Genomic DNA, 72,089 nt, shown 5'->3' with positions numbered 1-72,089 from the left:
CTGGGCACATACAGATAGTGACCCGGCCAACCTACCCTGGGCACATACAGATAGTGACCCGGCAAACCTACCCTGGGCACATACAGATAGTGACCCGGCCAACCTACCCTGGGCACATACAGATAGTGACCCGGCCAACCTACCCTGGGCACATACAGATAGTGACCCGGCCAACCTACCCTGGGCACATACAGATAGTGATCCTGCCAACCTACCCTGGGCACATACAGGGAGTGATCCTGCCAACCTACCCTGGGCACATACAGGGAGTGATCCTGCCAACCTACCCTGGGCACATACAGATAGTGATCCTGCCAACCTACCCTGGGCACATACAGAGAGGGATCCTGCCAACCTACCCTGGGCACATACAGGGAGTGATCCTGCCAACCTACCCTGGGCACATACAGAGAGGGATCCTGCCAACCTACCCTGGGCACATACAGGGAGTGATCCTGCCAACCTACCCTGGGCACATACAGAGAGTGATCCGGCCAACCTCCCTTGGGCACATACAGAAAGGGATCCGGCCAACCTCCCTTGGGCACATACAGAGAGGGATCCTGCCAACCTACCCTGGGCACATACAGAGAGTGATCCGGCCAACCTCCCTTGGGCATATACAGAAAGGGATCCGGCCAACCTCCCTTAGGCATATACAGAAAGGGATCCGGCCAACTCCCTTGGGCACATACAGAAAGGGATCCGGCCAACCTCCCTTGGGCACATACAGAAAGGGATCCGGCCAACCTCCCTTGGGCATATACAGAGAGTGATCCGGCCAACCTACCCTGGGCACATACAGAAAGGGATCCGGCCAACCTCCCTTGGGCACATACAGAAAGGGATCCGGCCAACCTCCCTTGGGCACATACAGAAAGGGATCCAGCCAACCTCCCTTGGGCACATACAGAGATTGATCCGGCCAACCTACCTTGGGCACATACAGAAAGGGATCCGGCCAACCTCCCTTGGGCACATACAGAAAGGGATCCGGCCAACCTCCCTTGGGCACATACAGAAAGGGATCCGGCCAACCTCCCTTGGGCACATACAGAGAGTGATCCGGCCAACCTACCCTGGGCACATACAGAGAGTGATCCGGCCAACCTACCCTGGGCACATACAGAAAGGGATCCGGCCAACCTCCCTTGGGCACATACAGAAAGGGATCCGGCCAACCTCCCTTGGGCACATACAGAAAGGGATCCAGCCAACCTCCCTTGGGCACATACAGAGATTGATCCGGCCAACCTCCCTTGGGCACATACAGAAAGGGATCCGGCCAACCTCCCTTGGGCACATACAGAGAGTGATCCGGCCAACCTCCCTTGGGCACATACAGAAAGGGATCCGGCCAACCTCCCTTGGGCACATACAGAAAGGGATCCGGCCAACCTCCCTTGGGCACATACAGAAAGGGATCCGGCCAACCTCCCTTGGGCACATACAGAGAGTGATCCGGCCAACCTCCCTTGGGCACATACAGAAAGGGATCCGGCCAACCTCCCTTGGGCACATACAGAAAGGGATCCGGCCAACCTCCCTTGGGCACATACAGAAAGGGATCCGGCCAACCTCCCTTGGGCACATACAGAGAGTGGTCCGGCCAACCTCCCTTGGGCACATACAGAAAAAGATCCGGCCAACCTCCCTTGGGCACATACAGAAAGGGATCCGGCCAACCTCCCTTGGGCACATACAGAGATTGATCCGGCCAACCTCCCTTGGGCACATACAGAGAGTGATCCGGCCAACCTCCCTTGGGCACATACAGAAAGAGATCCGGCCAACCTCCCTTGGGCACATACAGAGAGTGATCCGGCCAACCTACCTTGGGCACATACAGAGAGTGATCCGGCCAACCTCCCTTGGGCACATACAGAAAGGGATCCGGCCAACCTCCCTTGGGCACATACAGAAAGGGATCCGGCCAACCTACCCTGGGCACATACAGATAGTGATCCGGCCAACCTACCCTGGGCACATACAGATAGTGATCCAGCCAACCTACCCTGGGCACATACAGATAGTGATCCGGCCAACCTACCCTGGGCACATACAGATAGTGATCCGGCCAACCTACCCTGGGCACATACAGATAGTGACCCGGCCAACCTACCCTGGGCACATACAGATAGTGACCCGGCCAACCTACCCTGGGCACATACAGATAGTGACCCGGCCAACCTACCCTGGGCACATACAGATAGTGATCCGGCCAACCTACCCTGGGCACATACAGATAGTGATCCAGCCAACCTACCCTGGGCACATACAGATAGTGATCCGGCCAACCTACCTTGGGCACATACAGAGAGGGATCCGGCCAACCTACCCTGGGCACATATAGGGAGGGATCCTGCCAACCTACCCTGGGCACATACAGAGAGGGATCCTGCCAACCTACCCTGGGCACATACAGGGAGGTATCCTGCCAACCTACCCTGGTCACATACAGAGAGGGATCCTGCCAACCTACCCTGGGCACATACAGAGAGTGATCCGGCCAACCTCCCTTGGGCACATACAGAGAGTGATCCGGCCAACCTCCCTTGGGCACATACAGAGAGGGATCCTGCCAACCTACCCTGGGCACATACAGAGAGTGATCCGGCCAACCTCCCTTGGGCATATACAGAAAGGGATCCGGCCAACCTCCCTTAGGCATATACAGAAAGGGATCCGGCCAACCTCCCTTGGGCACATACAGAAAGGGATCCGGCCAACCTCCCTTGGGCACATACAGAAAGGGATCCGGCCAACCTCCCTTGGGCACATACAGAAAGGGATCCGGCCAACCTCCCTTGGGCACATACAGAAAGGGATCCGGCCAACCTCCCTTGGGCATATACAGAGAGTGATCTGGCCAACCTACCCTGGGCACATACAGAGAGTGATCCGGCCAACCTCCCTTGGGCACATACAGAAAGGGATCCGGCCAACCTCCCTTGGGCATATACAGAGAGTGATCCGGCCAACCTACCCTGGGCACATACAGAAAGGGATCCGGCCAACCTCCCTTGGGCACATACAGAAAGGGATCCAGCCAACCTCCCTTGGGCACATACAGAGATTGATCCGGCCAACCTACCTTGGGCACATACAGAGATTGATCCGGCCAACCTCCCTTGGGCATATACAGAAAGGGATCCGGCCAACCTCCCTTGGGCACATACAGAAAGGGATCCGGCCAACCTCCCTTGGGCACATACAGAGAGTGATCCGGCCAACCTCCCTTGGGCACATACAGAAAGGGATCCGGCCAACCTCCCTTGGGCACATACAGAAAGGGATCCGGCCAACCTCCCTTGGGCACATACAGAGATTGATCCGGCCAACCTCCCTTGGGCACATACAGAAAGGGATCCGGCCAACCTCCCTTGGGCACATACAGAGAGTGATCCGGCCAACCTCCCTTGGGCACATACAGAAAGGGATCCGGCCAACCTCCCTTGGGCACATACAGAAAGGGATCCGGCCAAACCTCCCTTGGGCACATACAGAGATTGATCCGGCCAACCTCCCTTGGGCACATACAGAAAGGGATCCGGCCAACCTCCCTTGGGCACATACAGAGAGTGATCCGGCCAACTCCCTTTGGGCACATACAGAAAGAGATCCGGCCAACCTCCCTTGGGCACATACAGAGAGTGATCCGGCCAACCTCCCTTGGGCACATACAGAGAGTGATCCGGCCAACCTACCTTGGGCACATACAGAGAGTGATCCGGCCAACCTACCTTGGGCACATACAGAGAGTGATCCGGCCAACCTCCCTTGGGCACATACAGGGAGTGATCCGGCCAACCTACCCTGGGCACATACAGATAGTGATCCGCCACCTACCCTGGCACATACAGATAGTGACCCGGCAACCCTACCCTGGGACATACAGATAGTGACCGGCAACCTACCCTGGGCACATACAGATAGTGACCCGGCCAACCTACCCTGGGCACATACAGATAGTGACCCGGCCAACCTACCCTGGGCACATACAGAAAGGGATCCGGCCAACCTACCCTGGGCACATACAGGGAGTGATCCGGCCAACCTACCCTGGGCACATACAGGGAGTGATCCGGCCAACCTACCCTGGGCACATACAGGGAGTGATCCCACCCCCCGGGGTTAAGTGGGATCAGAACCAGAACTAGAGGCCATATTTACTAACCATGGCTTTCCATCGGGCGCCCAAATCCAACAACACGAGTGGGAGTTACAATTCTTTGCGTACCCAGAATGGCAACAAACGGAATTGGGGGGGGGGGGCAGTTCCAGGGAAAACTGAACCAGCGGAATGATTGGTGGCAGTGTGTGTGTTCATTTGCATACATTTGCATATAGGCAAATAAGTTGCCATCATCACACAGCTGATTAGGGAATATGGAAATAACCATTGATAGAGACGATAAATAACCTCACGTGTATCTGGGGGGGTCCGGCAGTACCTACTGTACCCACTTACTGTCCCTACCCGGCAGCATCTCCCAAAGGTTGCAGGGAGTTGGGGAACTTACTGTAGAAATACCGTTACTGTGTTACTCTCATTGGCCACTAGGTGTCACTAGCATGTAATTATATCTGTACTTACTATACATACGTGTGCAAGTGAGTGTAACCCAGTGTAACCCAGTGAGAGGGTACTGGTGTCGCTAGGGGGGAGTTGTATCAGGAGTCAGAACCAGCAGTGCAGGGAAGGGAAAGGGACAGACACAGTGACAGTTACACATAACTATAAACCCAGTGAGAATGAGGAATGAATGGGTATTGGGGAGTTGTATCAGGAGTCAGAACCAGCAGTGCAGGGAAGGGAAAGGGACAGACACAGTGACAGTTACACATAACTATAAACCCAGTGAGAATGAGGAATGAATGGATATTGGGGAGTTGTATCAGGAGTCAGAACCAGCAGTGCAGGGAAGGGAAAGGGACAGACACAGTGACAGTTACACATAACTATAAACCCAGTGAGAATGAGGGAATGAATGGTATTGGGGAGTTGTATCAGGAGTCAGAACCAGCAGTGCAGGGAAGGGAAAGGGACAGACACAGTGACAGTTACACATAACTATAAACCCAGTGAGAATGAGGAATGAATGGGTATTGGGGAGTTGTATCAGGAGTCAGAACCAGCAGTGCAGGGAAGGGAAAGGGACAGACACAGTGACAGTTACACATAACTATAAACCCAGTGAGAATGAGGAATGAATGGGTATTGGGGGAGTTGTATCAGGAGTCAGAACCAGCAGTGCAGGGAAGGGAAAGGGACAGACACAGTGACAGTTACACATAACTATAAACCCAGTGAGAATGAGGAATGAATGGATATTGGGGAGTTGTATCAGGAGTCAGAACCAGCAGTGCAGGGAAGGGAAAGGGACAGACACAGTGACAGTTACACATAACTATAAACCCAGTGAGAATGAGGGATGAATGGGTATTGGGGAGTTGTATCAGGAGTCAGAACCAGCAGTGCAGGGAAGGGAAAGGGACAGACACAGTGACAGTTACACATAACTATAAACCAGTGAGAATGAGGGATGAATGGATATTGGGGAGTTGTATCAGGAGTCAGAACCAGCAGTGCAGGGGAGGGAAAGGGACAGACACAGTGACAGTTACACATAACTATAAACCCAGTGAGAATGAGGAATGAATGGATATTGGGGAGTTGTATCAGGACTCAGAACCAGCAGTGCAGAGAAGGGAAAGGGACAGACACAGTGACAGTTACACATAACTATAAACCCAGTGAGAATGAGGGATGAATGGATATTGGGGAGTTGTATCAGGAGTCAGAACCAGCAGTGCAGAGAAGGGAAAGGGACAGACACAGTGACAGTTACACATAACTATAAACCCAGTGAGAATGAGGGATGAATGGATATTGGGGAGTTGTATCAGGAGTCAGAACCAGCAGTGCAGAGAAGGGAAAGGGACAGACACAGTGACAGTTACACATAACTATAAACCAGTGAGAATGAGGGATGAATGGGTATTGGGGAGTTGTATCAGGACTCAGAACCAGCAGTGCAGAGAAGGGAAAGGGACAGACACAGTGACAGTTACACATAACTATAAACCCAGTGAGAATGAGGGATGAATGGATATTGGGGAGTTGTATCAGGAGTCAGAACCAGCAGTGCAGAGAAGGGAAAGGGACAGACACAGTGACAGTTACACATAACTATAAACCCAGTGAGAATGAGGGATGAATGGATATTGGGGAGTTGTATCAGGAGTCAGAACCAGCAGTGCAGAGAAGGGAAAGGGACAGACACAGTGACAGTTACACATAACTATAAACCCAGTGAGAATGAGGGATGAATGGGTATTGGGGAGTTGTATCAGGAGTCAGAACCAGCAGTGCAGGGAAGGGAAAGGGACAGACACAGTGACAGTTACACATAACTATAAACCCAGTGAGAATGAGGGATGAATGGATATTGGGGAGTTGTATCAGGAGTCAGAACCAGCAGTGCAGGGAAGGGAAAGGGACAGACACAGTGACAGTTACACATAACTATAAACCCAGTGAGAATGAGGAATGAATGGGTATTGGGGAGTTGTATCAGGATTCAGAACCAGCAGTGCAGGGAAGGGAAAGGGACAGACACAGTGACAGTTACACATAACTATAAACCCAGTGAGAATGAGGAATGAATGGGTATTGGGGAGTTGTATCAGGAGTCAGAACCAGCAGTGCAGGGAAGGGAAAGGGACAGACACAGTGACAGTTACACATAACTATAAACCCAGTGAGAATGAGGGATGAATGGGTATTGGGGAGTTGTATCAGGAGTCAGAACCAGCAGTGCAGAGAGGGGAAAGGGACAGACACAGTGACAGTTACACATAACTATAAACCCAGTGAGAATGAGGAATGAATGGGTATTGGGGAGTTGTATCAGGAGTCAGAACCAGCAGTGCAGAGAAGAGAAAGGGACAGACACAGTGACAGTTACACATAACTATAAACCCAGTGAGAATGAGGAATGAATGGATATTGGGGAGTTGTATCAGGAGTCAGAACCAGCAGTGCAGGGAAGGGAAAGGGACAGGCACAGTGACAGTTACACATAACTATAAACCCAGTGAGAATGAGGAATGAATGGATATTGGGGAGTTGTATCAGGAGTCAGAACCAGCAGTGCAGGGAAGGGAAAGGGACAGACACAGTGACAGTTACACATAACTATAAACCCAGTGAGAATGAGGGATGAATGGGTATTGGGGAGTTGTATCAGGATTCAGAACCAGCAGTGCAGGGAAGGGAAAGGGACAGACACAGTGACAGTTACACATAACTATAAACCCAGTGAGAATGAGGAATGAATGGGTATTGGGGAGTTGTATCAGGATTCAGAACCAGCAGTGCAGGGAAGGGAAAGGGACAGACACAGTGACAGTTACACATAACTATAAACCCAGTGAGAATGAGGAATGAATGGATATTGGGGAGTTGTATCAGGAGTCAGAACCAGCAGTGCAGAGAAGGGAAAGGGACAGACACAGTGACAGTTACACATAACTATAAACCCAGTGAGAATGAGGAATGAATGGGTATTGGGGAGTTGTATCAGGAGTCAGAACCAGCAGTGCAGGGAAGGGAAAGGGACAGACACAGTGACAGTTACACATAACTATAAACCCAGTGAGAATGAGGAATGAATGGATATTGGGGAGTTGTATCAGGAGTCAGAACCAGCAGTGCAGGGAAGGGAAAGGGACAGACACAGTGACAGTTACACATAACTATAAACCCAGTGAGAATGAGGGATGAATGGATATTGGGGAGTTGTATCAGGAGTCAGAACCAGCAGTGCAGGGAAGGGAAAGGGACAGACACAGTGACAGTTACACATAACTATAAACCCAGTGAGAATGAGGGGTGAATGGATATTGGGGAGTTGTATCAGGAGTCAGAACCAGCAGTGCAGGGAAGGGAAAGGGACAGACACAGTGACAGTTACACATAACTATAAACCCAGTGAGAATGAGGAATGAATGGGTATTGGGGAGTTGTATCAGGAGTCAGAACCAGCAGTGCAGGGAAGGGAAAGGGACAGACACAGTGACAGTTACACATAACTATAAACCCAGTGAGAATGAGGGATGAATGGATACTGGGGAGTTGTATCAGGAGTCAGAACCAGCAGTGCAGGGAAGGGAAAGGGACAGACACAGTGACAGTTACACATAACTATAAACCCAGTGAGAATGAGGGATGAATGGATATTGGGGAGTTGTATCAGGAGTCAGAACCAGCAGTGCAGAGAAGAGAAAGGGACAGACACAGTGACAGTTACACATAACTATAAACCCAGTGAGAATGAGGGATGAATGGATATTGGGGAGTTGTATCAGGAGTCAGAACCAGCAGTGCAGGGAAGGGAAAGGGACAGACACAGTGACAGTTACACATAACTATAAACCCAGTGAGAATGAGGAATGAATGGATATTGGGGAGTTGTATCAGGAGTCAGAACCAGCAGTGCAGGGAAGGGAAAGGGACAGACACAGTGACAGTTACACATAACTATAAACCCAGTGAGAATGAGGAATGAATGGGTATTGGGGAGTTGTATCAGGAGTCAGAACCAGCAGTGCAGGGAAGGGAAAGGGACAGACACAGTGACAGTTACACATAACTATAAACCCAGTGAGAATGAGGAATGAATGGATATTGGGGAGTTGTATCAGGAGTCAGAACCAGCAGTGCAGGGAAGGGAAAGGGACAGACACAGTGACAGTTACACATAACTATAAACCCAGTGAGAATGAGGAATGAATGGATATTGGGGAGTTGCCCCCGGGGGGGGCATGTGAGGAGCATTACCAGTTCTGTAGCCTAATTAGCAGCCTCGTTAATGAGATGAGACAATAACAAGGCGGGTCAGTAGATTAGGGACTAAGCTGAGGTGACGGGGGGGGGGGGGGCTGGGGTCGGTATGGGGGGGCCCTGGGGTGCCCATATTGTTGATCTCAGTCAAAGCACATAATGAGGCATTTGGGGGGGGCTGTACTGTAACCCTTTAGGTACCAGACAAAAGACTGCCCAAGCCATAACGCACCATGAAGGGTTAAACATCACTGCGGGGGGGGGGGTATTTATGGATATGTTGTTGCTCAGATGGCAGATAAGATCGTACTTGGCACCAAATAAAGGAAATATGTGCCCCACGCCCGGCTGGTTCCTCTCACACCCACTGATTTACTGCCCCCAACACTGGAAATTCCCAGAGGCAGCGCCCCCCCCTGGCAGAGCAGCACCCCCTCCTGGCACAGCAGCGCCCCCTCCCCCCTGGCACAGCAGCGCCCCCCCCTGGCACAGCAGCGCCCCCCCCTGGCTCAGCAGCACCCCCCCTGGCTCAGCAGCACCCCCCCTGGCTCAGCAGCACCCCCCCCTGGCTCAGCAGCACCCCCCCTGGCTCAGCAGCACCCCCCCCCGGCACAGCAGCAATCCTCCTGGCACAGCAGCACCCCCCTGGCACAGCAGCACCCCCCCTGGCACAGCAGCACCCCCCCCTGGCTCAGCAGCATCCCCCCTGGCTCAGCAGCACCCCCCCTGGCACAGCAGCGCCCCCCCCGGCACAGCAGCGCCCCCCCCGGCACAGCAGCACCCCCCCGGCACAGCAGCGCCCCCCCGGCACAGCAGCACCCCCCCCCCGGCACAGCAGCAATCCTCCTGGCACAGCAGCACCCCCCCTGGCACAGCAGCACCCCCCCGGGCACAGCAGCACCCCCCCTGGCACAGCAGCACCCCCCCTGGCACAGCAGCGCCCCCCCCTGGCACAGCAGCACCCCCCCTGGCACAGCAGCGCCCCCCCCGGCACAGCAGCACCCCCCCCGGCACAGCAGCACCCCCCCGGCACAGCAGCGCCCCCCCCTGGCACAGCAGCGCCCCCCCCCGGCACAGCAGCACCCCCCCGGCACAGCAGCACCCCCCCTGGCACAGCAGCGCCCCCCCCCGGCACAGCAGCACCCCCCCGGCACAGCAGCACCCCCCCGGCACAGCAGCACCCCCCCCCCCGGCACAGCAGCAATCCTCCTGGCACAGCAGCACCCCCCCTGGCACAGCAGCACCCCCCCCGGGCACAGCAGCACCCCCCCTGGCACAGCAGCGCCCCCCCTGGCACAGCAGCACCCCCCCCCGGCACAGCAGCACCCCCCCGGCACAGCAGCACCCCCCCCGGCACAGCAGCGCCCCCCCCCTGGCACAGCAGCGCCCCCCCCGGCACAGCAGCACCCCCCCGGCACAGCAGCACCCCCCCTGGCACAGCAGCGCCCCCCCCCCGGCACAGCAGCACCCCCCCCTGGCACAGCAGCGCCCCCCCCCGGCACAGCAGCACCCCCCTCCCGGCACAGCAGCACTCCTCCTGGCACAGCAGCACCCCCTCTGGCTCAGCAGCACCCCCCCTGGCTCAGCAGCACCCCCCTGGCTCAGCAGCACCCCCCTGGCACAGCAGCGCCCCCCTCCGGCACAGCAGCACCCCCCTGGCACAGCAGCACCCCCCCCTGGCACAGCAGCGCCCCCCCCCTGGCACAGCAGCGCCCCCTCCTGGCACAGCAGCGCCCCCCCCGGCACAGCAGCGCCCCCCCCTGGCACAGCAGCGCCCCCCCCGGCACAGGAGCGCCCCCCCCAGCACAGCAGCACCCCCCCCTGGCACAGCAGCGCCCCCCCCCCTGGCACAGCAGCGCCCCCCCCCCGGCACAGCAGCGCCCCCCCTGGCACAGCAGCGCCCCCCCCGGCACAGGAGCGCCCCCCCCAGCACAGCAGCACCCACACATATATAGGGTGCAGAACTGAACCAACCCCCTTGTGTTCCCCCCAGAGGTGCAACCAGAAAAGGGCCCCCCAAGGCAGGAGTTAGTTCCCCCCTTTATACAGAGCAGTGAGTATTGTGAGTAGCACAGCTGGGGGGCCGCAGGGCAGGGGGTAAGGATACTCTGACCCCCCCACACTAACATGTGTCCCCCTAAAAGCACATCCACAGACAGGGTGATAAGGGCAGATAGATGCCACTATGGGGGGTATTTAATACCAAGTGCCCCCCCCCCAGTGCCCCAGAAGGAAGTGCTGCAAACTGAATGCAACTCTAATAACAGTAAATGCCTGAGCTACAAACGGCCCCCCCAGTTCTGCCCGACCCATTGCCCCCCCCCCACTGATACCATACCAAGGGCCATTGCCTCCCCAGGGGCATTAGTGAGCCAATCAGTGCTGTGCATGATGTTCTGGGTTAGAAAATGTGATGCTATTAACCTTATTGCTGGGTGGACTATTGACAGGAAGGGGCGGGACTTCCCTCAGTGCCCAGGAATAATCTCCCCCACCCATGTCCAACCCTCTGAGACCCGGGACTCAGCGTTAGCCCTCAGGGGTTCCACCCTGCGCCCCAAACACCTGAATTCCCAGTGCAGCCCAGTGGGTGTTACTCAGGGATTATTAACCCCTCACCCTCTCCTGGGTGGAGCACAGAACCGCTCTGCCTAATTGCCCTAGAGCTGCCCAACGCCACTAAGGGCCACTAAGGGCCGCCCCCTGGGATCACGCAAACAAGCCAAGGCACACATACATGCTAGGCCCCATCAGCCAATGAATGGGCAGAGTTTTGCCTTTTGCTTCCACACTACTTCCTGTTACCTGACACTTCCTGTCAGCTGATCTCTGAGGGAGCCCACAGCCCATCACAAGATGGCGGCTTTGGGGAAAAGATACAAAAGGGCAATATTTAAACTGTCTGTTGGTTACGTATTGATTCTGGGGGGATAGTTTGCCTTTTGGATTCTAATTGCAAGCTCTTGTGCCGAGGGCCATCACTAGGCGGCATTTGCAGGCCGGGAGGGCGCGGCACGCTATGAGGAAATGTCAGGGTACAAATAAAGATAATAACTCTCAAAAGGGGAAACAGATAATGAGATTTTATAATATAAACTGAAACAGGAAAGAAACGTTCGGTCTGTTTGTGCCAAAAACTCCGCGGTCACGACCCACTACTTCCTGATCTTGCACAGGATTTCCCATGATTCCCCGGCACGCGTGTAAGCACGCAGCCCAGGGCACCCACGCACTGCCACCCAAAATCATCTGCAACTGTCACTTGTACATTGGATTAAAGGGGAAGTGTACCCCATTTCAGCATTGTCCCACTTTCATATTGTTCTATACTATATTACAGGGCTGGAAAGAGGTTGTGGGGTTGGCAATGTTTTGAACATGCCCACTTCACAAGGCCACACCCACTTCTAGAGGTTCCCCCCCACCCATATGTACTTATATATATATTTATATGAATGGAATGTTCTGGGCACAATACCTTCTTACTTTAATGTAAGCACCCCCTACCCATATGTATAAATACAAATATACAGAGAGGGAATGTTCTGGGCACATAATAAGCTGTACCCCCATACTGTACTGTCTAAGGGAAACACTATGGCACCCCCTACCCATATGTATAAATACAAATATACAGAGAAGGAATGTTCTGGGCACACAATAAGCTGTACCCCCATACTGTACTGTCTAAGGGAAACACTATGGCACCTCCTACCCATATGTATAAATACAAATATACAGAGAGGGAATGTTCTGGGCACATAATAAGCTGTACCCCCATACTGTACTGTCTAAGGGAAACACTATGGCACCCCCTACCCATATGTATAAATACAAATATACAGAGAGGGAATGTTCTGGGCACATAATAAGCTGTACCCCCATACTGTACTGTCTAAGGGAAACACTATGGCACCCCCTACCCATATGTATAAATACAAATATACAGAGAAGGAATGTTCTGGGCACACAATAAGCTGTACCCCCATACTGTACTGTCTAAGGGAAACACTATGGCACCTCCTACCCATATGTATAAATACAAATATACAGAGAAGGAATGTTCTGGGCACACAATAATGTATTACAATGCATAACACACATTATATACTTTTCCAATGATTATGACTTAATGTAAAGAGTCCATGTTGGAACTGGTCCTGTTGGGCCAACCAGAGAACTCCCTGGGCCCACTCATACAGATAGTACCATACAGTACAGGTTTTTATATGAGCTGAGGGGGAACATAACAATGGACTGATGGGATTCTCCAAGGCTCTGACCCACTAAGAGCTGAGCCCTCCGGGAGATCCTCTGATTGGCCAGTCTGACCCTGTAATGAGGAAGAATGACCCAAACATCTCATTTTCAAGAAGAGAATTATTTATTTAGAACAGATAAAGATATTTCCTCACTTTCTGCTGAATTTTCTTAGTCTTCATGCCGTAGACCAGGGGATTGAGCATGGGGGGTATGAGGAGGTAGAAGTTGGCCAACAAGATGTGAGTAGGGTGAGGAACGTTCCTGCCAAACCTGTGCACCAAGGAGGAGACAAGGATAGGGACATAGAAGGTTAGAATGGCACAGACATGGGAGACACAAGTGCCGAAGGCTTTGAGCCCAGCGGTGGAAGGCAGTCTCTGCAGAACCCTCAGAATCTTGATGTAGGACAATACAATGAACAAAGAGTCCATGGCTAGTACCAGGAACCCAACGACCATGCCAATGTGGTCATTGAGGGAAACATCTTGGCAGGCGAGTCCAACCACAGCCATGTGCTCGCAGTACGAGTGGAGGATAATGTTGCTCCTGTACCAAGGAAGCCTCTCGGCCAGAAGAAACAGAGGCAGGATACAAATAACCCCACGGATAACAGCTAAAGCGCTGGTTCTGATGATCGTCCCATTGCTCAGGATCACCTTGTACCTGAGTGGATTGCATATGGCAACATAGCGATCAAAGGCCATGGCCACGAAGATGCCAGACTCAATGGCAGAGAATGCATGGAGGAGAAACATCTGGAAGAGGCACGTGTGGTAGGGGATCTCGTTGGAGCTGGACCAGAAGATACTGAGCAGCTTGGGCATGGTGGAGTTGGCCAGAACCAAGTCAATGATGGATAGCACCGTGACGAAGATGTACATGGGCTGATGGAGACTCACCTCCGATATAATGATCTGCAGGACCACAAGGTTCCCGATCACCGCAATGAGGAATATGGAGCAGAACGGGATGGAGATCCAGGTGTGGAAGGGTTCCAGGCCGGGTATTCCCAGCAGAATGAAAGTGGTGGGGTGGAAACAGGTCTCATTGTCTGATGTCATGGTGGGATCCAAAGGGGATCTGTCTGATATAAGGAAATCTAATCAGTCTCTTTAATGTCCCGATTAAACAGTGTGTGTTAATGTGATTCTGGATTAAGTTGGGTAGATATCTAAAAAACTAATTTTTCATAAGCAAACTGAGGGGGCTGTTCCTGCTGAATTGTGCTTAGTACAGGGGAATCCCTATGTGCCATAGTTTTATGGTATCTCTCTGTACAGGCTATGAGCAAACTGAGGGGGCTGTTCCTGCTGAATTGTGCTTAGTACAGGGGAATCCCTATGTGCCATAGTTTTATGGTATCTCTCTGTACAGGCTATGGGCAAACTTAGGGGGCTGTTCCTGCTGAATTGTGCTTAGTACAGGGGAATCCCTATGTGCCATAGTTTTATGGTATCTCTCTGTACAGGCTATGAGCAAACTTAGGGGGCTGTTCCTGCTGAATTGTGCTTAGTACAGGGGAATCCCTATGTGCCATAGTTTTATGGTATCTCTCTGTACAGGCTATGGGCAAACTTAGGGGGCTGTTCCTGCTGAATTGTGCTTAGTACAGGGGAATCCCTATGTGCCATAGTTTTATGGTATCTCTCTGTACAGGCTATGAGCAAACTTAGGGGGCTGTTCCTGCTGAATTGTGCTTAGTACAGGGGAATCCCTATGTGCCATAGTTTTATGGTATCTCTCTGTACAGGCTATGGGCAAACTTAGGGGGCTGTTCCTGCTGAATTGTGCTTAGTACAGGGGAATCCCTATGTGCCATAGTTTTATGGTATCTCTCTATATACAGACTCCCCCACTAGTTCACACTACTTCAGACCTGATGATATTTATTATTAACCCTGTGTTGCCCTGTGAGAGTGAGGGGGGTGTTACTCCCGTTGTGCCGGACTCACCTGGTTCCGAGTGCAGTTCTGTCCCACGGCGCAGTCTTGGTTCCTATAAACACAATATTCCCATTGATACAGCAGCGACCCACCCCACCTTACCTTACTGCAATGCTGGTTCTGCCCGTAGCCCCCCCATTGTGCCAGGGCTACTTATGGGCGCTGCCTGGGTGCCACTGAGAGTTTCTGTGCCAATGTACCTGGCCCCTCGGTGCCACGCTTGCACCTTTCCTGCTGCGGGAAATCAATTAAAGGCCAATTATACAGACTGGGAAGTCACTGGGGCCTCTGGGATCAGCCGAGCTCTAATTACCCCCCATTGGGATCATCATCCTCGTTAGTTTATTAACGAGCCGCCCAGCGTGTAACAATGAGCTGTTCCCATTCCTGCCCCGCCCGCATCCCGTACTCACCAGTTACTATCGGGTTACTAATCGGGATGTGAGTGAAACTGATGGATGTGTGTATTTTTTCAACCTAACTTACTATGTTACTATGGAACCTGCCAGTGGGTAAATCATAGTTACACTGGTTATACCTGCAGATTCCTCGCTCTGGGGGGCTCACAGCCGCCATACAAGAACCCACGGCCCCCCGCGCAGCCCCCAAACATCTCAATGTATTATTATTATTATTTATTTATAAAGCGCCAACATACCCCGCAGCGCTGTACAATAAGGTACAATGTATTTGCCCATAGGAAGGGTAATTGATGCCTTTGCTGTGAATCCCTGGCTCTGACTCTGCCCCCCCGGCGCATCATTTAATGAATAAGTCACATGATTCTCAGTATTGGGGGCTTTTAGTAGCGTGCCCCCCCCCCGGCGCATCATTTAATGAATAAGTCACATGATTCTCACTATTGGGGGCTTTTAGTAGCGTGCCCCCCCCCGGCGCATCATTTAATGAATAAGTCACATGATTCTCACTATTGGGGGCTTTTAGTAGCGTGCCCCCCCCGGCGCATCATTTAATGAATAAGTCACATGATTCTCACTATTGGGGGCTTTTAGTAGCGTGCCCCCCCCGGCGCATCATTTAATGAATAAGTCACATGATTCTCACTATTGGGGGCTTTTAGTAGCGTGCCCCCCCCCGGCGCATCATTTAATGAATAAGTCACATGATTCTCACTATTGGGGGCTTTTAGTAGCGTGCCCCCCCCCCGGCGCATCATTTAATGAATAAGTCACATGATTCTCACTATTGGGGGCTTTTAGTAGCGTGCCCCCCCCCGGCGCATCATTTAATGAATAAGTCACATGATTCTCAGTATTGGGGGCTTTTAGAAGAGTGCCCCCCCGGCACTAGTGTTTTTATTGCCCCACAATGCAGCTGGGCGAGCCCTTGGGCATAGGCCGTATAACTATATTTAGCCGAGTGATAGTCCCATAAAGAGTTTTATAGGGCAATTCCCCCCCCCCCCCGCCCATTAAATGTAAAGGGATCTGTAGGTTACAGGCTCTTCCTTATCATCTCCGGGCCCTCGGGCCCCTGTGCGTGTGGGGGGGGGGCCCAAGTCACCCACATTGAGAGGTACTCACTATAACACTGGGGCATTAATAAGCAAATAACTGTTCCCTGCTATGGGCACGGGGGGTATCTGAGCCCCCCCTCATAGCCCCGGCATTACCCTGCCCCATGTATAGAAGAGCTGGGGGCCCTCAAAGAATCATTTTGCCCCTCCCTCTGCTGGACTGGAAGGTTCCAACCTCCCTATAGGGTCTGAGCCTTCATCTGCCCATGTAACTGCCCTCTGTGCATTCTGCCCCCACTGCCAGCCCCCTATATAATCCTACTGCCCCCCAGGTGTTGTCTATACAAATATATATTGTGGGCTGCGTCCTACAGATATTCTGCTTACATCTGCCCCCTATCATGGAATCTGCCCTCCTCATCGCCATATACCACCCCTTGCACTAATACCCCAATGGCCACAGTCAATAGTGCGGGGGCAGAAGGTGGGACTGTGGCATCACTGACTCCTCCCACATTAGGGGCGGCCATGTTACTATGTACATGGAGCCATAGCTGTAGGGGGGTTGGCACTAACTGCTATTAGGTAATGACATCATCCATGACATCATAAATGCCGGCCAATAGCAATTCGTTTTATGCCAATTGTCCTGCACTAGAGATGAAGCCCAGTTCCTGGATGGATTCGGCATTTGGATGGACTGGTTTGGAGCTGATTTCCTTCTGTGAATGGGAACTGGAATGGCATGTGGAATTAAAGGGTAACTAAGCCTGTGAATCTGACATTGGGCAAAGGACAGAGGTTGGGGCAGATCCATCGCTTTCCCCGGGGGTCACCAGGCTTTCCCCAGTTCCCATGCAGATGAAGGGAATGGTTCAGTCACATTGGGGCCCCCCTTGTCTGGGGGTGAGGGGAGCAGCCGATTTATAGAACGTTCCCTGCAGTCGCTTCTCCCTCTTTCATTTGGCCAATGGGGTCGCTGTGTTATTTGACCCCAAATTCTCCCCCTCTGTTTAGTCTGCACTTTGCCTTTTTCCTGCCCAAACCCCATAAATCAGTATATTGACCCCCTAATGTCCCACATGGGAACAGAGTCCCACAGACCCACTCACCCCGCGGCCGCGACATGTAAACAGAGACTTGTATAAATGTAGATGGAATGTGCTGCCCCGCCCCATACGGAGAAATCACTGACACAGTGTGAGTAGGCACTTTCCTTTAAAGGGGACAGGCGGCCACCAGATCTCTAGCTATGGAATCTCATTGGCTATACCTACATACAATCTCTAGCTATGGGATCTCATTGGCTAAACCTACATACAGTCTCTAGCTATGGGATCTCATTGGCTAAACCTACATACAATCTCTAGCTATGGGATCTCATTGGCTAAACCTACATACAGTCTCTAGCTATGGGATCTCATTGGCTATACCTACATACAATCTCTAGCTATGGAATCTCATTGGCTATACCTACATACAATCTCTAGCTATGGAATCTCATTGGCTATACCTACATACAATCTCTAGCTATGGAATCTCATTGGCTATACCTACATACAGTCTCTAGCTATGGAATCTCATTGGCTATACCTACATACAGTCTCTAGCTATGGAATCTCATTGGCTATACCTACATACAATCTCTAGCTATGGGATCTCATTGGCTATACCTACATACAATCTCTAGCTATGGGATCTCATTGGCTAAACCTACATACAATCTCTAGCTATGGGATCTCATTGGCTAAACCTACATACAGTCTCTAGCTATGGAATCTCATTGGCTAAACCTACATACAGTCTCTAGCTATGGGATCTCATTGGCTAAACCTTCATACAATCTCTAGCTATGGAATCTCATTGGCTAAACCTACATACAGTCTCTAGCTATGGAATCTCATTGGCTAAACCAACATACAGTCTCTAGCTATGGGATCTCATTGGCTAAACCTACATACAGTCTCTAGCTATGGGATCTCATTGGCTAAACCTACATACAGTCTCTAGCTATGGGATCTCATTGGCTAAACCTACATACAGTCTCTAGCTATGGGATCTCATTGGCTAAACCTACATACAGTCTCTAGCTATGGAATCTCATTGGCTATACCTACATACAGTCTCTAGCTATGGAATCTCATTGGCTAAACCTACATACAGTCTCTAGCTATGGGATCTCATTGGCTAAACCTACATACAGTCTCTAGCTATGGGATCTCATTGGCTAAACCTACATACAGTCTCTAGCTATGGAATCTCATTGGCTAAACCAACATACAGTCTCTAGCTATGGAATCTCATTGGCTAAACCTACATACAGTCTCTAGCTATGGAATCTCATTGGCTATACCTACATACAGTCTCTAGCTATGGGATCTCATTTGCTAAACATACAAACAATCTCTAGCTATGGGATCTCATTGGCTATACCTACATATAGTCTCTAGCTATGGGATCTCATTGGCTATACCTACATATAGTCTCTAGCTATGGGATCTCATTTGCTAAACCTACAAACAATCTCTAGCTATGGGATCTCATTGGCTATACCTACATATAGTCTCTAGCTATGGGATCTCATTTGCTAAACCTACAAACAATCTCTAGCTATGGGATCTCATTGGCTATACCTACATATAGTCTCTAGCTATGGGATCTCATTGGCTATACCTACATATAGTCTCTAGCTATGGGATCTCATTTGCTAAACCTACAAACAATCTCTAGCTATGGGATCTCATTGGCTATACCTACATATAGTCTCTAGCTATGGGATCTCATTGGCTATACCTACATACAGTCTCTAGCTATGGAATCTCATTGGCTAAACCTACATACAGTCTCTAGCTATGGAATCTCATTGGCTAAACCTACATACAGTCTCTAGCTATGGGATCTCATTGGCTATACCTACATACAGTCTCTAGCTATGGGATCTCATTGGCTATACCTACATACAGTCTCTAGCTATGGAATCTCATTGGCTAAACCTACATACAGTCTCTAGCTATGGGATCTCATTGGCTAAACCTACATACAGTCTCTAGCTATGGGATCTCATTGGCTAAACCTACATACAGTCTCTAGCTATGGGATCTCATTGGCTATACCTACATACAGTCTCTAGCTATGGGATCTCATTGGCTATACCTACATACAGTCTCTAGCTATGGGATCTCATTGGCTAAACCTTCATACAGTCTCTAGCTATGGAATCTCATTGGCTAAACCTACATACAGTCTCTAGCTATGGAATCTCATTGGCTATACCTACATACAGTCTCTAGCTATGGAATCTCATTGGCTAAACCTACATACAGTCTCTAGCTATGGGATCTCATTGGCTATACCTACATACAGTCTCTAGCTATGGGATCTCATTGGCTATACCTACATACAGTCTCTAGCTATGGAATCTCATTGGCTAAACCTACATACAGTCTCTAGCTATGGAATCTCATTGGCTATACCTACATACAATCTCTAGCTATGGGATCTCATTGGCTAAACCTACATACAGTCTCTAGCTATGGAATCTCATTGGCTAAACCTACATACAGTCTCTAGCTATGGAATCTCATTGGCTAAACCTACATACAGTCTCTAGCTATGGAATCTCATTGGCTAAACCTACATACAGTTGCCACCAAAACAGTTACTTTGAAAAAAAACACCCCAGAATTATCAGACTTGTTACGTTTTATTCATTTTTGTAGCTTCTCCTGCTCATTTACTTTCCCTTTAATTAATACCACAAATATCATTTGGCCAACATTAGATGTTTGTGTTGAAGCCACTTGGAACACCCCCATTTTGTCAGGTCCCATTTTCCCATAACAAGGGGACAGATATGTGAATATAGGGAGGGCAAACCCAAGAGTTTGTCATTCACCCCTATCTCGTGCTTTGTGTCCCCCTCTACGGTTTTGAGACCTCCCCTTCCCTACCCACAGATGTAGCCACAGTATCTCACATAAGAACAATGGTGTTCACAATGACACATTGGAGATAAAATAATTAAAAAGACTTCACATGAGTTGAGGTACCAGTTATCTTTATCTTGTAACAAGAAGGTCCCCCCTATTCACATGAGGTGGTTTGTCCAACCAATGGCAGTCACAGTGTCCCACAGGCCATCATCATGGACAGTGCTTTACGTAATCTATATCCGTTCATTTTTATTGTTATCCATCTCCACCATACGTCCCAACATTTCCAGCTGAGTATTAGACAGCTTGGCCGCATCTGTAGTCTTCTGATGCTCTTGAGATGATATCAGCTGATTATTGCTCCACCTACATCAAGGTCTAAAGTCCTACCAACATGATGAGAAACCACAAATCTAGCAAAATCAGTCAGTCAAACCTACTTCCTATGGTCGTCATTTGGTTCAATAAGAGTCCAAGAAGACTGCAAGACCCAAAAGAGAAAGTGTCATTGGCTGATAACTCTTTAGAGGTCACTGTCCAACCTTCACTGAACAAATATCCAACAAATAGGATCCCAACACTAGCTATTGTTTTTATCTTGCCCATTACAGGTCCCCACTGGTTTTGATCCAGTGTCTCTTGCTGCAGAATATTTTTCTCAATCTAGAGCGGATTTCCTTGGTTTTGATCCCATAAACAATGGGGTTTATGACAGGAGGCACCAAGAGGTAGACGTTACCAAAGAAAATATGTAAGTTTGGGAACTCCTCGTTGATCCCAAACCTGTGCACCACTGAGAGGCCAATGAGAGGGATATAGTACATTAGGACTGCACATATATGGGCTGCACAAGTGCTGAAGGCCTTCAGACTGGCCTCTTCCACCAGGTCAACCACCGCTCTGATGATCAACAAGTAGGACAAGGCGATGAAGATGGAGTCCATTCCCATGATGAACAGGATAATAAACAGTCCATAAACCACATTGACCTTATTATCTGCGGAAGTCATATTCATGATCTCCTGGTGCAAGCAGTAGGAATGGGTCAGAACATTCTTTTGGCAGAAGGGTAGTCTCTTGATGAGTAGGGGGATAGGGATCATGAACAGAGCTCCCCTGAGTAGAATAGTAAGGCTGATTTTGATGAGTGTTGACTCAGTGAGAACGGAAGAGTATCTAAGGGGGTGACAGATGGCCACGTAACGGTCCACAGCCATGGCCATTAGGATCCCAGACTCCAGCGCCGATAGGAAATGGATGAAAAACATCTGAAGCAGGCATGAATCAAAGAAGATCTCAGTAGAGTCAAACCAGAAGATCCCCAGCATTCTGGGCATGGTGGTGTTGGCCAAGAGCAGATCAACGACAGAGAGCATGCAGAGGAATTTATACATGGGCTCGCAGAGGTCCTCCTCCACCTTAATGATGTAAATGATGATACAGTTCCCTACTATGGCCACGAGGTACATAAGGAGCAGGGGGAACCCCACCCAGAACTGATCTTGCAGGTGAGGGATCCCGGTGAGGATGAAACTGTTGCTGTAGTTGGAAGCATTAAATACGCACATGGTCTCCGTCCAGTAAGGGGAATGTCCAGTTTCAGGGAAGTCTCATAGTCTGAAACGAAGAAGTAGATTAAATCAATGTATTTGGCAATAGGTCCTTCTGTTTGGGGTCCACCATGGAAGGTCAGGCCTGGCCAGTTCCTAGGGACAACTACGACTGATAACATTCACTAATCTTCATATATTGCCCTTTAGGTGTCCTGAAATGAGACAGAGTTCCCGGTATAAGTGCTGCCCACACCCTTCCTCCCACCCTTCTGCCACATTTGTGGTTTCTCACCATGTTGGTAGAACATTAGACCTTGATGTATGTGGAGCAATAATCAGCCGATATCATCTCAAGAGCATTGCTCATCGGAGCACTCCGTCTCTACTACTACATCTCACTCTAATGGGGCCCAGAAGGTGGAAAGAAAAGCAGCTGATGGGCTGTATATGGCGCCCCCTATCATTATATTAAGTTATTTATTTTAGGAATTTTAGGGCAATTTGGGGCTTCCATGGGACGTATTGGAACAGCTGTGTTCTCCTTACTCCAAATAGGTCTGGGAAATATCCAGATTTATTAGATACTCCTGTAATAACCCTGAGTGCCCTACGTATCCACATTCACCCAGGGAAAGGGCAACATGGCGACCTGAGCCCCACGGGCAAAATTACACGTGCAAAATGCACATTTTATAGGGAGAATGTAAATAAACTACAACAAAAATGCTCCTTGTAGTATTTTGTACTTTGCCCCCCTCTGGCAATTCAGCTTTAAAGGGCAATAGATTCCGTTTAATGATGTGTCTGTGGGAGCCAATAGCGTGAGTCAGAGCCACAAACTGGGTCACTTCTGTCAGTAAATGGGCCCAAAGCCGGTTGGAACCGGACCCAAGGGCGCAATGTTTGGCTGTAGGGTCACGCCCAGTGGGAAAGGCACTTTGGCACTTACAGCCGCTGTACCCAACTGTAGGGGGCGCCTCATTACCTCGCTGGGTGTCTGGGTGGGAATACGTAACCCCAGGACAAGCAGCACCTACAGTTACAGTATCTCTGCCCATGTCCCACTGGGGCTCTATCTCTATAGGTTCCCTATAGAACAACTGCCAGCACTGACTTTACAATGCATCATGGGATTTGTAGTCTCATTGAACACAACGGAGCTTTGTGGCTCCACACTGGGAGTCCAGCATTCTGAGTGAGAACTCACCGGAGGGAAATGCCCTGCCGGGGGATGTTGGGGGGCAGATTCTGTTAATGCCTATGGGAGGGGCCTGGGTGAGTTCTTGAAAAAGCAGAATATCCAAGGTTAGTATTGATATTGGTAGAGACAGATAGATAGATAGATAGATAGATAGATAGATGGATGGATGGATGGATGGATGGATGGATGGATGGATGGATGGATGGATGGATGGATGGATGGATAGATAGATAGATAGATAGATAGATGATAGATAGATAGATAGATAAATAGATAGTTAATATATGATAGATAATAGATGATAGATAGATAGATAGATAATATATGATAGATAATGGATAGATAGTAGATGATTGATTGATAGATAAATAGATAGATTCAGTAGATGATAGATAGATAGATAGATAGATAGATAGATAGATAGATAGATAGATAGAAAATATATGATAGATAATGGATAGATAGTATATGATTGATTGATAGATAGATAGATAGATAGATGATAGATAGTTAGATAATAGATGATTGATTGATAGATAGATAGATAATATATTATAGATAGATAGATAAATAGATAGATGATAGATATATAGATAGATAGATGATAGATAGATAGATAGATAGATAGATAGATAGATGATAGATAGATAGATAGATAATATATGATAGATAATGGATGATAGATAGATAGATAGATAGATAGATAGATAGATAAATAGATAGCTAGTTAGATGATAGATAGATAATATATTATAGATAGATAATATATGATAGATAATAGATGATAGATAGGTAGATAGATGATAGATAGATAGATATAGAGAGATAGATAGATAGATAGATAAATAGATAGCTAGTTAGATGATAGATAGATAGATAGATAAATAGATAGCTAGTTAGATGATAGATAGATAGATAGATAGATAGATAAATAGATAGCTAGTTAGATGATAGATAGATAGATAGATAAATAGATAGCTAGTTAGATGATAGATAGATAAATAGATAGATAGATAAATAGATAGCTAGTTAGATGATAGATAGATAATATATTATAGATAGATAGGGATGTAGCGAACTTACGCCAAAAAGTGTGAATATTTGCGAACTTTGCGAACCCCATAGACTTCAATGGGAAGTGGAACTTTAAAATCTAGAAAAGCCATTTCTGGCCAGAAAACTGATTTTAAAGTTGATTAAAGGGTGCCACGACCTGGGCAGTGACATGCCGGGGGGGGATCAGGGGCAAAAACGTCTCTGAAAATTATGTTATTGACTCAGCGTTGCGTAAAACTGCAAAGGCAGCTGGCAGGCCTAGCGGAAATACGCCGCGTTTTTTGCTATTTCGCACTATTAGCACCATGGAAACGGGATTTACTAAAAAACGCCATGTGTGGCTTGTGCGGCATTTTTAGGCCGAGAAAAAACGCAGCGGAAAAACGCCACGCGCACCCAAATTGCGAACATACGCGGAAAGTACGTGAACTCGCAAACTCACGAACACCCGATGTTCGCGCGAATTATTTCACCGGCGAACAGTTCGCTACATCTCTATAGATAGATAGATAGATAGATAGATAGATGATAGATAGATAGATAGATAGATAGATAGATAGATGATAGATAGATAGATAGATGATAGATAGATATATAGATGATAGATAGATAGATAGATATATAGATGATAGATAGATAGATAGATAGATAGATAGATAGATAGATAGATAGATGATAGATAGATAGATAGATAGATAGATAAATAGATAGATGATAGATAGATAGATTTATAGATGATAGATAGATAGATAGATAGATAGATAGATAGATGATAGATAGATAGATAGATAGATGATAGATAGATAGATGATAGATAGATGATAGATAGATAGATAGATGATAGATAGATAGATAGATAGATAGATAGATAGATAGATAGATGATAGATAGATAGATAGATAGATGATAGATAGATAGATAGATATATAGATGATAGATAGATAGATAGATAGATAGATGATAGATAGATAGATGATAGATAGATAGATAGATAGATAGATAGATAATATATTATAGATAGATAGATAGATAGATAACCCTTCAGCTTTCACCCCTCCCTGTTCTTAGATTGCTAGCTCTTGGGCCCAGCACCCTTCATGTCTGCTTTGCTTTTGGCAGAGAATGGGACAACTCTATATTTACCTATTGCCTCCCGCGGGTCCCGGTTCCACATAGGTGCCTCCCGGGTGGTTCTGTCGGCGCCGGCGGCTCTGGGTCCCTCGGCCCAATCTCTGCGGAAGGGAAGGCGGAACAATCAGAAGCCTCAGAGCAAAAGCAACAGATGGGCCCCCCAGTGTAACCAGAGCAGCAGGGTCCCACACACTATGGGTCCAATGAGTTCTGGGCGCCCCAGTGAAGCGCTGGTTCCTGTCCCACTGGGGGCCGGCCCGGAGATACCAGGGAAGGAGCCTGTTTATTGCTCGGCTATAAAATCTCGATGAGAAGCAGCGACTCCGCTCTGTTTGTGTAACGAAACCTCCGAAAGCAGAACTGGCCGGTTGGGCCATAAACATCTACTGGGGAAGGGTTACTGGGAAATCCAGCCTGGCAGCCCTCCAGCAGGTCCTACCCCCCCGTCATACTCACAGCATGCACACTCCCTACTCACAGTATCACCCCTGTATTGTAAGGGATAATGTACCCCCTACTGTAACTGATAAGGATATTAGCAGTCACTGAGGGGTTCTGTGCCCATATAAAGGCACAAGGCTGCAGGCTGAGTTATACAGGGAACTCTGAGTATCACTCATGTATTATAAGGGATAATGTACCCCCTACTGTAAATGATAAGGATATTAGCAGTCACTGAGGGGTTCTGTGCCCCCCATATAAAGGCACAAGGCTGCAGGCTGAGTTATACAGGGAACTCTGAGTATCACTCATGTATTATAAGGGATAATGTACCCCCTACTGTAAATGATAAGGATATTAGCAGTCACTGAGGGGTTCTGTGCCCCCCATATAAAGGCACAAGGCTGCAGGCTGAGTTATACAGGGAACTCTGAGTATCACTCATGTATTATAAGGGATAATGTACCCCCTACTGTAAATGATAAGGATATTAGCAGTCACTGAGGGGTTCTGTGCCCCCCATATAAAGGCACAAGGCTGCAGGCTGAGTTATACAGGGAACTCTGAGTATCACTCATGTATTATAAGGGATAATGTACCCCCTACTGTAAATGATAAGGATATTAGCAGTCACTGAATGTACATTATAAGATAGGAAGTCATTTGGGACATACCATTCCATTCCCGAGGGGCGGTTACTGTGCGGGGTGTATAATATCCCCCATAAGGCTCTGTGGGCACTAGGGGACTCGGGGGGCTGATGTTTATCGCTGTTTAGTGGATATTCCCTAGGGAGGGGCAATGGGGGGGGTGCAGAGCAGACTGTCGGGGTGAGGGGAGCTTCAGTTCGGGGGCAGCTGGGAGTCGTCATAACAAAATATTAATGTGAGAAAAAAAAACTTAAAGCTGTAAAAATGTCCCAAATGACAGGAAAAGCAGCCGAGACCTCAGATCTATTAATAAATCAATGTGTCGTTTCTCTGTGAATCTGCACAATCAGACTGGGGGGTTCCCAGCGTTCCCTGAAATCTGCTCCCATCTACTTCCTGGGGTAAATCCCAAGCAGAGAGACCCCCAGGGCTCTGCCCCTTAACCCTCTGTGCACCAGACACAAAGTCATGGGCTGTAAAGGGAATATAAACCTTCCATTGTAGTGTTCCTCCTTAATGCTACTGGACTACAACTCCCAGAATGCTCCAGTCTAGAAATATCATGGGTGGAGAATCCTCCCATCTCTGAACCCCAATAATAGGTAGTTATCTAGCACTATATCTAATATATAGGGGGAGCAATAGGGGAAAGTGTTGGGAGGGTTACTGCCTGCTCTGCTCTCAGTTCCCTACAGAAATAGGGGTTGGTAGCACTAGGTAGGTACCTAATATATAGGGGCAGAGACAGGGGAAAGTGTTGGAAGGGTTACTGCCTGCCCTGCTCTCATTTCCCTACAGAAATAGGGGTTGGTAGCACTAGGTAGGTACCTAATATATAGGGGCAGAGACAGGGGAAAGTGTTGGAAGGGTTACTGCCTGCTCTGCTCTCATTTCCCTACAGAAATAGGGGTTGGTAGCACTAGGTAGGTACCTAATATATAGGGGCAGAGACAGGGGAAAGTGTTGGAAGGGTTACTGCCTGCCCTGCTCTCATTTCCCTACAGAAATAGGGGTTGGTAGCACTAGGTAGGTACCTAATATATAGGGGCAGAGACAGGGGAAAGTGTTGGAAGGGTTACTGCCTGCCCTGCTCTCATTTCCCTACAGAAATAGGGGTTGGTAGCACTAGGTAGGTACCTAATATATAGGGACAGAGACAGGGGAAAGTGTTGGAAGGGTTACTGCCTGCCCTGCTCTCATTTCCCTACAGAAATAGGGGTTGGTAGCACTAGGTAGGTACCTAATATATAGGGGCAGAGACAGGGGAAAGTGTTGGAAGGGTTACTGCCTGCCCTGCTCTCATTTCCCTACAGAAATAGGGGTTGGTAGCACTAGGTAGGTACCTAATATATAGGGGCAGAGACAGGGGAAAGTGTTGGAAGGGTTACTGCCTGCCCTGCTCTCATTTCCCTACAGAAATAGGGGTTGGTAGCACTAGGTAGGTACCTAATATATAGGGGCAGAGACAGGGGAAAGTGTTGGAAGGGTTACTGCCTGCCCTGCTCTCATTTCCCTACAGAAATAGGGGTTGGTAGCACTAGGTAGGTACCTAATATATAGGGGCAGAGACAGGGGAAAGTGTTGGAAGGGTTACTGCCTGCCCTGCTCTCATTTCCCTACAGAAATAGGGGTTGGTAGCACTAGGTAGGTACCTAATATATAGGGACAGAGACAGGGGAAAGTGTTGGAAGGGTTACTGCCTGCCCTGCTCTCATTTCCCTACAGAAATAGGGGTTGGTAGCACTAGGTAGGTACCTAATATATAGGGGCAGAGACAGGGGAAAGTGTTGGAAGGGTTACTGCCTGCCCTGCTCTCATTTCCCTACAGAAATAGGGGTTGGTAGCACTAGGTAGGTACCTAATATATAGGGGCAGAGACAGGGGAAAGTGTTGGAAGGGTTACTGCCGGCCCTGCTCTCATTTCCCTACAGAAATAGGGGTTGGTAGCACTAGGTAGGTACCTAATATATAGGGGCAGAGACAGGGGAAAGTGTTGGAAGGGTTACTGCCTGCCCTGCTCTCATTTCCCTACAGAAATAGGGGTTGGTAGCACTAGGTAGGTACCTAATATATAGGGGCAGAGACAGGGGAAAGTGTTGGAAGGGTTACTGCCGGCCCTGCTCTCATTTCCCTACAGAAATAGGGGTTGGTAGCACTAGGTAGGTACCTAATATATAGGGGCAGAGACAGGGGAAAGTGTTGGAAGGGTTACTGCCTGCCCTGCTCTCATTTCCCTACAGAAATAGGGGTTGGTAGCACTAGGTAGGTACCTAATATATAGGGGCAGATAGCCCATAAGAATGTACCCGCTGGGAGGTAGTGGGTATAGTACAAGTAGGAAGTGCTGCCCCCTGGTACCATGCCCAGTGCCCCCCAGTGGGTACATTCTCTTGGCATTATATTATGGCATTGCCCACATTCTGCCAGTCTCACATACATATAAAACATATATAAGCCATTGGGCACTTACCTGCTGTGAGGGGCAGAGTCTGCCAGTCCTGCCCTGGTGCAATTGGCTGGGAATGAGCTGCCACCCTGCCCGCGCCAAGTTCCCAGGCTGGGAATATATAGGGAATGGGGCAGATCCTTGTGGGAGCCGGGCTGGGAATAATGTAGTCGAGCAGCCGAGGAGCGGAGGGGATTAGCGGGCGGGGAGCAAGGAGGAGCAGTAACTCCCAGGGCCCCGCGGGCAGATATCCCCCTGTGGGTAGAGGAATCTGGGCTACGTGTGCCCGGGGAGAGGGGCCACACATGGGCGGGGGCAGATGTTATTATTGCTGCGCTGGTACCGGCAGGATTCTACGTGGGGAATAAAAGCAGAGAAATATTTCCTCTCTATTCCCAAATGTAAATATTATTCTCCTGCAACTGCCGCTGCCAAGTGCCTCCCCAATTCCCCCAAGCTTTGCCCCCCGTGGCCCCCAGGGACTCGCTTATGGCTCATTTCCCTGCGTGGGGGCCACTATATATATATATATAATCCCACCTGCATTAAACTACAACTCCCAGAATGCCCTGTCAGCCATCAGCACTTCCTATTCTAGCTCATTGGCTGCATTTAATATAATGGAATCACAGCTTTCCCTACTCTCCTACTCACCTCTATCATGGGCTGCTCCAGCTGGCAGGGCTGTAAGTGCTGATGAGGCTTCCAGATGAGCTCGTTATGGGGCCATAATTACAGGGAGTTGGGGGAGGAGGCAGAACAGGTGCCAAATGTTTATCCGAAACTGAAATTGGGCCCCCAGGCCCCCATGACTCCCATTAATGTCCATGCAGAGATTGGTTCCAGGTTGGTCCCGCCCAGCAGCTCCACCCAGTCAGGGAGCAGAACAAAGCCCAGTTGCCCCAGGGGAGAGTGGATAATAGTTCCCTGCGCTGCTGGGCGTTGGGTGGGCGCAGAAAGCTCCGTCACGCACTAGTGACACAATCACATTGGCCCTTGGGTGACAGGGGTGGGCCACCTGATCCTTGGGCTTGGCCAGTGGGCTAGCAATTGGTTCTAGCAGGGGCCCAAGCCCTACAGGTAACAGAGACAGAACCCGACCCTCAGTCCCTGACTCCTCCCCTTACAGGGCTTGTGGCTCCTCACTTCCATCTACACTTCCACCTCCTGTCCCCCCACTTCCACCTCCTGTTCCCCCACTTCCACCTCCTGTCCCCCCACTTCCACCTCCTGTTCCCCCACTTCCACCTCCTGTTCCCCCACTTCCACCTCCTGTTCCCCCACTTCCACCTCCTGTTCCCCCCACTTCCACCTCCTGTTCCCCCACTTCCACCTCCTGTTCCCCCACTTCCACCTCCTGTTCCCCCCACTTCCACCTCCTGTTCCCCCACTTCCACCTCCTGTCCCCCCACTTCCACCTCCTGTTCCCCCACTTCCACCTCCTGTTCCCCCCACTTCCACCTCCTGTTCCCCCACTTCCACCTCCTGTTCCCCCCACTTCCACCTCCTGTTCCCCCACTTCCACCTCCTGTTCCCCCCACTTCCACCTCCTGTTCCCCCCACTTCCACCTCCTGTTCCCCCACTTCCATCTCTTGTGCCCCTCACTTTTATCTCCCTTTCCCTCTTTCCTCCCCCCCTCACCTCTGTCTATAGCGGGGGGTCCTACCCACCTTCTGTACTTTCTATTTTTCTTCCCCCCCCCCCGCTTCTGCCTCCTTATCATATCTTTTATGGTCTCCCATTTTCACCTTTTTCATTTGTTTTTCTTCTTTCTGTTTCCCCTATTACCCCCCCCCCCCCACACACACACACATTTCTTTTATGCACTACCCCCCCTTCCCTTATACTGCCCCCCCACATTTCTCCCCCATTTCTTCCTTCTCTGTTCCCATTTCCCCCTCAGGTTGTGCTCTTCTGCCCCCATTCCTATTTCTCTGCCCCCCACTTGCCCCATCTGTCTCCTTTTGCCCCACTCTCTGGGGGTGCCAGGGGCCATGGTAGCGAGGGGCCACATAGCTGAGGGAAGCCCATGAGATACTAAGGACCAATAGAGGCTCGGCCGGGCGCTGCTCTGCCATTGGTGGATAGAGATAAGAGGTGGAGCTTCTCAGTATGAATCTTGGGGTGTAACTCGATACCCAGGGGCCCTCATGTTGAATTTGTTCCTGGGTACCCCCATTGTTACTTCACTCCCTATAAAAGGGGTCATTTATGTACAGGAAGGGTGCTATGGGGTGCTATGGGGTGCCCCTTACTGCCTAGGCACAAGTTGCTCTGCCAGACAACAGAAGCCATGATGCAGGGCATTGTGGGTACAGACCTGCCCTGTCCTTATTGCCCCAGTGCAATTGCACTACAGGGCCCCCTTGTGGCTGAACATGATACAATCTCATTGATTCTGCTTTCTGTGGATGCTGAAGTCCCACCTGTGATCATTTGCTTTGGAGGTTTGCATAAGGGCTTTACTTCCCCTTTAATGTGTGTATGTCTTTAATCCCCCTAGTGCCAATAACAAACATTGCAGCAAGAACCCAAATGATTCACTTAAAGCTCAACGGTGACACCCAGAAGCCGCTTCATTTTCTTTATTCATTATTATTATTATTTATTGCCCCGTAAGCCATTTCTCCCCTGAATATAGAAGTACAAGTGCTGCCCCCTTGTGGTTGAACAATATACATAACAGAGACAGTGTGTGCCACAGTGCCCCCTAATGGTACAAGGCAATAGTGCAGTGTAAGCAATTTATATGCATTTTGGGTTCAAACCCCCAGTTTTGTTTAAATGTACCCTTAACCCCTATAGATTGTAAGCTCTTATGAGTAGGGCCCTCTGATCCTATGCTTAATCCGTAAACCCTTGTTTATTAAATTATTGTTAGACCCCCGTTCGTTAGAAATGAATGTAAAGTGCTGCGTAATTTGCTGGCGCTAAATGAATAAGTGATGATGATGATGATGATGATGATGATGATGATGATGATGATGATGATGAAAATACATAAAGGTTTTTTTTTTTAATATGGAATCATGTGACCTATAAGGAGCCTGCTTGGGAGAAAGACAAGACACCTGGCACTTATGGGGTTAAACCAATTGTCTTGCTGGGGGGGGCAGCTATCAGTGACCCCCCGCTATTAAGGGCATATAAAATGAAGAATGTATTTTAATTAAACTATATATATTTATATAATAATGACTATTGTACAAATACCCCCCGCTGGAGCAACTGCCCAGGGCACCGTACCCCCACCCCATTCCGATCACCCCCAAAGTGCCAAACCTCTCCATTCCCCTGAGGGGCAGAGCTGAGCAGTGTTGGAGCCTCCCAGTCGTCGGCCATGTCACTTCCACGAGTGGCCAATAGGAGAAGGCGCCCATAGTCCTGGCTCATTAGTTAAGCTGGGCTTATGTGGCAAGGACCCCAGTTGAGTGGATCTTGGCCACTAATAGGTTGGGCCAGAATGGCCTAATGGTTTGGGCCCAGGGCCAACAATCAGCTTGAAGGGAGCCCTACGGCAACCCATTGGCACAGAACAACCTTCACCCAACAACGGGAGCTTCTATCTGCCCGATTGATGCCCACAGATGAGTTGGTTGGGTCATTTAAAGGGCCCCCTATATGGTGCAATTAGCTGCCCGCTTGGTCTGAAGGGGCCGAGTCGACAGTTCTTATGGGGCCAATGCGTGGCCGGCTCTACAGGAACAAATGGCCCTGGCCCAGCGACCATCACGGCTACAGGGGAACAGATTTGGCACTGATGGGGTGATGCCTGGAGGGAGTTTACTTCCCCTTTAAAGCCAACACAAGTCTAAACAAGACCAGTATTTCACTGCTGATATAAATCTATAAAGCAAAATGGTAGCCGTAATGCCATTAGCCGGTCATACTTTCACTACTGCGATCCCATTGGCTGGGACTCCAACCCTCCTTCTCCTGAAGAGCCGAGTCATTTTGTGCCGGATTTGCTTGGTGTTGACGCTGTAAATCACGGGGTTGACAACGGGGGGCAGGAGGAGATAGACATCGGCCATGACGATGGCGAGGAGCGGGGAGGCGTGGGTGCCCACCCTGTGCAGGACCGAGAGGCCAATGAGGGGGATGTAGAAGAGCAGGACGGCGCACATATGGGCCACGCAGGTGCTGAAGGCCTTTAGCCGAGCGTCGTTGGCTCTCATGTTGATCACGGCCCGTAGGATGAGCCCATAGGAGATGAGGATGAACATGGAGTCTACGCCCTTGGTCAGGAGCACGGCCACCAGCCCGTAGACGCTATTCACCGTGGTGTCGGCGCAGGCCAAGCGTATGACGTCCTGGTGGAGGCAGTAGGAGTGGGACAGCACCCGCGTCTTGCAGAAGGGAAAGCGCCGGGTGAGCAAGGGGACGGGCAGGACCACGCACACCCCCCGCGCCACTATCACCAGCCCCATACGGCCAACGGCGGAGTTGGTCAGCACAGAGGCGTATCTCAGCGGGGCACAGATGGCAACGAGCCGGTCCACCGCCATGGCCACCAACACCCCGGACTCCATGGCGGCGAAGGTGTGAAGGAAATACATCTGGGTGAGGCAGAGCTCGCTGTAGATCTCATGGTGGTTGAAGCAGAAGATGCCGAGCATCGTGGGTAACGTGGTCAGCGACACTCCGACGTCCGTCACGGGCAACATGGCGAGCAGCAAGAACATTGGCTGGTGGAGGCCCCGCTCTGTCCTGATGAGGAAGAGGATGGTGCAGTTGCCAAGGAACGCCGTGACGTAGAGGGCGCAGAGCGGCGGCGCAAACCATTGCTGGTTGCCCCCCAGTTCCGGGATTCCACTCAGGGTGAAGGTCCAGGACATGTTGGTGGGAGGGGCCATAGTGACATCAGCTTGGGGGGCAATGGGGGAGGAGCATCAGCTTGTTAGTGGCCCACCCTGGCCAATAGGAGGAGGCTGGATGGAGGCAGACTTGCTATTGGCTCTGCTGGGCATGCAGCTGAGGATGCTGGGAGTTCAGCCACTTCTTGCAAGCTCCGCCTTACTGGCCCTGGGGGAAAGCATTAAAATAAACAGAAACTCATTAAACTCATTAAAAATGATAAATAAATGATTGGGAATTGGAAACGACACTGAAGTGCAAGCTCTGCGGCAGCGCCCAGCGTTGGGCAGGGACCACAAAGCCCAATGAAAAGCGAAATAAATATGAGGGGGGGGCTCATTCTGCCTATGGATAAGTCATTGCTTGAATTGCATCTTGTGAGTGGGGGAAAAATGTGGCCACTTATCGACTTACCTGTATTAGATGGGCCCCGCCCCTTCATATATAATGGTGTCTGTAAGTGGTCGATCCAGTTGCCCCTTCATGTTGCAATACACACACCCTAATGTTGGGCTCATTACATGAACTGAATCATTTTGCCCCCGGGGGGGTCATTTACCCCTTTCAGCTGTGAGTGAAACAAAGGTGCCACTAATCCCCATAATTAAAGGGAAACTAAACCAAACAATTACAAATTAAGGGCCTATTTGAGTAAATTGTTTTTCCTGTTGAGTGAAACCAATCCCCCCCCCATGCCCCCCCCAGGCCCCCCCCCCCCATGTCTGATACACGATTGGTCCCCAAGTTTGGATTCTGCTCATTGGGCCTTGGGTTCCATTCTGCCCAGGGCACTATCTGTGTTTGGTAGGGGAATTAGATTGCAAGCCCCTCTGGGCCAGGGGCTGATGGGAGTGTCTCTGGGCAGATGGGGGGGGGGTTATATAAAAGGCCCCTCCCCTTCCAGGTTCTCCCTGTGTCTGTTTTATCTCTACATTCAGCTTCATGGTCTCAGCTGTCCTGTGGCCCCAGCGCTGGAGCGCCCCCCCCTGGGGGGATATCAATAAATTTAAAATATATATATTATATGATTCTGCCCAGGCCAATATCTGCATGGAGTCTCTGTTAGGTGTTTATTTGGTATATACATAAGGCTTAATCACACCTTGCCTTACTATACACACTGACCCCCACCTATAGCCCCTCCCCCTGACACCGCGTTGCCTTACTATACACACTGACCCCCACCTATAGCCCCTCCCCCTGACACCGCGTTGCCTTACTATACACACTGACCCCCACCTATAGCCCCTCCCCCTGACACCGCGTTGCCTTACTATACACACTGACCCCCACCTATAGCCCCTCCCCCTGACACCGCGTTGCCTTACTATACACACTGACCCCCACCTATAGCCCCTCCCCCTGACACCACGTTGCCTTACTATACACACTGTCCCCCACCTATAGCCCCTCCCCCTGACACCGCGTTGCCTTACTATACACACTGACCCCCACCTATAGCTCCTTCCCCTGACACCGCGTTGCCTTACTATACACACTGACCCCCACCTATAGCCCCTCCCCCTGACACCGCGTTGCCTTACTATACACACTGTCCCCCACCTATAGCCCCTCCCCCTGACACCACGTTGCCTTACTATACACACTGTCCCCCACCTATAGCCCCTCCCCCTGACACCGCGTTGCCTTACTATACACACTGACCCCCACCTATAGCCCCTCCCCCTGACACCGCGTTGCCTTACTATACACACTGACCCCCACCTATAGCCCCTTCCCCTGACACCGTGTTGCCTTACTATACACACTGACCCCCACCTATAGCCCCTCCCCCTGACACCGCGTTGCCTTACTATACACACTGTCCCCCACCTATAGCCCCTCCCCCTGACACCGCGTTGCCTTACTATACACACTGACCCCCACCTATAGCCCCTTCCCTGACACCGCGTTGCCTTACTATACACACTGACCCCCACCTATAGCCCCTCCCCCTGACACCATGTTGCCTTACTATACACACTGACCCCCACCTATAGCCCCTTCCCCTGACACCGCGTTGCCTTACTATACACACTGACCCCCACCTATAGCCCTCCCCCTGACACCGTGTTGCCTTACTATACACACTGACCCCCACCTATAACCCCTCCCCCTGACACCATGTTGCCTTACTATACACACTGACCCCCACCTATAGCCCCTCCCCCTGACACCGCGTTGCCTTACTATACACACTGACCCCCACCTATAGCCCCTCCCCCTGACACCGCGTTGCCTTACTATACACACTGACCCCCACCTATAGCCCCTCCCCCTGACACCGCGTTGCCTTACTATACACACTGACCCCCACCTATAGCCCCTCCCCCTGACACCGCGTTGCCTTACTATACACACTGACCCCCACCTATAGCCCCTCCCCCTGACACCACGTTGCCTTACTATACACACTGTCCCCCACCTATAGCCCCTCCCCCTGACACCGCGTTGCCTTACTATACACACTGACCCCCACCTATAGCTCCTTCCCCTGACACCGCGTTGCCTTACTATACACACTGACCCCCACCTATAGCCCCTCCCCCTGACACCGCGTTGCCTTACTATACACACTGTCCCCCACCTATAGCCCCTCCCCCTGACACCACGTTGCCTTACTATACACACTGTCCCCCACCTATAGCCCCTCCCCCTGACACCGCGTTGCCTTACTATACACACTGACCCCCACCTATAGCCCCTCCCCCTGACACCGCGTTGCCTTACTATACACACTGACCCCCACCTATAGCCCCTTCCCCTGACACCGTGTTGCCTTACTATACACACTGACCCCCACCTATAGCCCCTCCCCCTGACACCGCGTTGCCTTACTATACACACTGTCCCCCACCTATAGCCCCTCCCCCTGACACCGCGTTGCCTTACTATACACACTGACCCCCACCTATAGCCCCTTCCCCTGACACCGCGTTGCCTTACTATACACACTGACCCCCACCTATAGCCCCTCCCCCTGACACCATGTTGCCTTACTATACACACTGACCCCCACCTATAGCCCCTTCCCCTGACACCGCGTTGCCTTACTATACACACTGACCCCCACCTATAGCCCCTCCCCCTGACACCGTGTTGCCTTACACTACACACTGACCCCCACCTATAACCCCTCCCCCTGACACCATGTTGCCTTACTATACACACTGACCCCCACCTATAGCCCCTCCCCCTGACACCGCGTTGCCTTACTATACACACTGACCCCCACCTATAGCCCCTCCCCCTGACACCGCGTTGCCTTACTATACACACTGACCCCCACCTATAGCCCCTCCCCCTGACACCGCGTTGCCTTACTATACACACTGACCCCCACCTATAGCCCCTCCCCCTGACACCGCGTTGCCTTACTATACACACTGTCCCCCACCTATAGCCCCTCCCCCTGACACCGCGTTGCCTTACTATACACACTGTCCCCCACCTATAGCCCCTCCCCCTGACACCGCGTTGCCTTACTATACACACTGTCCCCCACCTATAGCCCCTCCCCCTGACACCGCGTTGCCTTACTATACACACCGACCCCCACCTATAACCCCTTCCCCTGACACCATGTTGCCTTACTATACACACTGACCCCCACCTATAACCCCTTCCCCTGACACCGCGTTGCCTTACTATACACACTGACCCCCACCTATAGCCCCTTCCCCTGACACCGCGTTGCCTTACTATACACACTGACCCCCACCTATAGCCCCTCCCCCTGACACCGCGTTGCCTTACTATACACACTGTCCCCTACCTATAGCCCCTCCCCCTGACACCATGTTGCCTTACTATACACACTGACCCCCACCTATAACCCCTTCCCCTGACACCGCGTTGCCTTACTATACACACTGACCCCCACCTATAGCCCCTCCCCCTGACACCGCGTTGCCTTACTATACACACTGTCCCCTACCTATAGCCCCTCCCCCTGACACCATGTTGCCTTACTATACACACTGACCCCCACCTATAGCCCCTTCCCCTGACACCATGTTGCCTTACTATACACACCGACCCCCACCTATAGCCCCTCCCCCTGACACCATGTTGCCTTACTATACACACTGACCCCCACCTATAGCCCCTCCCCCTGACACCGCGTTGCCTTACTATACACACTGTCCCCCACCTATAGCCCCTCCCCCTGACACCGTGTTGCCTTACTATACACACCGACCCCCACCTATAACCCCTTCCCCTGACACCGCGTTGCCTTACTATACACACCGACCCCCACCTATAACCCCTGACACCGCGTTGCCTTACTATACACACCGACCCCCACCTATAACCCCTTCCCCTGACACCATGTTGCCTTGCTATACACACTGACCCCCACCTATAGCCCCTCCCCCTGACACCGCGTTGCCTTACTATACACACCGACCCCCACCTATAGCCCCTCCCCCTGACACCACGTTGCCTTACTATACACACTGACCCCCACCTAACCCTTTCCCCTGACACCGCGTTGCCTTACTATACACACCGACCCCCACCTATAGCCCCTCCCCCTGACACCACGTTGCCTTACTATACACACTGACCCCCACCTATAACCCTTTCCCCTGACACCATGTTGCCTTACTATACACACTGACCCCCACCTATAGCCCCTTACACCGTGTTATGCTGCCCCCCACCCGGACCACCCTGTGACCCCCTCACGAGGGTAAATGTAATACTGACTCTAGCACTAAGCCATAATGCCCTGGTACAGGGCTGCCCACCTGGGGGCGCACCGGCTGTTTGTGGTTGGCAAGGTATAGTGCACAGGTGGCCTATAGAGTAAAGCCATTTCATAAACTGAGATTCCATGTTGCCCTCATTCCCACTTCCCCTGGTTCTGGGATTCTGATCCATTTGATGAATAAACTCACCTCAGGCAGGAAGGGTTGTTTCACGCCGCTGCTGCCCCGAGTGCCTTTCATACAGCCCTGCACCGCCTGGAGCCAATAGGAAACAGGGATATACATTCTGCATCTGCCAACGGGCTCCGTGTTCAGTCTGCACCCCGGGCACCTACGCAGGGATTGGGTTCAGTCTGCACCCCGGGCACCTACGCAGGGATTGGGTTCAGTCTGCACCCCGGGCACCTACGCAGGGATTGGGTTCAGTCTGCACCCCGGGCACCTACGCAGGGATTGGGTTCAGTCTGCACCCCGGGCACCTACGCAGGGATGCGCCAATGCAGCGAGATTTATACCCAGTGGCATCCAACTATCTGAAGCGCAGTCACACGTAACCTTAGCGTATATACCCTGGGGGCACAGCTGTGCCAACCTCTGCCATCCTGTAAGGCTCCCGGGAGTAGAACTCAGCAGCAGAATTGTTCTAAAGATAAATAAGTTTAACAACAACATCAAAATGAAATTGCCCCGAGCGATAGATTTACCCCCAAATTAGTCCCTTTTACCCCCAACATCAGAGCCAATGTATTGAATATTAAAGGCCACAATACCCTCAGCAATGAAATATTCAGGTAAATGATTTAGGGACCGTAGGTTCTGTTTCATTCCTGCCTAAGCTGCCATTGTCTCTCAGGCTGAATGGGCTTCTGCCTTCCTTATCAGATCCCATAGGCTTCCTGTTGTGTTATGAACCCTAATGAGAAGTAGGGGGCTTGGTACAGTGACTCAGGGGGTGGCATTCAGATCCCTATGATTGATTTGTAAATGATAAGGATATTAGCAGTCACTGAGGGGTTCTGTGCCCCCCATATAAAGGCACAAGGCTGCAGGCTGAGTTATACAGGGAACTCTGAGTATCACTCATGTATTATAAGGGATAATGTACCCCCTACTGTAAATGATAAGGATATTAGCAGTCACTGAGGGGTTCTGTGCCCCCCATATAAAGGCACAAGGCTGCAGGCTGAGTTATACAGGGAACTCTTGAGTATCACTCATGTATTATAAGGGATAATGTACCCCCTACTGTAAATGATAAGGATATTAGCAGTCACTGAGGGGTTCTGTGCCCATATAAAGGCACAAGGCTGCAGGCTGAGTTATACAGGGAACTCTGAGTATCACTCATGTATTATAAGGGATAATGTACCCCCTACTGTAAATGATAAGGATATTAGCAGTCACTGAGGGGTTCTGTGCCCATATAAAGGCACAAGGCTGCAGGCTGAGTTATACAGGGAACTCTGAGTATCACTCATGTATTATAAGGGATAATGTACCCCCTACTGTAAATGATAAGGATATTAGCAGTCACTGAGGGGTTCTGTGCCCCCCATATAAAGGCACAAGGCTGCAGGCTGAGTTATACAGGGAACTCTGAGTATCACTCATGTATTATAAGGGATAATGTACCCCCTACTGTAAATGATAAGGATATTAGCAGTCACTGAGGGGTTCTGTGCCCCCCATATAAAGGCACAAGGCTGCAGGCTGAGTTATACAGGGAACTCTGAGTATCACTCATGTATTATAAGGGATAATGTACCCCCTACTGTAACTGATAAGGATATTAGCAGTCACTGAGGGTCACTGGGTCCTTTATCTGTATTTTTAGGCATCTGGAGGTATGGAAATTTCTAGAAAACCATCAGGCACAAGACAACTCACACGCTGACTCTGGTTCCATTCTTTATAAATACCTGATATACAGTATATACTGTGGGATACACAGAGGGGCTACGTGAGGCCCATTCTGAGACAGAAATACAGCGAATAAATAGAATTCTTTATATACACAAAAGCGGGTTTGTATCATTTCTCCCCAGGCGCGGCTTCGCTAGAAAATACCGCATTTCACCATTGGCATTGTTATCCGGAAACCCATTATCCAAAAAGCTCCGAATCACAGGAAGGCCACTTCCCATAGGCTCCATTATATGAAACTGCCCCTATTTTCAAATATAAGGATATTATAAGGCACTAAGGAGTTCCCTGATCATATAAAGGCACAAGGCTGAAACAAGGTGACTTCTAATATCCTCATATTTTACAACAGGGGGCACTTTATTTATTATAATATACAAGTTTTAGTGAGTCATGTGACAGAAATGATATCATTAAGCTCCGATTATAACTGACGACATCATTAAATATCATTTATAAGGATAGAATTTACAGTTTCGTCCCATAGGGAAATGACCCAACTGTATATTATAAGCAAATAATTCACATTTTTAAAAATGATTCCCTTTTCTCTGTAATAATAAAACAGTACCTGTACTTGATCCCAACTAAGATATAATTACCCCTTATTGGGGCAGAACAGCCCTATTGGGTTTATTTAATGGTTAAATGATTCCCTTTTCTCTGTAATAATAAAACAGTACCTGTACTTGATCCCAACTAAGATATAATTACCCCTTATTGGGGCAGAACAGCCCTATTGGGTTTATTTAATGGTTAAATGATTCCCTTTTCTCTGTAATAATAAAACAGTACCTGTACTTGATCCCAACTAAGATATAATTACCCCTTATTGGGGGCAGAACAGCCCTATTGGGTTTATTTCATGGTTAAATGATTCCCTTTTCTCTGTAATAATAAAACAGTACCTGTACTTGATCCCAACTAAGATATAATTACCCCTTATTGGAGTTTATCAGTTGCACTACCACTTCCCACCAGTGTCAGGCTTTAGGCAATTTCCCATAGAGCTGCAAGGGGACAGCGCCACCTGGTACTGCACATAAGAGCTCGATGGGTGAAACCAAGTAACTTTAAAAGGGAATGTCTCCCAATGGCGATGTCCATGATTTAATGAGCAGAGGAAGTTCTAGATCATATGAGGAGGATACAAACCCTACAAACGTACTAGAAGAAACCATGATTGTCCATTTAATTGCAGAGTTTGATGGACCATGAGGTTTGTTCATAACATTAGAGATGAGTCCAAACGAGATTGGGCCACCGGTGCCACCATAGGAACCCTGAAGAACATGACTGAGGTCCCCATGGGTGAATATTCGTTTACGTGCACGTCGCTCTGACACGGTGGCGGCGGAAGAGTCGGTCGAAGCTTCCCCGGATCTGCTTGCTCTTGATGCTGTAGATAATCGGGTTGAACATCGGTGGGACCAAAATATAAACACTGGCCATAAATATTTTGAAAGAAGGAGAGAGCTGTGTCCCAAACCTGTGAATAAAGGACAAGGCGACCACGGGGACGTAGAAGAGAAACACGGCACAGAGGTGGGAGATGCAGGTGTCGAAGACCTTGTAGCGGTCGACCCCCGAGGTCAAGCCAAACACTGCTCTCATGATCAGAATGTAGGAGATGAAGATCAAGATGGCGTCCAACGTCACCGTAGACAAAATGATGACCAAGCCATACGCAATGTTGAAGGTGTTGGTGCCATCACAGGCCAATTTCATGACATCTTGGTGTAAGCAGTAGGAATGGGACAGCAGGTTGCCCTTACAGTAGGGCAAGAGCTCCAGGCTATAGACCAACGGGATGTGGATGACGATGCTCCTCAAGGCTGAGGCCACACCGATCTTAACAACCATGGAATTGGAGAGGATGGACGAGTAGCGCAGTGGGTGGCAGATGGCTACGAAGCGATCGAAGGCCATGGCCAGTAACAGTCCCGAGGAAACCACAGAGAGGGCTTGGACGAAGAACATCTGCACCAAACACATGAAAGACTGGATCTGCCTAGAGTTGAACCAGAAGATGTTCATGACCGTGGGGCAGGTGGAGACGGAGAAGAGCAAATCAGTGAAGGACAACATGGAGAGGAACAGATACATGGGCTGGTGGAGCAGATAGTCCTGCAGTATCACAACGATGACCAGTCCATTCCCAGCAATGGATGTGGCAAACATGGCAAAGTATGGGATGGAAATAAAGCCGTACAGCTCCTCCAATCCTGGGGCACCGAGCAGGATGAACGAGGGGGGCAAGTGACTGCCGTTCTGCACTGACATGGGATCCACTGGGTTCCTTAGCAGAACCTGGAGATGTTTTGTGTAAAGAAGAAAGGAAAGTCCATTGTATAACATTGAATGTCTGCCATTTGAACTTGATCCTAATAGGAATTATAGTTATCTTGGATTATCATGAATAGATATTACACCTACAGGGGTATCTGTGTGGGGGTGGGACTGGGGTAGAACTGGGGTGGGACTGGGGTGGGACTCGGGTGGGACTGGGGTGGGACTCGGGTGGGACTGGGGTAGGACTGGGGTGGAACTGGGGTAGAACTGGGGTGGGACTGAGGTGGAACTGGGGTGGGACTGGGGTAGAACTGGGGTGGGACTGGGGTAAGACTGGGGTGGGACTTGGGTGAGACTGGGGTAGGACTGGGGTGGGACTGGGGAAGGACTGGGGTGGGACTGGGGTGAGACTGGGGTAGGACTGGGGTAGGACTGGGGTGGCACTGGGGTGGGACTGGGGTGGGACTGGGGTGGGACTGGGGTAGGATTGGTGTAGGACTGGGGTAGGACTGGGGTGAGATTGGGCTAGGACTGGGGTAGAACTGGGGTGGGACTGGGGTAGAACTGGGGTGGGACTGAGGTGGGACTGGGGTGGGACTGGGGTGGGACTGGGGTGGGACTGGGGTGGGACTGGGGTAGGATTGGTGTAGGACTGGGGTAGGACTGGGGTGAGATTGGGCTAGGACTGGGGTAGAACTGGGGTGGGACTGGGGTAGAACTGGAGTGGGACTGAGGTGGGACTGGGGTGGGACTGGGGTAGAACTGGGGTGGGACTGGGGTGGGACTGGGGTGGGACTGGGAAAGGACTGGGAAAGGACTGGGGTGAGACTGGGGTAGGACTGGGGTAGAACTGGGGTAGGACTGGGCTGGGACTGGGGAAGGACTGGGATAGGACTGGGGTAGGACTGGGGTGGGACTGGGGTAGGACTGGGGTGGGACTGGGGTAGGGCTGGGGTGGGACTGGGGAAGGACTGGGGTAGGACTGGGGTGAGACTGGGGTAGGACTGGGGTTGGACTGGGGTAGGACTGGGGTAGAACTGGGGTGGAACTGGGGTAGGACTGGGGTGGGACTGGGGTAGGACTGGGATGGGACTGGGGTAGGACTGGGGTGGGACTGGGGTGGGACTGGGGTAGGACTGGGGTGGGACTGGGGTGAGACTGGGGTAGGACTGGGGTGGGACTGGGGTAGGACTGGGGTGAGACTGGGGTAGGACTGGGGAAGGACTGGGGTAGGACTGGGGTAGGACTGGGGGAGAACTGGGATGGGACTGGGGTAGGACTGGGGTAGGACAGGGGTGAGACTGGGGTGGGACTGGGGTAGGACTGGGGTGAGACTGGGGTAGCACTGGGGTGGGACTGGGGTGAGACTGGGGTAGGACTGGGGTGGGACTGGGGTAGCACTGGGGTAGGACTGGGGTGAGACTGGGGTAGGACTGGGGTGAGACTGGGGTAGGACTGGGGTGAGACTGGGGTGGGACTGGGGTAGGACTGGGGTGAGACTGGGGTAGAACTGGGGTGGGACTGGGGTGAGACTGGGGTAGGACTGGGGTGAGACTGGGGTAGGACTGGGGTGAGACTGGGGTAGCACTGGGGTGGGACTGGGGTGAGACTGGGGTAGGACTGGGGTGAGACTGGGGTGGGACTGGGGTGAGACTGGGGTGGGACTGGGGTGAGACTGGGGTGGGACTGGGGTGAGACTGGGGTGGGACTGGGGTGGGACTGGAGTAGCACTGGGGTAGGACTGGGGTGAGACTGGGGTAGGACTGGGGTGAGACTGGGGTAGCACTGGGGTGGGACTGGGGTGAGACTGGGGTAGGACTGGGGTGGGACTGGGGTGGGACTGGGGTGGGACTGGGGTAGGACTGGGGTGAGACTGGGGTGGGACTGGGGTAGGACTGGGGTAGGACTGGGGTGAGACTGGGGTGGGACTGGGGTAGGACTGGGGTAGGACTGGGGTAACAGTTCTTCCCGTTCATGGAATTTCTAGCTACACTTTATCAAAGGTTCTGTTCCATTTCTTCAGCCCAAACCTTATTGTGGCTCCGTTCTATGGGAATGCCGGTTAGTTAGTTGTTAGTTGGCTATAACTAACAACTAACTAGCAATTGGTCAGCAGTCTATCTGTCAGCTTCTGTGTCTCAGGGTCACATTGTGCAGAAACCCCTTTGTATATTCTGTATATTCTGTATTTACCCCCAACCCCTGGGTCTGAACTGACTAATTACAGCTAATTTGCCCGTTAGATACATACAGTATATATATATATATAAACATAATTATGAGCAATGACTGGAGGAGCAGATTTGTACAGCTTTCTACTCTGTCTGTCTATCTATCTATGTGTATTCACTGTGGGAAAGGAGATTTTACCATCAGCATAGGAAGGGTTTTCAGGTTATCGGATTCCTTAATCACCTTCCCAATATCCATTCATTGTGTCTGTCCCTTTCCCTTCCCTGCACTGCTGGTTCTGACTCCTGATACAACTCCCCAATATCCATTCATTCCTCATTCTCACTGGGTTTATAGTTATGTGTAACTGTCACTGTGTCTGTCCCTTTCCCTTCCCTGCACTGCTGGTTCTGACTCCTGATACAACTCCCCAATACCCATTCATTCCTCATTCTCACTGGGTTTATAGTTATGTGTAACTGTCACTGTGTCTGTCCCTTTCCCTTCCCTGCACTGCTGGTTCTGACTCCTGATACAACTCCCCAATATCCATTCATTCCTCATTCTCACTGGGTTTATAGTTATGTGTAACTGTCACTGTGTCTGTCCCTTTCCCTTCCCTGCACTGCTGGTTCTGACTCCTGATACAACTCCCCAATATCCATTCATTCCTCATTCTCACTGGGTTTATAGTTATGTGTAACTGTCACTGTGTCTGTCCCTTTCCCTTCCCTGCACTGCTGGTTCTGACTCCTGATACAACTCCCCAATATCCATTCATTCCTCATTCTCACTGGGTTTATAGTTATGTGTAACTGTCACTGTGTCTGTCCCTTTCCCTTCCCTGCACTGCTGGTTCTGACTCCTGATACAACTCCCCAATACCCATACATCCCTCATTCTCACTGGGTTTATAGTTATGTGTAACTGTCACTGTGTCTGTCCCTTTCCCTTCCCTGCACTGCTGGTTCTGACTCCTGATACAACTCCCCAATACCCATTCATCCCTCATTCTCACTGGGTTTATAGTTATGTGTAACTGTCACTGTGTCTGTCCCTTTCCCTTCCCTGCACTGCTGGTTCTGACTCCTGATACAACTCCCCAATATCCATTCATCCCTCATTCTCACTGGGTTTATAGTTATGTGTAACTGTCACTGTGTCTGTCCCTTTCCCTTCCCTGCACTGCTGGTTCTGACTCCTGATACAACTCCCCAATACCCATTCATCCCTCATTCTCACTGGGTTTATAGTTATGTGTAACTGTCACTGTGTCTGTCCCCTTCCCTTCCCTGCACTGCTGGTTCTGACTCCTGATACAACTCCCCAATATCCATTCATCCCTCATTCTCACTGGGTTTATAGTTATGTGTAACTGTCACTGTGTCTGTCCCTTTCCCTTCCCTGCACTGCTGGTTCTGACTCCTGATACAACTCCCCAATATCCATTCATTCCTCATTCTCACTGGGTTTATAGTTATGTGTAACTGTCACTGTGTCTGTCCCTTTCCCTTCCCTGCACTGCTGGTTCTGACTCCTGATACAACTCCCCAATACCCATTCATTCCTCATTCTCACTGGGTTTATAGTTATGTGTAACTGTCACTGTGTCTGTCCCTTTCCCTTCCCTGCACTGCTGGTTCTGACTCCTGATACAACTCCCCAATACCCATTCATTCCTCATTCTCACTGGGTTTATAGTTATGTGTAACTGTCACTGTCCCTGTCCCTTTCCCTTCCCTGCACTGCTGGTTCTGACTCCTGATACAACTCCCCAATACCCATTCATTCCTCATTCTCACTGGGTTTATAGTTATGTGTAACTGTCACTGTGTCTGTCCCTTTCCCTTCTCTGCACTGCTGGTTCTGACTCCTGATACAACTCCCCAATATCCATTCATTCCTCATTCTCACTGGGTTTATAGTTATGTGTAACTGTCACTGTGTCTGTCCCTTTCCCTTCCCTGCACTGCTGGTTCTGACTCCTGATACAACTCCCCAATATCCATTCATCCCTCATTCTCACTGGGTTTATAGTTATGTGTAACTGTCACTGTGTCTGTCCCTTTCCCTTCCCTGCACTGCTGGTTCTGACTCCTGATACAACTCCCCAATATCCATTCATCCCTCATTCTCACTGGGTTTATAGTTATGTGTAACTGTCACTGTGTCTGTCCCTTTCCCTTCCCTGCACTGCTGGTTCTGACTCCTGATACAACTCCCCAATATCCATTCATCCCTCATTCTCACTGGGTTTATAGTTATGTGTAACTGTCACTGTCTGTCCCTTTCCCTTCCCTGCACTGCTGGTTCTGACTCCTGATACAACTCCCCAATACCCATTCATCCCTCATTCTCACTGGGTTTATAGTTATGTGTAACTGTCACTGTGTCTGTCCCTTTCCCTTCCCTGCACTGCTGGTTCTGACTCCTGATACAACTCCCCAATATCCATTCATCCCTCATTCTCACTGGGTTTATAGTTATGTGTAACTGTCACTGTGTCTGTCCCTTTCCCTTCCCTGCACTGCTGGTTCTGACTCCTGATACAACTCCCCAATACCCATTCATTCCTCATTCTCACTGGGTTTATAGTTATGTGTAACTGTCACTGTGTCTGTCCCTTTCCCTTCCCTGCACTGCTGGTTCTGACTCCTGATACAACTCCCCAATACCCATTCATTCCTCATTCTCACTGGGTTTATAGTTATGTGTAACTGTCACTGTCCCTGTCCCTTTCCCTTCCCTGCACTGCTGGTTCTGACTCCTGATACAACTCCCCAATACCCATTCATTCCTCATTCTCACTGGGTTTATAGTTATGTGTAACTGTCACTGTGTCTGTCCCTTTCCCTTCTCTGCACTGCTGGTTCTGACTCCTGATACAACTCCCCAATATCCATTCATTCCTCATTCTCACTGGGTTTATAGTTATGTGTAACTGTCACTGTGTCTGTCCCTTTCCCTTCCCTGCACTGCTGGTTCTGACTCCTGATACAACTCCCCAATATCCATTCATCCCTCATTCTCACTGGGTTTATAGTTATGTGTAACTGTCACTGTGTCTGTCCCTTTCCCTTCCCTGCACTGCTGGTTCTGACTCCTGATACAACTCCCCAATATCCATTCATCCCTCATTCTCACTGGGTTTATAGTTATGTGTAACTGTCACTGTGTCTGTCCCTTTCCCTTCCCTGCACTGCTGGTTCTGACTCCTGATACAACTCCCCAATACCCATTCATCCCTCATTCTCACTGGGTTTATAGTTATGTGTAACTAGGATAACTGGTTAGCAGGTTACATATGGTTATGGGTAAGGCCAGGATCTATTGTCCCCCCCTTACTAATAGGATAGGGGTGCCCCCCCCCGGCACTTACCTGGGCCAGAGAGATGGATCCGATGCCGCTGCCGCTCTGTGTCTCCGTATAACAGAATCTGCCGGGGCTTTTATAGCACCCAAGTGAATATGAGGCCCCCGGGGAATGCACATTAGTGTATGGGAGGGAAGTGCAGCTCTCTGACTATAATTGCATCTGTCCTTAATGAATTTAACCTCTTCCTTCCTCACTCACCTTTAAAGCACAGGTATAATTTTAATGCCTCTGTACAGAAAGTTTTCCCCTTGGTAACAATCAATATTTTAAAAAGTTAAGTATGTGCCCCAACCAATGGGATAACAGTCACCCCGCTATAGTTCCAGGGGTACCCAGGGCACAAATAAGCACTCACCCCAAATCCCCCCCTAACTGGCCTTCAGGCTGGGCCCCCTTAGCCCATAACAAGGTTACAGATATATAGAAACATTGGGGTAACAGTCACCCCGCTATAGTTCCAGGGGTACCCAGGGCACAAGCACTCACCCCAAATCCCCCCCTAACTGGCCTTCAGGCTGGGCCCCCTTAGCCCATAACAAGGTTACAGATATATAGAAACATTGGGGTAACAGTCACCCCGCTATAGTTCCAGGGGTACCCAGGGCACAAATAAGCACTCACCCCAAATCCCCCCCTAACTGGCCTTCAGGCTGGGCCCCCTTAGCCCATAACAAGGTTACAGATATATAGAAACATTGGGGTAACAGTCACCCCGCTATAGTTCCAGGGGTACCCAGGGCACAAATAAGCACCCCAAATCCCCCCCTAACTGGCCTTCAGGCTGGGCCCCCTTAGCCCATAACAAGGTTACAGATATATAGAAACATTGGGGTAACAGTCACCCCGCTATAGTTCCAGGGGTACCCAGGGCACAAATAAGCACCCCAAATCCCCCCCTAACTGGCCTTCAGGCTGGGCCCCCTTAGCCCATAACAAGGTTACAGATATATAGAAACATTGGGGTAACAGTCACCCCGCTATAGTTCCAGGGGTACCCAGGGCACAAGCACTCACCCCAAATCCCCCCCTAACTGGCCTTCAGGCTGGGCCCCCTTAGCCCATAACAAGGTTACAGATATATAGAAACATTGGGGTAACAGTCACCCCGCTATAGTTCCAGGGGTACCCAGGGCACAAATAAGCACTCACCCCAAATCCCCCCCTAACTGGCCTTCAGGCTGGGCCCCCTTAGCCCATAACAAGGTTACAGATATATAGAAACATTGGGGTAACAGTCACCCCGCTATAGTTCCAGGGGTACCCAGGGCACAAATAAGCACTCACCCCAAATCCCCCCCTAACTGGCCTTCAGGCTGGGCCCCCTTAGCCCATCAAGGATAACCAAGGCACCGGCCTGAGGAGAGCTCAGTATAGAGGATTGGGGGCCATAGGAATTCATTAATTTTCCAAGGTAGGAAGCATTGAGAGAAAATAATAAGGGTCCTAGGACAAAGCCTTGTGGGAGCCCAACAGAGATAAGCAATGGAGAAGATGAACCCCCATTGTAGGTGGCACTAAACACGATGTAGCGGGTGACATGGGGCAATTCCTAGTGGCTTTGACGCTGTTCTTTCCTTGGATTTGCTCTTCTTCAATTAGCCGTACATTTTAGGACCGAGCCAGTTCAAGGAGGACAGATATATTTATCTTAAATCATCTGATGGCCCATGAAATGTTCCTCAAACCCTTTCGTAAGGTTCGTTGAGACTTCAGCCCTCTTACAGCCCCCGAATATAACCTGGAATTCATCTGCATGCAATGAACAATGAAAACGATGGCTAGTTTAGATTTGTATCCGTTCCTCAGGGGTGGGCTTGGGTGGCAAGCGTTCTTTAGACTTGTCTCACAGGAGCCTACAAGGCAAATTCTAGAAGGTTTATTTACTAAAGGAGGGTCAGTCACTAGGCAATAGCACTCAGGCCCCAGTCATGGCTCTGTTTAATCACTCATGTTTCTAAGATAAACACAAAGGAAGGAATCAAATCTCACAAAGGGCACCAGAAATTTCCTGCCATTCATTGATGTTTGACCCAAATCTGCAATTTTTTTGTCCAAGGGTCTTGGGTTTGGTGCATCAGAACTGGAAAATGGTTTCTAACTCAGCAACTGACCAGGGGGATCAAATAGAGATTAAGCTGAGGTTTAAAAATAGTCGGTGGTTAGAACATTCTGTCTGGCAATTGCCTGGCACCTAATCACCTTAGGGTCTGCTCTGATTATCCATGGAAGTACAACAAGAGTACAAGAGATGAACTAGGAAATGACCATGGAGCCACCCAACTAGACTGTATATCATCCCCTATTCTGGGAATGTGGCACCGTATGTAGTGGGAAAGCCCCAAAGGACAAAGGTTGTGGAAAATTATGTTTTAGTGTAGATATCCAGTTGCCCCATGGCCAAAGATCCAAAGATGGCTCTACTGTATGTATATTAGCTGTCTGAAGGTGGCCATACATGTGTGTGTGTGGGCTACAGTACCTTTAGCCTATTGGTATACATGTATCTGTGTGTAAATGTTGTGTTCATAGTGGCCCGCTTATCCCGTTCTATGGAAATTGGCTAATATTGCTAATACAGGGGGGGTTCTAGTCATGGACACTACTGATATATAACAATCTCAAAACTCCTAAAGGAACTGGGGCCCTTGGTTGGAGGTGATATAAATAACAACAACCAAAGGGTTGGAAGATCTACTTCTAATGGATACAAGTTTCTACTAAACATGGTAAACCGGCCGTCCCTTATGGCCTGAGAGAAGTCCAGGTTTTCATTGACCTTCAGCGAGGCTCCTTTACTCCATTTGTCTCTTTCTATTCTATACGTGTAGGTTCTGCAATGATGGTTAATTGTATGTGCACAAGGGCCTTCCTTTGTACTATGGCACTAAACTGAGGGGTTACTCAGAGCTAAACATGCTCTTGGAGACTGTTGGATCTAGAAGAGCTAGAAGAGGAGTCAATGGTCCCCAACCAGTGGATCTTAAACAACAATCCATTGTTACATGTGCTAATTTTTTAATTCTCTTTGAAGGCAAGCTTTAGTGGCATAAACACCATGTAGAACACCAAAAAAGAATCTCCTGTAGCTGCCAGTCCATATAGGGGCTACCAAATAGCCCATAATTGGCACCCAGGAGCATTTCCATGCTTGTGTTACTCTCCAACTTGTATTAACACTTGAATGTGTCTCACAGGTAAAAAGGTTGAAGAACCCTGATCTAGGATATAAACGACTGAAGATGGGGCTAGAGTGGTACCAATTTGAGAAGGATCTAGGATGTGAATAACTCGAGAAGAAGCCAGGGTGACAAAAGTTTGATGAATATCTAGGATATGGTTAACTGGAGGAGCTAGGGTGGTGCTAATTTGGGGGGGGGGGGCTGAAATATGAGTTACTGGAGAAGGAGCTGGGTAGGCAATAGTTTGGGGAGGATCTAGGGCATGGATAATTGAAGAAGGATCTAGGATATGAATAACTTAAGGAGAATAAACCAGGGTGACATTAGTTTGATGAAGATCTAGGATATGGTTAACTGGAGAAGGAGCTAGGGTTGTGCTAATTTGAAGGGGGGGTCTGGAGTATGGGTGAAGAATATTCTCTTACTGGAGAAGGAGCTGGGGTGGCAATAGTTTGGGGAGGATCTAGGGCATGGATAATTGGAGAAGGATCTAGAGTGGTCATTGATTCTAACCTGGGCACCATCTGAGGGAACTCTGGGTATCAAGATCACTAGATCATGTGCCATATGATGTAACTGGACATTATTTATTCCCTTTGTCTTTCTATTGTAATCATGATAAACACTTTATTAATTTTACTGGTAATTTATTAAGCAGAGCAAGAGGAAGCCTGAACATTGTCCATATCTCAGAGGTCTATCACTTGGGCACAGTGGGTCATTATCAGGTACAGATATGAAGTCTCTTTCTAAGAATCTAAAATAAAGTTAGAAGAAAATACAATTCCCACGTGTAGATGGTCAGCTTCCATGGTTAGGATAGCAAGTCCCTCTTAGGCTTCAAGCGCCCCACACTGGCCAAAGTGTTTATTCCTGTCCCATTTCTTATAGAACATGCTCAGAACTTTTTGCCTAATGTCTTTGGTTCGAACACCGTAGATTATGGGATTCATCATTGGAGGCACAAGGACATAAAGGTTGGCCAACAGGATGTGGGCACTTGGAGGTATCTTGTCTTTCCCCACCCGGTGAGCAATGAATGAAAAGAAAGCTGGAATGTAGAACATTATTATGACACAGAGGTGGGAACCACACGTGTTGAAGGCTTTAAATCGATCTTCAGAAGCAGGGAGTCTCAGAACAGCCCTAAAAATAACCACATAGGATGCGGCAATGATGATCATATCCATGCCAGTTGAGGAGAACGCCGCAGCAAGGCCATAGACACTATTGACCAAGGTATCTGCAGTCGCCAGTTTAGCCACTGCCATATGTTCACAGTAGGTGTGAGCTATCACATTGCTGCGCTCGTACGGTAACCGGTTAAGGAGAATGACCAGGGGCGTGATTATGCAGAAGGCTCTGGCCACCGATAGGAGGGCGCTCTTCACAATGAATGAGTTGGTCACGGTGACTTTATATGTTAAAGGTGAGCAGATTGCAATATAGCGGTCATAGGCCATGGTCAGAAGGACAGAAGACTCAATGACAAAGAGATAGTGAATGGAGAAGACTTGGAGAAGGCAGCCACTAAACTCTATCTCATGGGACTTGAACCAGAAGATGCTGAGGGCTTTGGGTACAGCAGAAGAGCAGAGCAGGAGGTCCGTGGCTGACAGCATCATGAGGAAAATGTACATGGGTTGGTGGAGACTCTCGTTGGTTCCAATGACGAATAACAGAAGGGAGTTGCCAATCAGAGCGAGAGCGTACATGGAGCAGAACGGGATGGAAAGGAGAAAGTGAGACTCCTCCAGGCCCGGAATTCCAATCAGAACGAAATACTCGGGGTGGAAACTGCTGGTATTGAATATTTCCATTGTGGGACTCCTTCAGCATTATCTTCTGTCCCCAGCATCTAGCAAGAGAAAGCACTCGAACAGCTCTGGTTTTATGGGTAAGAAAAGCATAGGGGTAAAGCTTATTGTACCAAGGGAGGGGGAATGAGTGATACATTGGGGGTGGGGAGGAAAGGGGATCTCACCATCAGCATAGGAAGGGGTTCCTTACTGTAAGGGCAGTCAGGTTATGGGATTCCCTACCAAGAGAGAGGGAATGAGTACTTCATTGGGGGTGGGGAGGAAAGGGGATCTCACCATCAGCATAGGAATGGGTTCCTTACTGTAAGGGCAGTTAGGTTATGGGGTTCCCTACCAAGAGAGGGGGAATGAGTGATACATTGGGGGTGGGGAGGAAAGGAGATCTCACCATCAGCATAGGAAGGGGTTCCTTACTGTAAGGGCAGTCAGGTTATGGGATTCCCTACCAAGAGAGAGGGAATGAGTACTTCATTGGGGGTGGGGAGGAAAGGGGATCTCACCATCAGCATAGGAATGGGTTCCTTACTGTAAGGGCAGTTAGGTTATGGGGTTCCCTACCCAGAGAGAAGGAATGAGTGATTCATTGGGGGTGGGGAGGAAAGGGGATCTCACCATCAGCATAGGAAGGGGTTCCTTACTGTAAGGGCAGTTAGGTTATGGGGTTCCCTACCCAGAGAGAAGGAATGAGTGATTCATTGGGGGTGGGGAGGAAAGGGGATCTCACCATCAGCATAGGAAGGGGTTCCTTACTGTAAGGGCAGTCAGGTTATGGGGTTCCCTACCCAGAGAGGGGGAATGAGTGATACATTGGGGGTGGGGAGGAAAGGGGATCTCACCATCAGCATAGGAAGGGGTTCCTTACTGTAAGGGCAGTCAGGTTATGGGGTTCCCTACCCAGAGAGGGGGAATGAGTGATACATTGGGGGTGGGGAGGAAAGGGGATCTCCCCATCAGCATAGGAAGGGGTTCCTTACTGTAAGGGCAGTCAGGTTATGGGGTTCCCTACCCAGAGAGGGGGAATGAGTGATACATTGGGGGTGGGGAGGAAAGGGGATCTCACCATCAGCATAGGAAGGGGTTCCTTACTGTAAGGGCAGTCAGGTTATGGGGTTCCCTACCAAGAGAGGGGAATACAGGAATACAAACATGGGATCAGAGAATAAGAATATAGAGACAGCAGCTTTACATGGGAGAAGCCACAGGTTCTGGTTCTGACCCAACGCTGTCAATGTTATATATGAAAATAACTTACCGGGTTGGCGGAGCCGCCGTATGTCTGCGCCACATCAGCCTGAGAGACAGACCCCCCTCTCTGTATTTATACACACAGCCCATATCATTAGCAGAACTCTAACGACCTTAGAGACCCGGCTGCTAATAACCCCCAGTCAGTCACTAATAAAGGAGATAATTACCTGCACATCCCGGGGGGATTTGGGGGGGGAGTTACCTGTACGGAACACAAAGGCTGGATAATGCCACGGACAATGGGCAGTTTAAAGGGCACATTCTGTACTAATCCCATAGATAATCCCATAGATCAATAGGGATCAGTTACATTCCCTGTTAAACACTAAAATAGCCCTAAATGAGGCAAAACACAGAGGAAATGGAAAATCCCTTTAATGTTGGGGGGGTCACTGAGTTGTCCGTCTGTGTCCGTTTGGCCAACATCATTCTTCCCACCCCCGGCCCTAAGCCCTATAGCTCTGCAGGTTGCACTGGGAAAGTTATATAATGAATGTAAAAAGGTTACAAAGTTTGCAGGAGGTCTAGTAACCCATAGCAACCAACTAGAAACTGCTCACTAACCAGTACTACCCCACAATCTGCTATACCTGCCCCGTGGAAAAAAAAAATGTTTTATTAAGGAGCAACACTGGTAGATCCAATTGCTTGGGCCTGAATTACTCTCAAAGCAGCAGCTCCCCCTGACCAATCAGAAGCTATGATTTAGAGGTTAGTTGCCCCACTCATATGACTGGGGGTTCTGCAGAAGTCTGTAGGTGTAGCACCAGTATGGAGGGCAGTTGATTCATAGAGACCCCAGGGGTAACACTCATGTCTTCTGCCATTCATTGGCATCTCCATTTGTGAGGAGTCAAAGTTCTCCTCCTACAGATGATGGCCAATTGGGGCCCTTAGATGACCATACTCTGACCAATCCCAGTAATCTCTAACTGGGCTATTTCTAATTCCCACCCTCTCTGACAGGGCTGCCCAGCTGATGGACTGTGGGCCAGATGTAGGATTTTTATGGCCCCTGGTCTGCTTGAAGGCTCCATAGACTTCACTGTATGGCCACCATTTTAATTGAACCCAGGCCTCGGCCATATGAGAAATATTCTGGCCATTTCATGTAATAAATTGACCAGTACTGCTCCATGACAAGCCCAGGGCCACCATCTTTAATCATTGGGCCCTGTTAATGTGGTATATAGATCTATGGTGGAAATGGCTAGGGACCACCTGGGCTTGAACCCACCGGGAGATCCTCTAATACTCCGGCAAGCCAGCCCGACCCAGGCAGAGTCCCAACATGACTCCCAACTGGACCTTAGAATAATTGCTGTGAAGTCATTAGGGTTCAGCTTTGAGCCACCTTTTTTTCTTCTTGGGCAATAGGCGGGGTTTGGCAGATCATGGGTGGGGTTTGGCATAATGGGGCATGGCTGGGGCAGATCAGGGGCATAGCAATTTGTGGTCCCATTCTACTTGTTAGCAGGTCCCTCCCCCATAGGCTATAATTATTAGCCCACCAGCAACCTTGCCCCCCATGGGAGTAGAATAGGACCACATATTGCTATGCCCCTGATCTGCCCCGGTGATATCATTTAGATACAATCTGTTCTGCCCCGTGGACTAACTGGGTGTAACTGGGTATTATCTCAGAACCGTAACTCATTCGGGTCGTATAGGGTCCTGGAAATTCCTGCCGTGACCAGTCTCCCCTTCCCTCTAATACTGAAGGAGTATTGGACATGTCAAGGAACACCCCTGCCTATATACCACCCTGCCAGTAGGTAGCGCTGCCTGGCACAAACTGCCCCCTCAGGGGTAGCAAGGAGCATTGTGAGCAACCAACATGGCGGGTAGAAATTGCCAGTTAGAGGCTCCTTGGGTCTTTAGGGACCTGTTGTTATTGAGACCATCCATCGTGTTGCGGCTCATCCTCTTCCTCTTTGGCTTTCAGCCCTTATTAGTGTTATTGACATTTCCAGTTAATTAGGTTTTCTCTTAATATCACCCAACTAGGGCAAGTTCCTCAAGGTGGGAACCCAAAGAGATGGTGTAGATAGTTGTCTAGAACCTTCCCTTCGCTACACCAGCAAGTAGAGACCTGCATTAGATTGTTTAGAAACTTAGATTGGACCTTGTCTTCTCTACAGGACATGGTCAAAAATGTCACGAAGCCCCTCAGGTACCAGGTAATGGACCCTATCAGGAGACTATTCTTCTGACCCCTAGTGTTTGGCTACAATGTCTACCGTAAAGCAAAAACATCCTGCTGCGCACTTGTCAGAAATGATTTAGAAATAGTCCCACGAGTCCCTGGTACCAAGTTTCATTGCAGAACTACAGGACTCTACATAATGTACCTATTGGATCAGTACCATCAGGTAAGTGGCTCTACTAATTGTATGTTTTACTACCAGATTGCAGGGACTTCCCATGTTGCTGATGGATATTATGTAACTGCCCTGAGAGTGACGCCGGTGGGACCTTTGCCAAAGGAGAAGCACCCGAGTGTTTTTGTCTTTTCTCCAATGAGGACACAGAGCAGATACTGTGGGCGGGATTTAGCCCACTCGGAATATTTAGTCCCAGTTTTTTCTCCATTGAGTCTCGTACCTGGGAATACAGGGACCCGCCGTGGGCACTAATCAGTCTGTAGGTTCTTGGTTATTCGATCTTAACCATTAGTGATAGTAGGAGACATGGAACCATAGCCCATTGGTCTACATAGGGAATTATATGTATAGGGAATTATATGTATAGGGAATTATATGTATAGGGAATTATATGTATAGAGAATTATATGTATAGGGAATTATACGTATAGGGAATTATATGTATGGGGAATTATATATATATAGGGAATTATATGTATAGGGAATTATATGTATAGGAAGTTATATGTATAGGGAGTTATATGTATAGGGAATTATATTTATAGGGAGTTATATGTATAGGGAATTATATGTATAGGGAGTTATATGTATAGGGAATTATATGTATAGGGAGTTATATGTATAGGGAATTATATGTATAGGGAATTATATGTATAGGGAGTTATATGTATAGGGAGTTATATGTATAGGGAATTATATGTATAGGGAATTATATGTATAGGGAATTATATGTATAGGGAATTATATGTATAGGGAATTATATGTATAGGGAGTTATATGTATAAGGGGGGCGCTGTATAAACCAAACACATAATCAGCAGTTTCACGCCGATGGGACGTCACTAGGATAAAACTCCCAGAAATGCCCTGATTTGATCCCACGGAACAATGTGATTATATTATCAGGTAAAACAGACCTTGTTTCAGATACAGACACGCTCAGTGGGATCAGCGGCAATGTACGTGGCTCATAGCCCATCCCTGTCTGACTGGCACTAGCCTGTTATTCATAGAAAGCAGCCTAACCCTAATACTGACCCAAACCCTAACTCTAACCCTAATACTGACCCAAACCCTAACTGTAACCCTAATACTGACCCAAACCCTAACTGTAACCCTAATACTGACCCAAACCCTAACTGTAACCCTAATACTGACCCAAACCCTAACTCTAACCCTAATACTGACCCAAACCCTATCCCTAACCCTAATACTGACCCAAACCCTATCCCTAACCCTAATACTGACCCAAACCCTATCCCTAACCCTAATACTGACCCAAACCCTATCCCTAACCCTAATACTGACCCAAACCCAAACTCTAACCCTAATACTGACCCAAACCCTAACTGTAACCCTAATACTGACCCAAACCCTAACTCTAACCCTAATACTGACCCAAACCCTAACTGTAACCCTAATACTGACCCAAACCCTATCCCTAACCCTAATACTGACCCAAACCCTAACTGTAACCCTAATACTGACCCAAACCCTAACTGTAACCCTAATACTGACCCAAACCCTAACTGTAACCCTAATACTGACCCAAACCCTAACTCTAACCCTAATACTGACCCAAACCCTAACTCTAACCCTAACTCTAACCCTAACCCTAATTCTAACCCTAATACTGACCCTAACCCTAACTCTAACCCTAACTCTAACCCTAACCCTAATACTGACCCTAACCCTAACCCTAACTCTAACCCTAACCCTAATACTGACCCTAACCCTAACTCTAACCCTAATATTGACCCTAACCCTAATACTGACCCAAACCCTAACTCTAACCCTAATACTGACCCTAACCCAAACCCTAACCCTAACCCTAATACTGACCCAAACCCTAACTCTAACCCTAACTCTAACCCTAATACTGACCCTAACCCTAACTCTAACCCTAACTCTAACCCTAACCCTAATACTGGCCCCAACCCTAACTCTAACCCTAATACTGACCCTAACCCTAACTCTAACCCTAATACTGACCCTAACCCTAACTCTAACCCTATCCCTAACTCTAACCCTAACCCTAATACTGACCCTAACCCTAACTCTAACCCTATCCCTAACTCTAACCCTAACCCTAATACTGACCCTAACCCTAACTCTAACCCTATCCCTAACTCTAACCCTAACCCTAATACTGACCCTAACTCTAATCTGAACTCTAACCCTAACCCTAATACTGACCCTAACCCTAACTCTAACCCTACCCCTAACTCTAATACTGACCCAAACCCTAACACTACCCCTAACTTTAATCCTAATACTGACCCTAACCCTACCCCTAACCCTGACTCTAACCCAGACCCTGACCCTATCCCTAACCCTAACTCTAACCCTAACTCTAACCCTAATACTGACCCAAACCCTAACACTACCCCTAACTCTAAACCTAATACTGACCCTAACCCTAACTCTAACCCTAATACTGACCCAAACCCTAACACTACCCCTAACTCTAACCCTAATACTGACCCAAACCCTAACACTACCCCTAACTCTAACCCTAATACTGACCCAAACCCTACCCCTAACCCTAATACTGGCCCCAACCCTAACTCTAACCCTAATACTGACCCTAACCCTAACTCTAACCCTAATACTGACCCTAACCCTAACTCTAACCCTATCCCTAACTCTAACCCTAACCCTAATACTGACCCTAACCCTAACTCTAACCCTATCCCTAACTCTAACCCTAACCCTAATACTGACCCTAACCCTAACTCTAACCCTATCCCTAACTCTAACCCTAACCCTAATACTGACCCTAACTCTAATCTGAACTCTAACCCTAACCCTAATACTGACCCTAACCCTAACTCTAACCCTACCCCTAACTCTAATACTGACCCAAACCCTAACACTACCCCTAACTTTAATCCTAATACTGACCCTAACCCTACCCCTAACCCTGACTCTAACCCAGACCCTGACCCTATCCCTAACCCTAACTCTAACCCTAACTCTAACCCTAATACTGACCCAAACCCTAACACTACCCCTAACTCTAAACCTAATACTGACCCTAACCCTAACTCTAACCCTAATACTGACCCAAACCCTAACACTACCCCTAATACTGACCCAAACCCTACCCCTAACCCTGACTCTAACCCAGACCCTGACCCTAACCCTGACCCTGACTCTAACCCTGACTCTGACCCTAACCTCCTGCCTGTGGGTGGGGTGGGTGTCAGATCAGTTGGAAAACACTTGAATACGGGTGCAAGATGTACAGTTCAAGCCTATTGCACAGCCCTGTTTAGAGGCAAAACACCCTGTATCTACTTGTATTCCTAGTAATCTGGCACCCACCCCACCCCGGGGCTGAGATATTACTCCTGTGTTGGTATGAGAGGAAGCACATTGCCTTTATATAACTGCATTAGCCTTAGGGCTGGGAACAGCTTCAGCCAATCAGGCAACAGCCAAGCAATATCAATACAATAGCAATTCATTGGCCACACTGACTCCTAATGGGTTAGTATTGACTATGGGTATGCATGGAATGTCCCTATAATGTCTTTATTTTGGTGCAGATCCCAATTTAACTGCATTGTATTGTGTTTTCAGCTTTATTATTACAATATAAATGGTGCAAAATTCAGCACAAATTTGTTTACTGTGACATTTATTTATGAATATACAGATTCCGGACATTTTACATGGAAAAACAGAGCTGTACAAGAACATCCTCAACACGTCTAAACCTACATTCTGGTGACTAAACCTAAGCGCCATCCCATGCTTCAAACATATACTGACCGGCAGGTCATACATCGGCAGATTTGTGGGGCACTTAATTGATTATACTGCCCAAGTATCTGGGTATGCAAGCCAGGTCATGGTGGGGTTCAACAGACCATCCTGGGACCATGTTGACCATAGATGATGAAGATGAGCTGCAGTTCTTGCCACATTGGTGGATTGCCATAGTCACCTAGTGTGCCGTGAGTTGCCTGTATGACCCAAGGGTGAGGCTGAACTCACACACTTTATACAAATGTCCTATTATCAACCCTAGTCCATTGATAGGCCGGTTCCTTGACTTTCCAGATGATCTGGGGGTGATTGAGCAGGTTACAGCAGGTGATTGAGCAGGTTACAGTTTGAGCAATAGCGGTGGGTGAAGTAAGTGAAGATGTTATTTTTGGCTTTGGCAAGGTGCTCGTTAGACTAATTAGCAAATTACTTGTAGCTATGCTATGGATAGTTCCAATGATAATATCTACTGGGGCCTGAAGACAAGACCCATGCAATGGTCACATCAGGAAAGCTTTTCTACAGAACAACCCAAACACCTTGCGTCTTATTTCTTTTGTTTTGACCCCATAGATAATCGGATTCATCATGGGCGGGACTAGACAATAGAGGTTGGCCAGTAGGATATGAGCGTAGAGGGGGATGACATTGTGACCCACTCTGTGAGTAATGAAAGAGAAGAAAGCTGGTACGTAGAACAGGGTTATGACACATAGGTGGGACACGCACGTATTGAAGGCTTTGTAACGGGCCTCGGATGAAGGGAGTCTAATTACAGCCCGGATTATAACGACATAGGAGACGGCAATGAGAATCATATCTATGCCCGTTATGCCAAAGGCTATAATCAGGCCATAAACCACATTGACCAGAATATCAGCAGTGGCCAGTTTTGCCATCGCCATGTGTTCACAGTAACTATGAGCTATGACGTTGCTGCCTTGGTAGGGGAGTCTCTTGAGAAGTAAAGTGAATGGGCCCGTAGTGCAGAAGCCCCTGGTCAAAGCCACAATCACTACTCTCCATATGAAGGAGTTAGTCATCTTGGTGGTGTATGCCAGCGGATAGCAGATGGCAACGTATCTATCATAAGCCATGGTCAACAGAACAGAAGACTCGGTGACGAACAGGAAGTGGATGAAAAACACCTGCGTGATGCAGCCATCGAATGGGATTCTGCTCGACTGGAACCAAAATATTGCCAGGCTTTTTGGTACCGTCGTCGTGCACAGGAGGATATCGGACATGGCCAACATGACAAGGAACTGGTACATGGGTTGGTGGAGACTCGCGTTGGTTGCAATCACATAGATCAGAAGCAGGTTCCCAGCCAAGGCCAAGATGTACATGGAGCAGAAGGGGATGGAGAAGAAGAAGTGGGCATCTTCCATACCGGGGATTCCAACCAGAAGGAAATACTCCGGGTGGGAACTGCTCTCATTCTGGCTCCCCATGGTTACTTCTTGTCTGCAGATCTCAGGCCAGTCGTGAGGGATGAAGAATAGGAGGGTCTTGCAGTTATGGGTGGTCTCCAGTGCTGTGGGACAACAAAACACAGGCTGGTGAGGAAGCATCAAGAAATCAACGTAATCATTTGGGCTTTGGTTGGACTTGTAAGAAAAGGTTTATTCCTGGCTAACAGAATAGTAAATAAAGGCTGACTGTAAGCCATGGCACCCTGCAATATAGTCCTATGCTGTAGCAATGAGTTGGATTAACCAGGTTCTTCGGACATTAAAGAACCTCATGAAACAACTGCGTCTGGTCAGGTCTCACCTTATTCACATCAACCACCTAAGGCCTCACGTACAAAGTGGTGGTTGAACCTTCCAGACAAAATGTGTATAACATATATCTATCAGCCCCAAACTGTAATTCCCCAACGTCTGGCCAATGTAACGTTTCTGGCTACTATACAGAAGTGCTGGTAACAGGCAATGGGGCAGTTGGTTGGCAATAGGGCAGTTGGTTGGCAGTTCATTAGCCCAGGGATTATGTTGAATACAACCACAAAGCCAACAATGAAACTAACCCAAGACGTTACTGATAATATTCACGGTCATTCTGGGTATTTCAGCCAAATTGATGGCCTATCCCAAATGATAATGTAGATGTTTGATATGATAGACCCAAAAAACATTCTGCCCAACTTCATTTATTGAAATCCACTGGATTTTTCTAAAACCAAAGGGTCAAGGGCAAAGCAATATGTGTGGGTTATACAGTACCTACCACCACACCTCAAACACAAAACATATTTATAGTATCTCTGATAGTGGCCACATACATAGAGGCTACCAGTCCCCCCCATGGCAGACACTCATGGGCTTATTTATCAATTTTTGAGTTTCAAAATAAGGACAACCCCCCATTGACTTCAACAGAAACTCCCAAGCCTTTAGACCAGGGATCCTCAACCAGTGGCTCTGGGGCAACAAGTTGCTCTTCAACCCGTTGGATGTTGCTTCCAGTGGCCCCAAAGTAGGTGCTCATTTTTGAATTATTGACTTGGGGGAAAATTTTGGTTGCATAAACACCAAGTATAATGCCAAACAGAGCCTTCTGTAGGCTTCCAGCCCACATAGGGGCTATTAAGTAGCCAATCATAGCTCTTATTGGCATCCCAGGAACCTTTTTCATGCTTATGTTGTTCCCCAACACTTTTTCCAATTAAATTTGAGTTTAAAAATAGGGCTCAACTTTGCCGAGGACACCCCCATTGACTTCTATAGAAACTCCCAAGCCTTTAGAGCAGTGATCCCCAACCAATGGCTCTGGGGCAACATGTTGCTCCTCAACCCCTTAGATGTTGCTCCCAGTGGCCTCAAAGTAGGTGATTATTTTTGAATTTTGTCTTGGGGGCAAGTTTTGGTTGCATAAACACCAAGTATAATGTCAAACAGAGCCTTCTATTGGCTGCCAGTCCACATAGGGGCTATTAAGTAGCCAATCATAACTCTTATTGGCACCCCAGGAACATTTTTCATGCTTGTGTTGCTCCCCAACACTTTTTTCATTTAAATGTGGTGCACGAGTATAAAAGGTTGGGGATCCCTGCTTTAGATGGTGAATAGTGACGAGCGAATCTGTCCCGTTTGGCTCCGCCATAAAATTTGTGAAACGGCAAGAAAATTTGCGAAACGCATTTGTCGCACGTTTTTATTGTCGTGCCTTTTTTTTTACTCAACCGCGCCCAATTTTGATGCAACCGCACCCAATTTTGTCGCAACTGCACCCAATTTTGACGCAACCGCGCCCAATTTCGGCGCCCCCTTGGGTGCGGTTGCATAAAAATTGGGCGCGGTTGAGTAAAAAAAGGCACGACAAAAAAAACGTGCGAGAAATGCGTTTTGCAAATTTTCTTGCCGTTTCACAAAGTTTATGGCGATACCAAACGGGACAGATTCGCTCAACCTGCCCAAACCAACAATGGCCGATCCATCCCACTGCTTATGGCATTGCCCACTCAACGCTACTGCTCTTGTGATCTCTGTGCCACTTGACCCCCTTTTTACAGCTATATGAGTGGGGGGGACACAATAGCCCCCCTCCACTTATACTTCTTTTCTGTTAAAGCCCCCATTTATTTGCCTACCCAGAATGATCTATTGAAATTCCAAGAACAAGGTTACCTTGCAAGGGTGTAGTTGAACTATAACACATTAATTCATTGGTTATAGCCCCCATTTATAATGGCACACATCCCTATCTCTACTGTTTGGTATCTCTTTGTTCCTCAATTAAACAAAATATAAAGGGACATTTGATAAAAAATAATCACTGGGGAATGTCAATTAGAATGTTTCTTGCATTGTGGCGCCCCCTAGTCCTCTATTCACTTACATTTATGTGTTTATTCTGAAAAGCAGGTTAAATACAATAACCCACTGTCTGTATGAAAACTACAAATACTGGGTGCTTTTTAGCAACACAAATATGGGTGGGGCTACCATAATATTTAGTACCCTGTACCCTCATACTATAATGTCTAAGGGAAACACTATGGCACCCCCTACCCATATGTATAAATACAAATATACAGAGAGGGAATGTTCTGGGCACACAATAAGCTGTACCCCCATACTGTACTGTCTAAGGGAAACACTATGGCACCCCCTACCCATATGTATAAATACAAATATACAGAGAAGGAATGTTCTGGGCACACAATAAGCTGTACCCCCATACTGTACTGTCTAAGGGAAACACTATGGCACCCCCTATCCATATGTATAAATACAAATATACAGAGAAGGAATGTTCTGGGCACACAATAAGCTGTACCCCCATACTGTACTGTCTAAGGGAAACACTATGGCACCCCCTACCCATATGTATAAATACAAATATACAGAGAGGGAATGTTCTGGGCACACAATAAGCTGTACCCCCATACTGTACTGTCTAAGGGAAACACTATGGCACCCCCTACCCATATGTATAAATACAAATATACAGAGAAGGAATGTTCTGGGCACACAATAAGCTGTACCCCCATACTGTACTGTCTAAGGGAAACACTATGGCACCCCCTACCCATATGTATAAATACAAATATACAGAGAGGGAATGTTCTGGGCACACAATAAGCTGTACCCCCATACTGTACTGTCTAAGGGAAACACTATGGCACCCCCTACCCATATGTATAAATACAAATATACAGAGAAGGAATGTTCTGGGCACACAATAAGCTGTACCCCCATACTGTACTGTCTAAGGGAAACACTATGGCACCCCCTACCCATATGTATAAATACAAATATACAGAGAAGGAATGTTCTGGGCACACAATAAGCTGTACCCCCATACTGTACTGTCTAAGGGAAACACTATGGCACCTCCCTCCCATATGTATAAATACAAATATACAGAGAGGGAATGTTCTGGGCACACAATAAGCTGTACCACCATACTGTACTGTCTAAGGGAAACACTATGGCACCCCCTACCCATATGTATAAATACAAATATACAGAGAAGGAATGTTCTGGGCACACAATAAGCTGTACCCCCATACTGTACTGTCTAAGGGAAACACTATGGCACCTCCTACCCATATGTATAAATACAAATATACAGAGAAGGAATGTTCTGGGCACACAATAAGCTGTACCCCCATACTGTACTGTCTAAGGGAAACACTATGGCACCCCCTACCCATATGTATAAATACAAATATACAGAGAGGGAATGTTCTGGGCACACAATAAGCTGTACCCCCATACTGTACTGTCTAAGGGAAACACTATGGCACCCCCTACCCATATGTATAAATACAAATATACAGAGAAGGAATGTTCTGGGCACACAATAAGCTGTACCCCCATACTGTACTGTCTAAGGGAAACACTATGGCACCTCCCTCCCATATGTATAAATACAAATATACAGAGAGGGAATGTTCTGGGCACACAATAAGCTGTACCCCCATACTGTACTGTCTAAGGGAAACACTATGGCACCCCCTACCCATATGTATAAATACAAATATACAGAGAAGGAATGTTCTGGGCACACAATAAGCTGTACCCCCATACTGTACTGTCTAAGGGAAACACTATGGCACCCCCTACCCATATGTATAAATACAAATATACAGAGAAGGAATGTTCTGGGCACACAATAAGCTGTACCCCCATACTGTACTGTCTAAGGGAAACACTATGGCACCTCCTACCCATATGTATAAATACAAATATACAGAGAAGGAATGTTCTGGGCACACAATAAGCTGTACCCCCATACTGTACTGTCTAAGGGAAACGCTATGGCACCCCCTACCCATATGTATAAATACAAATATACAGAGAAGGAATGTTCTGGGCACACAATAAGTCTTATACAATCATATGTAGCTATACAATAAGTTATTTACTCTCTGCTGCCTAGAAGCTTGGTTACAGATTTACCTTTTTCCTTTTTAATTGAGAAGAAGAAAGCGGATGGAATGGAAAGACTTGGAAGAGATGTGACTGTTGCATCCCAATAGCCACGTGCTTATTGGCCAATAACTCAGCAGATGAGAAAGGTCTGGACTTTAAAGCAGGAGAGTTAGCGGGATCTGAAGCTCATTAAATACAGCGTATATATATATATATATATATATATATACCCTGCAGTGCTGTAATACTCCTGGGGAATATTCCCATGGGAGGAGCAGGCAGCTGGAAATTAGCAGGGGCTGTGTTAATTATATCAGACCTCTGGGACTATAATTTGAAAGTTTGTTAAAGGGACACTGCCATGATATTTATGGGGTTTTATTTATCTCTAAATGACACACAAATGACAAATGTTACACAGCAAATAATTCCCTCTGTCATTTAACCTTTCAGCTAACCTATTGTTTCTCCTACTCCCATGTAACTGGAGGAGTCCCAAGCCGGACTTGGATTTCTTACTATTGAGTGCTATTCTGATACTTACTGGGAGCTGCTATCTTGCTCCCTTCCCATTGTTCTGCTGATCAGCTGCTGGGGGTGAGGGGATATCACTCCAACTTGCAGCGCAGCAGTAAAGTGAGCCTGAGTCTGAGCTTTCAGCCAGCACTACACATTAGAACTGCTTTCAGCTAACCTATTGTTTCTCCTACTCCCATGTAACTGGGGGAGTCCCAAGCCGGACTTGGATTTCTTACTATTGAGTGCTATTCTGATACCTACTGGGAGCTGCTATCTTGCTCCCTTCCCATTGTTCTGCTGATCGGCTGCTGGGGGGGAGGGAGGTATCACTCCAACTTCCAGCGCAGCAGTAAAGTGTGACTGAGTCTGACCTTTCATAGTTACATAGGGTTGAAAGTCCATCAAGTTCAACCCATCCAAGTAAACCCAGCACACCTAACCCACACCTACCAATCTATACACTCACATACATAAACTATAAATACAACCACTAGTACTAACTGTAGATATTAGTATCACAATAGCCTTGGATATTCTGATTGTTCAATAACTCATCCAGGCCCCTCTTAAAGGCTCCTTTCAAAGGAGCCAGCACAACACAATGGAACTGCTTTCAGATAAACTATTGTTTCTGTCATGTACAACCAAAATCACATAATGCAGACTTTCTCCTGTTTTGGTGCTATTGTCATGTCTACCACTAGGTGGGGAATGTGAGGATGTTTAGCAATGCAAGTGATTCTTGATGTTTTTTTTTCTTTTTCATCCTACAATGCTGAAATCTTTTCCAGGTTTGGGGTATCAGAAATCATTGCCTCTCATTGTATTTAATGTATTTGGGTCTAAATTCTCCTTTACTTCAAACTGTATTTAATGTATTTGTGGTGCCACTTTCCTCTGTCTCTCACTGTATTTAATGTATTTGTGGTGCCACTTTCCTCTGTCTCTCACTGTATTTAATGTATTTGTGGAGCCACTACCCTCTGTCTCTCACTGTATTTAATGTATTTGTGGTGCCACTTTCCTCTGTCTCTCACTGTATTTAATGTATTTGTGGTGCCAGTGCCCTCTGTCTCTCACTGTATTTAATTTCTTTTGGGTGCCACTATGTCAGGTTCCAATGTCAAGTCACATTTCAATGAAGATTTAGGCCCACAAACACCTCAGGCAAACTGTAGGCTTACTGAGTATCCATACAGGAAGCGCAGCAAGTGGAGAGTAGCCGGAGAGCCAAAACAAGGTACCAGGGGTGAAGCAAGTCGTGGCACTCACAAGGGTCCACCCGTCTCACTCGGATTAGACCTACAATTTCACCTATACACATGGAAGCTGGACCTGTTCCATATGCTTTATGTCTTAAAATTTAAACAAGGGGTCCTTAAGCCACAAATACAAAGGGCAACACTGATTGTGGCCTAATTTTGATGTGAGGATCTTGGGAGACTATAAAACCACATGGGGGGAGGACCACCAATGTTTTAGGGGGCCCTGGGCTGGCTAGCAATGTTTTAGGGGGTCCCTGCCCTGGCACCAATGCAAAATGTAACCCCTGGCCACCAATGTTTTAGGGGGGGCCTTGCTACCAATTTTTTGGTAGCAAGGCCCCCCTCCCGGGGCTATTGTTTTGTCACCCGCGGCTATTGTTTTGTCACGAGGCTATTGTTTTGTCGCCCGTGGCTATTGTTTTGTTGCGCGGCTATTCTTTTGTTGCCCGTGACAATTTTTTAATGCACGGCGAATTTTTTCATCCATTTTGCGAAACAATCCGCCAATGGCGAAACACAGAAATTTGCCGCAAATCCATGCCTGGCGAAACATTCGCCCATCACTAATTATTGGCATTTCCTTATCCATTCCTTGTCAGAAGGCTGCCATTTTGTGGGAATCACATTATCCAACAGACTTACTGTGAGCACATGGCGATATCCGAATCAACTCTCTGGATGGGATATTGGTGGCTTTGCTAGTGATAATATCAGACATATTGGGCCAGATTTAATTCAGTGAGAAAAAGTTATCTCAAGGTTTATCCTGTGAAAACTCGTGGACAAGATTCAATTAGAGGAGAAAAAACTTAGACAATAGAGTTTGAATTGACTGAATTGAATCCGGCCCATTATGTCTGATTTCTGTGTTTCGCCATTGGCGGATTGTTTCGCAAAACGGATGAAAAAATTCGCCGCGCATTAAAAAATTGTCACGGGCAACAAAAGAATAGCCTCGTGACAAAACAATAGCCGTGGGTGACAAAACAATAGCCACGGGCGACAAAAGAATAGCCGCGAGCGACAAAACAATAGCTGCGGGTGACAAAAGAATAGCTGGGCGACAAAAGAATAGCTGGGCGACAAAAGAATAGCCGCGGGCGACAAAAGAATAGCCGCGGGCGACAAAAGAATAGCTGGGCGACAAAAGAATAGCTTGGCGACAAAAGAATAGCCACGGGCGACAAAACAATAGCTGCGGGTGACAAAACAATAGCCGCGAGCGACAAAACAATAGCCGCGGGCGACAAAGGAATAGCTGGGCGACAAAAGAATAGCCGGGTGACAAAAGAATAGCTGCAGGCGACAAAAGAATAGCTGGGCGACAAAAGAATAGCCGGGCGACAAAAGAATAGCTGTGGGCGACAAAAGAATAGCCGGGTGACAAAAGAATAGCTGCAGGCGACAAAAGAATAGCTGGGTGACAAAAGAATAGCCAGGCGACAAAAGAATAGCCGGGCGACAAAAGAATAGCTGTGGGCAACAAAAGAATAGCTGGGCGACAAAAGAATAGCCAGGCGACAAAAGAATAGCTGGGCGACAAAAGAATAGCCAGGCGACAAAAGAATAGCTGGGCGACAAAAGAATAGCCAGGCGACAAAAGAATAGCTGGGCGACAAAAGAATAGCCGCGTGGTGACAATTTTTTTTGACGCGCAACATTTTCACCGTTCTGTAAATTTTTCGCATTCGCGAATCTTTTGAAATATTCAAGAATTTTTTGGTGAGGCGAAATGGGGCAGATTCACTCATCACTACCAGTAATGTCCCCCTTATTGTCACAAACAGGCCCATGTTTGCAATCATGGAATTGGTCAGGATGGTGGAGTATCTCAGTGGGTGGCAAATGGCCGCAATGTTGGCTGAAATGGTTACTATATACATGCAACACAGTGGTACTGAGATCCAAGGGTGCATCTCTTCCATCCCTGGGATCCCAACCAGGATGAATGGAGAGGAGATCGGATTGGCTCCGCTGAGGTTGGACATTACAGGGAATCCCCACGTATTCTTTGCACTGTAATATATCAGAAAACAAAATATGGGGGTTCCCAGGTCCCAGTGTTTGCAGGAAACCATAAAGCTCAGAAGCAAAGACTGGACATTGATATTTACGGAAAGTCTCGACGCTACAGGGGTTACGGAAATATTATTTGTGCTGCAATATTAATGGTGCGCCTCGTTCCCAGTGTCAGACCAGAGCCTGCACATCAAATGGGAAAGGATATCATTTAGAATGCTCGGGACCAAGGGTATTCCGGATAAGGGATCTTTTCATAATTTGGATCTCCATACCTTAAGTCTACTAAATAATCAATAAAACATTAAATAAACCCCATAGGGTTGTTCTGCCCCAATAAGGGGTAATTATATCTTAGTTGGGATCAAGTACAGGTACTGTTTTATTATTACAGAGAAAAGGGAATCATTTAACCATTAAATAAACCCAATAGGGCTGTTCTGCCCCAATAAGGGGTAATTATATCTTAGTTGGGATCAAGTACAGGTACTGTTTTATTATTACAGAGAAAAGGGAATCATTTAACCATTAAATAAACCCAATAGGGCTGTTCTGCCCCCAATAAGGGGTAATTATATCTTAGTTGGGATCAAGTACAGGTACTGTTTTATTATTACAGAGAAAGGGAATCATTTAACCATTAAATAAACCCAATAGGGCTGTTCTGCCCCCAATAAGGGGTAATTATATCTTAGTTGGGATCAAGTACAGGTACTGTTTTATTATTACAGAGAAAAGGGAATCATTTAACCATTAAATAAACCCAATAGGGCTGTTCTGCCCCCAATAAGGGGTAATTATATCTTAGTTGGGATCAAGTACAGGTACTGTTTTATTATTACAGAGAAAGGGAATCATTTAACCATTAAATAAACCCAATAGGGCTGTTCTGCCCCCAATAAGGGGTAATTATATCTTAGTTGGGATCAAGTACAGGTACTGTTTTATTATTACAGAGAAAAGGGAATCATTTAACCATTAAATAAACCCAATAGGGCTGTTCTGCCCCCAATAAGGGGTAATTATATCTTAGTTGGGATCAAGTACAGGTACTGTTTTATTATTACAGAGAAAAGGGAATCATTTAACCATTAAATAAACCCAATAGGGCTGTTCTGCCCCAATAAGGGGTAATTATATCTTAGTTGGGATCAAGTACAGGTACTGTTTTATTATTACAGAGAAAAGGGAATCATTTAACCATGAAATAAACCCAATAGGGCTGTTCTGCCCCAATAAGGGGTAATTATATCTTAGTTGGGATCAAGTACAGGTACTGTTTTATTATTACAGAGAAAAGGGAATCATTTAACCATGAAATAAACCCAATAGGGCTGTTCTGCCCCAATAAGGGGTAATTATATCTTAGTTGGGATCAAGTACAGGTACTGTTTTATTATTACAGAGAAAAGGGAATCATTTAACCATTAAATAAACCCAATAGGGCTGTTCTGCCCCAATAAGGGGTAATTATATCTTAGTTGGGATCAAGTACAGGTACTGTTTTATTATTACAGAGAAAAGGGAATCATTTAACCATGAAATAAACCCAATAGGGCTGTTCTGCCCCAATAAGGGGTAATTATATCTTAGTTGGGATCAAGTACAGGTACTGTTTTATTATTACAGAGAAAAGGGAATCATTTAACCATGAAATAAACCCAATAGGGCTGTTCTGCCCCAATAAGGGGTAATTATATCTTAGTTGGGATCAAGTAC

At 48.3% G+C, this 72,089-nt stretch overlaps 6 protein-coding genes across 9 annotated transcripts; all 6 read right to left on the bottom strand.

Moving 5' to 3' along the window:
• Nucleotides 1-13,213: 13,213 nt before the first annotated feature.
• Nucleotides 13,214-15,397, bottom strand: or52m1 (olfactory receptor family 52 subfamily M member 1). 2 transcript variants are annotated; one of them, XM_031896381.1, is made up of 2 exons: nt 15,157-15,397; nt 13,214-14,195 (listed from the first exon to the last, which is right to left on the bottom strand). In XM_031896381.1, the coding sequence occupies exon 2, from the start codon at nt 14,170-14,172 to the stop codon at nt 13,237-13,239; it is 936 nt and encodes a 311-aa protein (XP_031752241.1). In that variant the 5' UTR covers nt 14,173-14,195; nt 15,157-15,397; the 3' UTR covers nt 13,214-13,236. The 2 variants fall into 2 exon arrangements, with proteins under 2 accessions (XP_031752241.1, XP_031752242.1); XM_031896382.1 differs by lacking the exon at nt 15,157-15,397 and adding an exon at nt 15,064-15,149.
• A 4,818-nt stretch (nt 15,398-20,215) lies between these two features.
• On the bottom strand, nt 20,216-29,793 carry or51e1 (olfactory receptor family 51 subfamily E member 1). Of its 3 annotated transcripts, none has more exons than XM_031895691.1 (3): nt 29,596-29,793; nt 25,417-25,505; nt 20,216-22,080 (listed from the first exon to the last, which is right to left on the bottom strand). In XM_031895691.1, exon 3 carries the CDS (start codon nt 22,029-22,031, stop codon nt 21,069-21,071), a length of 963 nt encoding a protein of 320 aa, XP_031751551.1. In that variant the 5' UTR covers nt 22,032-22,080; nt 25,417-25,505; nt 29,596-29,793; the 3' UTR covers nt 20,216-21,068.
• A 2,432-nt stretch (nt 29,794-32,225) lies between these two features.
• Nucleotides 32,226-33,798, bottom strand: LOC116408720 (olfactory receptor 51G2-like). Its single transcript, XM_031896380.1, has one exon. It carries the CDS (start codon nt 33,796-33,798, stop codon nt 32,827-32,829), a length of 972 nt encoding a protein of 323 aa, XP_031752240.1. The 3' UTR covers nt 32,226-32,826.
• A 7,552-nt stretch (nt 33,799-41,350) lies between these two features.
• On the bottom strand, nt 41,351-42,731 carry LOC116408719 (olfactory receptor 51E1-like). The gene has a single exon (XM_031896379.1). The coding sequence runs from the start codon at nt 42,718-42,720 to the stop codon at nt 41,761-41,763; it is 960 nt and encodes a 319-aa protein (XP_031752239.1). The 5' UTR covers nt 42,721-42,731; the 3' UTR covers nt 41,351-41,760.
• Nucleotides 42,732-52,088: 9,357 nt separating this feature from the next.
• Nucleotides 52,089-54,573, bottom strand: LOC116408926 (olfactory receptor 52E4-like). The gene is made up of 2 exons (XM_031897403.1): nt 54,529-54,573; nt 52,089-53,341 (listed from the first exon to the last, which is right to left on the bottom strand). Exon 2 carries the CDS (start codon nt 53,274-53,276, stop codon nt 52,290-52,292), a length of 987 nt encoding a protein of 328 aa, XP_031753263.1. The 5' UTR covers nt 53,277-53,341; nt 54,529-54,573; the 3' UTR covers nt 52,089-52,289.
• Nucleotides 54,574-60,536: 5,963 nt separating this feature from the next.
• On the bottom strand, nt 60,537-62,215 carry or52d1 (olfactory receptor family 52 subfamily D member 1). Its single transcript, XM_031897402.1, has one exon. The coding sequence runs from the start codon at nt 62,134-62,136 to the stop codon at nt 61,183-61,185; it is 954 nt and encodes a 317-aa protein (XP_031753262.1). The 5' UTR covers nt 62,137-62,215; the 3' UTR covers nt 60,537-61,182.
• Nucleotides 62,216-72,089: the final 9,874 nt, after the last annotated feature.

Source organism: Xenopus tropicalis, chromosome 2 (assembly GCF_000004195.4).
Source record: "Xenopus tropicalis strain Nigerian chromosome 2, UCB_Xtro_10.0, whole genome shotgun sequence".
Classification (NCBI taxonomy): Eukaryota; Metazoa; Chordata; class Amphibia; order Anura; family Pipidae; genus Xenopus; species Xenopus tropicalis.
Note: the sequence above shows the minus strand (reverse complement) of the source record. Positions and strands in the feature narration are given on the sequence as shown.

Excerpts from the sequence above, each read along its gene's own strand:
- LOC116408720 (XM_031896380.1), bottom strand. The coding sequence starts at position 33,798 with ATGGCCCCTCCCACCAACATGTCCTGGACCTTCACCCTGAGTGGAATC.
- or52d1 (XM_031897402.1), bottom strand. The coding sequence starts at position 62,136 with ATGGGGAGCCAGAATGAGAGCAGTTCCCACCCGGAGTATTTCCTTCTG.
- LOC116408926 (XM_031897403.1), bottom strand. The coding sequence starts at position 53,276 with ATGGAAATATTCAATACCAGCAGTTTCCACCCCGAGTATTTCGTTCTG.
- or51e1 (XM_031895691.1), bottom strand. The coding sequence starts at position 22,031 with ATGTGCGTATTTAATGCTTCCAACTACAGCAACAGTTTCATCCTCACC.
- or52m1 (XM_031896381.1), bottom strand. The coding sequence starts at position 14,172 with ATGACATCAGACAATGAGACCTGTTTCCACCCCACCACTTTCATTCTG.
- LOC116408719 (XM_031896379.1), bottom strand. The coding sequence starts at position 42,720 with ATGTCAGTGCAGAACGGCAGTCACTTGCCCCCCTCGTTCATCCTGCTC.